This window comes from Barbus barbus (assembly GCF_936440315.1).
Source record: "Barbus barbus genome assembly, chromosome: 47".
Lineage (NCBI taxonomy): Eukaryota > Metazoa > Chordata > Actinopteri > Cypriniformes > Cyprinidae > Barbus > Barbus barbus.
This window is the reverse complement of record NC_136725.1, coordinates 17814252-17886090: the sequence shown is the minus strand read 5'-3', so window position 1 is coordinate 17886090 and position 71839 is coordinate 17814252. Positions and strand designations below refer to the sequence as shown.

Genomic DNA, 71839 nt, shown 5'->3' with positions numbered 1-71839 from the left:
TTCCTCATACGGACCAATTGCCTTGTTTGGGGTGATTGCGAGTGAAAGCGCCCCCTCCAATTTCTGTGGGACATCACATGCCATTGTAGCTCTGATGGCAAATGGTAAATCAGCAGGAACTGTTTCATGACAAAATGCATTAAGATAAAATGCTCCATAATATAGAACCATAAATTCCTGATTGTTTTTTTTTTCTTTCAGTTGGTGCATTCATTGCTGGCCTGCCATTCAGCACCATTGCCAAACGGTACAGCTGGGACACGGCATTCTGGGTAGCAGAGGTCGCCTGTGCTGTAACAACAGTTTGTTTCTTCTTTGTGCGTAACATGCGCACAAAAATGGGCCGTGTGGCTAAAAAGATGGACTAATCCTCCTATTAAATATGATCATATCAGAGAGCCCGGCCAATGTGACAGCACTCAGTAAGGACATCTGTACTTAAAGGGATAGTCCACCCAAAAATGAAACATTCTGTCATTATGTACTCATCCTCATGTCTTTCTAAACTTAAATAAGGAATCTTAAAATAAGATATTTTGAAGAATTTGTGATAACCAAACAGTTTCTGTTTCCATTGTATTATTTGTCCATACTAAGGACGTTTGGAATGACATGAGGGTGAGTAAATGATAACAGATTTTTCTTTTGACTGTCCTTATAAGGAACTGCTTTAATGTCAGTGTTACTGTTGTACTTCTTTTTTTTTTAATTGATTTTTAACTTTCATTTAGAATTTTTTCTTAAGCTTATTCGTCAGCAATATCACAACATTCACACACTTCAGAGACTCAGTGTCTCCACTCTACATCTTTCAGAAGAACAGAATTTGTATTACTGTAAGAACAGAAATGTTTACACACAAGTATGGAAAATTGTTTACTTTCTTAGTAAATATTAACATTATTTGTTTCACCTGAATGTTGTTTAACTTATCACAAGCTTTTAGAGCTGTAGTTATGTGCTGAATTGAGGATCATCTTTTTCCAGTCTACAGACTCTTACATAATTGTTCTTTTGCACTTTAAATACCTATACTTTTGCCTTCAGTGTTACTGCAAAAAAAATATTTATTTATTTTTGAAATATGAACCCAATTCATACTAATTTAATGCAAACAACAATATCCTTTATGATGTATAAAGGTGTAAAAATGTAGTATAAAAGTTTGTCACTAAGTTGTTGCTTATGTGTCCTTTCGCATCATTTTAAACATTGGTCTTGATATTTTTTTCCTGTCTTTATTTTTTATTTATTTTGGTTATTTTATCATTTTAGTATAGTTTTGCATGTGCTGTGAGATATCTTGTTTTATATATTTAAGGTGTGTTAATTTAAAACATATGGGTGAATTCAGTTACACTGGGTCACTTTTTACCATTGAGATGAAAAATGGCACAATTATTGTGAATTAACTAAATAACTGTATAGTCTCTTATGCTCGGCAAAGCTATATTTATTTGATCAAAAATCCAGTTCAACAGTAATATTGTAGTAATATTGTAAATAGTGCTGTCAAACGATTAATCACATCCAAAAATAATAGTTTTTGTTTACATAATATATGTGAGTGTATGGTGTATATTTGTGTGTGTGTATATATATATATAAACACGTACATGCATGTATATATTTAAGAAAATATGTTATGTTTACATATTAAATATGTTTATACATAATATAAATTATATGAATACACATGTAAATATGTTCAAAATGTATATTGTATATGTGTGTTTTATTGCGGATGCAGTTAATCGTGATTAATCATTTGACAGCACTAAAATATTGTGTTATTACTATTTAAAATAAGTCTTATTTTAAAATGTAATTTATTCCTGTGTTGGCAAAACTGAATTTTCAGCCATCATAATTCACCACTGAACAAAAAACAGTGTTTTGAGCAGCGAGTGGTTAAAGGCCTCTGGTCTGTGATTGGCTGCAGGCCAGACTCTAAAAACTATTCCATATAAGCTTACCTTTAATGACTGATGTCTGTTCGAAACAGTTGTATTCATCTGTGTTAAGATGATGATCATTTCGTCGTAATCCAAATTTCCTCTTAGGTGGTTGTTTTCTAGCTGCTGTTAGTTGGAATCAAAGCTAATTAGCATATTACTATTGTCACTATATAGTTCTAATGAAACAAATGATGACACAAATCACATTTAAAGTGATTAATGAAGAATTTAAAAGTTAAATTGTATAATAAAAAAACTGTCAGGTCCACTCGCAGATCCGATCCTGCTTGTAACATTAAACAGTTATTTACTATCACTTTTAAAACGGGTAAATAATGTCACAGTGTTTATATTTAGAGGAAGGTAGTTCTCTAAAGTGTCTATAGGATAGCCGCACTCGCTCCAGTCCTGCAGGTGGCGACCGTGAACTACTGAGCGCATAGACAGCACGAGTCGAAGTGCACGCGGACAAAGCGGACGTGCGCGTGCACCACTTCCTTTCTCTTCCGCAGCTCGCGACACCTCAGCATGGTGAGTGCTCGAGCGACTCCCTGATGTTAGAAAATAGCACTTTTACCCACTTCTCACGTGTAATAGCCGTATTATAACAACACTGTCATACTTATTAAAGCATGATGAATAACATAATGTGGCTTTATTGGGCCATTTCAGCGTTTGTGTGTGATTATTTTGTATGAAGTGTTGCCGCATCGTGCGCGAGGCCTGAACACACGCGCACCTCATTACCACACAGTGCTTTTTTTTTTAAAACGCCAACCGTGTAATTATTAAAATGCGCTTTTATTTATGTATGTGATTGAAATGAGTTTTCTTTGACTGTCTAGCCGCCCAAGGATTCGAAGCAGAAGAAAGATGCGGGCAAGTCCAAAAAGGACAAGGATCCTGTTAACAAATCCGGAGGCAAAGCAAAGAAGAAGGTAAATACTACAGTTAAAAGTATTTTACATATTTTAAGATACCTGTCAGTCCTTTTTAAGTCATTAACTGCGACTTCATGCTGTAATTGCATGCATGGATTGTAATTTTCCTGTATTTGGTCTTGAGTAGAAGTGGTCCAAAGGAAAGGTGAGGGACAAGCTGAACAACCTGGTCCTCTTTGACAAGGCCACTTATGACAAGCTGTACAAAGAAGTTCCCAACTACAAGCTCATCACACCTGCTGTGGTCTCTGAGAGGCTGAAGATCAGGGGCTCGCTGGCCAGGGCTGCCCTGCAGGAGCTGCTCAGCAAAGGTGATCATCTGATGCTCTAACAGTGAATGTGATTGATTCACAAACTGTTTGTGTACATCTCATATGGCAGGGCTTTTTGTCAGCCAAACCCCTTATACAGAAATTATTACTTAAAGTGTTCCCTGATTTTTTTTTCAGTTAACGCATTCAGAGATGTCTCTAGCTTTATTTTGAATCCATGATGGAGTGATATTTTGTTTATCGTTGTCAGGTCTGATCAAGCTGGTGTCCAAGCACAGAGCTCAGTTGATCTACACCAGAAACACCAAGGGCACAGATGAGGTAGCTCCAGAGAAGGAGGCATAACATGGTGATTATCAACTCATAACAGCTCATTTTCATATTTGATGTCTTGTGTCAGCTAATGTTGTTTCGTCTACTGCTCTCCTGTATTGAATGTTTATTCATCTCTTTTTCAGATCCCACCTTGGCTTGAGTTATGGTCTTTTGTATAGGTAAATAAACAACCACAAAAGGAAACTTGTGTCTGTGCATTTCTTCAAAGTCAATATGTACCTATGTTGTATTCATATAATTTTGAGAATGTATATTGTGGTTTGACAGCAGGTTGAAATTTTTAGAAACCAAGCTTCATTTCTCCCAATTAATACATATACCAGTTTATAATCTTAAATTGCTTTTCTGTGAGCTTTTAAAAGCTAAAATTAAAATGGTAATGTTAGAAAAGCAGGCCATTTCCAAATTGTATAATGATAGATATTTTTGCCAAAATTTAAACATCTTTCATCTGTATGGTTGTGTAATTTTGTTTGTAATTAAATGCAAATAAGAGGGGCGGTATGTATTAAAATAAGATTATCTTTATCAATAAGATAAACCTCTTCAAATCAGCACCTACTATCAGTGAAGTTCAGTGTGCTGAAGCTGTTGTTTTTGGCACAATGTACTAAATGTGAAACTGAGGCACAATACACAGAAGTAACAAATATTTTCATGTTGCCTCTTCACGTTTTAATTAGGCTTAAAGGCAGCAAGACATTAGGAAAGAGTGAGGTTATACCCAGTGTATGAGACCAAACAAATAAGGATCTTTCGTTTCCTCTAAGCTGGGGATTTGACATTTGCATCAAGGTCAAACACTAGTGCATCAACAAAGTCTTCAATGGTAGGGGTTTTCTGTAGCATTCCTGAGGATCAAAAATAAGAATCTGTGCATATTTACTCTTAAGATTGACAGTTGTTGAGGTATTACAGAAAATGTAATTACAAGTGTTTTTACCTTGGACCATCAGCATAGGTTCTTTACTGCCCCCATGAGCGAGCATCTCTCTGCGATAGCGCTCTCCCATCACTCTGCAAATGACAGTCTCCTCTTTAATTAGACCAGACATGCAGTACAACTACAGATATTTTATGATTTGAAAGTGAACAGTCACTATAAAATAGAAAATATTTAACATGTAAATAATAAAAAAACAATTTCCAGTCACCATGAGTACCATTATCTGTGCACTCAGCATCCATGGCAAAAAAGCAAAACATATGCATGACAAAGCTGTCCTACATGGCCAGGAGCTGGAGTTGAAAACTCCACACTGACCTGCTAAAGGGATCCTGTAGAAAGCACTGCCTCCACACCATCGAGGCAACAGCCCTGGACATGAGGTAGGAGTAATATTTAGCACCATAGCCGACCAGGTGACTAAATCTCAGCTGCCAAGCCTACAGCATTGGAGAATATATAAGATAAATATTTTACTTTTAACATTGTGTCAAAAAACATTTAAAAAAATGTAATTAAACATTGCACAGAATCTGAAATGTATCTGTGACGTTGCCACTCACTGTGTCATTAACATAAGCTAACCCGTAAAATTTCTCCTGCATTTCTCTGAGGATGTCAGTGGTTGATCTGTATTGTGGTTTTCCATGATAAACCTGGTCCAAAGCTGCATAGAAAATCTGTCCAGAGAAGCGTTGCACAAAAAACAAACAATCACTAGTAGACTTAATATATAAAGCCTACTGCATAATTTTTGTTACGTACATTTTAAGGCCTCTAAATTATCAACATATTCAAAACTTTGCTGAAAAACCTGATGTATGCAAAAACCTACCACATCTACTACATGCTGCCTTTTGCCTGATTGATAGTTCATACTTGATTAGTAAAAGGCCTTTTAGTATAATTTACAGGTCATGCTCATGAGTCTTTTTGCTTTCAATTCTTTACTGAATCTTATAAATTTTATATTGCTAGTAATATTTTAAGATGAACAGCAACTTGGGTATAAATTACAACTTCGGTATATATGATTATCCATAAACCATTTTTTCCTTCAGAAAATCGTGTTTAAATATATCAAATAAGAGAAATTTGTTCAACTCAAACATCACTGTATTGCATTGCATTATATGTTTTGTTCCACACAATAAAAATCTGCTTATCTTTGATCATGAACTAAGCTTTTAAATTTACTAAGACACATTATTGGAAAATATTTAGTGATAATGATATTTATATGCAATTTATGCAAGTAGCCTGCTATTATAAAATCTCACTGATTTACATTACAAGAAATCAGAATTTCATATTTGTTTTTGGGCATATAAATATTAGCAACTGCACCAAATTGCATGTTTCTGCTCTGAGCTTGCAAATTAAATGTAGATGTTTTTTTTTTTAGTCATAAAAGCCTGATGTATCTACTAGTGCTGTCAAATGACTAATCGCCATTAATTGCATCCAAAATAAAAAAATTTGTTTATATAATATATGTATGTGTACTGTGTATATTTATTATGTATATATAAATACACACACATGCATGTATATATTTCAGAGAAATGTGTTATTTTTATATATTAAATGTATTTATAATATAAATTATATGAATATAAATACAGTCATGTAAATATTTTCTAAATATATATACTGTATGTGTGTGTGTTTATATATACATAATAAATATAAACAGAACACACACATATATTATGCAAACAAAAACTTTTATTTTGGATGCGATTAATGGCGATTAATCGTTTAACAGCACTAGTATCTACTCAACTATAGTTTGCATCCCACAATTACTCCTGACTCATTAAAGCTGACTTCATATCAGCACTATAGTTCTCCATCACAGTGACGTGTGTTTTAGTACCTGTAGCTGAGTGTCAGCAGCACTACAAACCCTCTTAGACTCACATAAACGGGACACTAGGCTCTCTGGAAGAGGCTAGAGATAACAAAAGACAGCTGTTACATCAACATGCAGTTCTTCTAATGGTGTTTCAGATACATAGACGATGATCTCTAAAGCAGGTATGTGCACAAACCCACCTCTCCAGTCTGATAATGTCTTGCAAACTGGCTCACAACTCGATAATCTGAGGCAAAATACTCCATTAGAATAGAAGGGACTTCAGCAAAGTCTGTGGAGCACCTGGTTCCTGTATAGATATAAGATATTCAAGATTTTTTATTCGTCACATACACAATTATACAGAGTATAACCAGCAGTAAAATGTAAGTGTATGTAAGATATCAAATTCATTTTATGAATTTAAATAACCCTGAATATTAAGTTAACTCTGACCTGTGACATGCTGATAGCGTGTCCTGCCTAACATGGAGTGCATGGCATGTCCCATCTCATGGAAGAGGTTCTCCACCATAGAGGGGGTAAGCAGAGATGGGGTTTTGCCGCTGGGTGGAGGTAAACTCAGCATCAGCACTACAACAGGCAGCTGGTAAATGCCATCTTCCCTCAGCCGCCCACCGCGGATGGTGAAGTGACAGTCCTATATATATCAGATATATTTTTTTCATTTTTCCAAATAAACATTTACAACTATACATGTACACACACTACCCTCCAAAGTTTGAAAGAAGTATCTTAAATATGGACGCCCATTTCAGATATATAATTTTTTTTTTTAAATGACTTTTTATCTCACAATTTAGATTTTATGTCTTGTAATTCCAATAAAAAAGTCAGAATGGTGAGATATACACTCAGAATTAAAGTTATAAACTTGCAACTCAGAGGACAAAAAGAGAACTGTCACATAAAAAGTCGCAATTACCTTTTTATTTTTTATTCTTGGCATGAAAAAAACAGATGTTAAAATTGGAGTTTATGAGTTCTGAGTTAAATTGTGACTTTTTAATATCTGCAAGTTTATGTCTCTTATGTCAATTATTTCAATTTATGTCAATTCTGCAATTTTTTCCTCAGAATTGCAAGTTGTAAAGTTTGAATTGCAAGAAAAAGTAGTCAGAATTAAGATAAAAAGTCATAATTTCCTTTTTTATTCCGTCGCAGGAACAGGCTTCCATACTTATAAATGTATACAGTAAAACAGTAATATTGTCAAATATTATTACAATTTAAAATAACCATTTCCTATTGTAATATATTTTACAATGTAATTTATTCCTGTGATGCACAGCTGAATTTTCAGTGTCACATGATCCTTCAGAAATCTTTCGAATATGCTAATTTGCCACTCAAAAAATGTTTCTTGTTATTATATCACTGTTGATTACAGTTGTTTCTTAATATTTTTTGTGGAAACTGTGATAGAAAGGTCAAAAGAACAACATTTATTTCAATTAGAAATGTCTTTACTGTCACTTTTAATAAATTTCATGCATCTTTACTGAATACAACTATTAATTTCTGTCCCCAAACTTCTGAATGGCATTTGTCATATATGTGTGTTTATGTTCATTTAATTTCACCAATATTATGTATATCCAATTTAATTATATATCTGCATTGTACAGAATCAGTCAAGAGCAGACAGCTGTACCTGGTGAGGTTTATCAAGTCTGCGGAAGAAATCACAGTAGATATATCCCAGCAGTCCCTCTGTTTCATGGACCACAGCCTGTTGGCAGCACAAGAACCAGTAAATACAGCTGCCCATCTGCATTAATACATCTGTGAGTGATCGATAGACAGTTGATCTTGAAAACTGAGCAAACAAAGATGGAGGAGACAATCTCACAAGCTTTCGAACATCTTCGCTCCACAGTTCGCCCATCTTCGGCTGCTCCGCTTGAAAAGAAACGCCCAGAAGCTGCATGAAGAGACGGTTGAGTCCCTCCATACAAGCACCCAAAGAGAAGTACGGGCTGTAGACGCTGGGATCAATGTTAAACCTACAAGTACATGAATGTGTATGAGGATAAACAGGAAGTAGATGACATATCCAGAGGGATGTATACATGAAATCGCCTTACTTTTCCGTTCGTATGGCACAGCTGAGGTACGCATGATCCCACGCCATCACTTCCTGACATGCGAAAAACAATATTTAGGAAATCTGTCTGCATTTGTGATGCAAACGAAAAAAGAAAGAAAGCAGAATTCACAAAACAAATCCAGTGCACAAACATTTACAGGATTTATTGAATGTGTTTTCTTCTTCATTTCTTTCATCATCTTGAAGTCTCTTGATGTTCTGTATAATGACAAACAGAGTAAACTTTACAACACATCAAATATTCCTATTCAAAAACAGCAGTTAGTGCAAAACATACCTGTCAGAGAGCTTTTCTGTTAGCAGCTTCAAAAACTTCATCACAGTCTCTGTAAAGCAAACAAATTTGTTTGTTTCAGCTCCATTTGCAGCTAAAAGAGGACTGTAGCCAGCAAGTGATGCTCTGATTATTTTTACCTGGGGTTTTAGCCATCGTTCCTTTCAAAGCCCTGTGTGCAAACGACTCATAGCCCACTAATGTTGCCAGCTCATGTCTACAAGCCAAAAGCTCATCCAGACAAAGCAAGAGACTAGCATTGGGGTACAGAAAGATTTTATACGCAGCTTCCCGCACCTACCAGAGGAAAAAAAAAAAAAAAACGCTTACGGAACATGCAAACGAAAGCAAACCTTGCCATCTAGCTTGCATAAACAGCCAATAGCATGTCATAATGGATTTATGTGCACCTTTAATCTCAAGCAACAAACAGGGAGATGGTAACTACGTAAACAGAATAATACGATCACACGCACCAGCTCGTTTGGAGAGTCAGCATGCAACCCGGCGATCTGAATGCGGTTCCCGTCTATGGAAAAGCAGTGGCGGATGTGTTCTGGTAGAACTTGTTTATCTATGGCGTTTGGGAGCTGAGACCCGCTCAGAAACTCGTGGTAAAGATCCAGCAGCTTCACATTCAGAGCGACAGCCTTGCTCCTCTGAGATGATTCATAAAGAAATATAGGGCCGTATGATCACATTAAAAAGAGCTTGTATTTTGGGCTTTAAGGATTGTTCTCACCTTGGATTCATCCAGATGTATTCCACTGATCTCAAAATCAAACATGAAGAGCTCTGCCACTCTTCTAAATCAGCAACAGAACCACATGAGAGAAATTAATATGTTTAGTCAGCAAGGATGCATTCAATTGATCAAAAGTGACGGAAAAGACATTTATATAGTTTCAAAACTTTCTATTTTAAATAAATGCTGCTCTTTTGATCTTTCCATTCATCAAAGAATCGAAAAATATAGATCGCTGTTGTATATTAATTAGTGCCGTCAAATGATTAATCGCAAATTAAGTTTTTGTTTACATAATATATGCATGTGTGCTGTGTATATTTATTATGTATCTATAAATACACACACGTGCATGTATATATTTCAGAAAAATATGCTAAGTTTATATATTAAATATATTTATTTATAATATAAATTATATGAATATAAATGTAAATATTTTCTAAATATATACTGTATGTGTGTATATTTATATATACATAATAAATATACACACAACATACACATATTATGCAAACAAAAACTTTTATTTTGTATGCGATTAATCGTTTGACAGCACTAATAATATTAATGTATATTCAGCTGCACAGCTGTTTTCAACCTTGATAATAAGAAAAATGTTTCTTAAGCAGCAAATCAGCATACTAGAATGATTTCTGAAGGATCAAGTGACACTGAAGACTGCTGAATTTTAGCTCTAACATCACAGGTACAAATGACCTGATAAAATATTTTAAAACCGAAAACAGTTAGCCTATTTTAAACTGTAATAATATTTTACATTATTACTGCATTTTTGATCAAATAAATGCAGCCTTTGTGAGCGTAATTTCAAAAACATTGACAATTCTTACCGATTCCATATTTTTAATATCATACAAACACAGTTTTGAGTCCACAGTCGTTTCAGAAATACATCTTCTCTTGTTTAACTTTTAAATCATGTTTAAAATGATTTTTCAAAGTTCACCTGCCTTGTGTCTGAGTCCAGAGTGGCCAAAACAGCCTCGTTTTCCAGTAAATTCTTCAGGCTCTGACACAAATCGACATTTGTATTGAGTCTGTAATATACACAAACAAATAAAAATAAAACACAAATATTGTTTAGTAGAGCCAGAAAAACCAGATGACAGATACACACTTTTCCACAACAGTTCCGATTTCAACGCAGGTCCTTTCCGCTGCCTCCCGGAACGCAGCATCCGGATGAGCCACTTTGATGAAATCTGCCTGCAATGAAACACTTGTGAGATTTAACAGACCCCTAACAAAAATCACAGTTTATGCTACGCCAACACAATTATGTTTACCAGGTCTGCAACTCTGCATAAACTGTCAGACAGCTGATCAAATGTTTCCACAGTGACGGCACCAGGAGGATGTGTGCAAGCCTTGTGGACCAGAAACTCTGCTTCCCTGAGAGCCTGATGCTGAGCCATCTGGAAACCAGCAGGACCGCTGAGCTCTGATACTCCAAACAGACCCTGAGAACAGAGGAAACACACTAATTTTACACAGAAAACAAGGTCAATGCAACTGTAGTCATTTGTATGGAAGCCTGTTTCTGCCAAGGAGTAAAAAAAATAAAATAAAAAAGGTAATTGAGACTTTTTTTCACAATTCTGAGCTTATATTTCACAATTTGGGGATATAAACTGGAAATTCTGAGAAAAAAAGTCAGATCTCAGAGATACAAATTCGATTTTTTTTCACAATTCAGACTTTACATCTCGCAATTCTGACTTTATTTCTTGTAATTCTGAATTTACCTTTCCCAATTCTGAGTTTTTTGTCAGAATTATGACTTTATCTCACTATTTTTTTTTCTGCCACCAATTAAAAAATAAAAAGGTAATTGTCACTTTTAATCTCAGAAATCTGACTTGTGAGTTTATGTATCCCAATTGCGAGTTGATAATTTGCCATTCTGAGTTTATATCTCAAAAAAGAAAAAGAAAAAGAAAAAAAAGGCTAAATCAGAATTCCAAGATATCAACTCAGAATTGTGAGATAAAAAGCCGCAATCACCTTTTTTTTTTTTACAAAGTAATAACATTTTTTACAAATACATTACAAAATTATATATTATATAATATATCATAATACATTGTACACAGTAAATTAAAATATACACCATTTTATAAAATATACAAAATTACATAAACTGAAAATACTTTATAAAAACATATTTTATTAAAAATAAATATAAAAAATATAAAAAAATAAAAACTGTATAAATGCTTTATTAAAAAACAACAACAATCACTTATAGACAGATACGTTAGTCTAAATTATTTTACTGTTAAAGCACATGTATATATCATAGTCTCACCACATTTTTCTGTAAATGTTCAAATCGTCGGTGCTGAGCATTGAAGGCTGCTCCGACAGCAGACCATGTGTTGACGCTGCGTCTGTAGAGCGCGTGCGAGCGCTGCAGCAAGAGCCGCGAGCCGCGCATCACTGAAGACCATCACACACAACACTATTTAACATTACAGCATAAGCTCCTGAGTACACGCATTGTGAAACAACCAGGCCGGCTCTTTCAAAGTATTATGCAAACATAAGTAATTAGCCTAACTAAAGTTTCCCAGCTTGTAAATCTGCGGAGATCAGCTGTGGTTTGGGATTTCACCTCTCTCGTGAAAAAAACCCAGGCAGTTAGGTTTCACTTCAGCACTTTCTATAATCAACAAAGAACACGTCAAATCTTTAGTTAAGGAAATATAATCCATAAACCTTTGTTATATTTATATATTTCAGAAATGTATTATGTTATGTTTAACAATGCTATGGTTAATTCGGGTTTGTTTTTTCACACACTGACGAAACTGCGCGGACGGTGGGAAAATGAATTGTGACGTCAAGCTCAGAGTAAATAAATCCATCCAAAGCAGCAAACAAAGGTCGCCATGCCCTTGTTCTCACTGGGGAAAATGTTTCACACGAAGATTAAGCTTTAATGTCTGGTTTACTCAATTATGTCTGGAATTGATGTTGGTTCAAAATCTGAATATGAAGTGATCACATGCACTGGTCAAATAACACTGAATGAAATACCTGTTTGTTTGTGAAAACTCTGATCAACCAAATAAAGCATTCACTTTTTATGCTCTTCAGCTGTTCTGACAAATGCCTTGAGCAAAATCAAACAAGGGCAACAAGTTCCCTCATTACTTCATGTTTTACGCAAGTCTTGTGGATCAGATAGGTTTGTTTTTCATCTCTTTGACAAATCTTCATAAGGGAATCTAGCCAACAGCATTAACTTTACAAACCAACATTAGAAATAGCAGGAATGTGGCACTAAACACAAAGCTCAGACACTCCCTTGCCTTAAGCTGAAGTGTGAATATAAACAAAAACTCTTCTGACAGGCGTTTTCTAGGTCATCAGTCAGAGAAAGTGGGGGCTGGGGTTAAGATCACATATGGTGGGCAACTGCTTATCCATTTATCTTATTAGGCAGTTTCTGTTTTCCTGTGAGAACAGAGTGACTGTTGATGTCACTTCCTGTGCCAACAGGTGCTGTTTATGAACGTGGATCCATCTGCCACTCATCTGATTTGGTCATTTAAGATTCTCACATCAGTACAAGACTGTTTTTGAGTAATAATATGTAAATGAGTTTGTACATGTGCATATTCATCTGTCATATTAAATGAATAAAGTGTAAGAAATAGACCAGTCATAGATATAAGCTTTCTGCCACTGCATTTATATCCTTACACATTTTACCAAAGACTTTCATTTGATAAAACTAAATAATAATAAAAACTAGTAATAATAAAAGTACTGACAGACGCATCAAAATACAACCTGAAATGTTCTTGAAAGGAACTGACGAGAAGATCTTCCTGTAGGCCTACTTGTCGAATAATTACTCACCATACCAAAGAAATGAAATTTTAGCTATAAAAGGAATTTTGACATAAAATAATACTTTTGAAGAGTTCATAGGCTACATACAGCTGAATAAACGTTTTACCTGAAACTACTGTACCTAATTTCTAGACATTTAGTCATGAAAAAAGTAGAAATAAGTGAAAATTATGCACAAACATCAAAATAGAGACTATAAGTTCCTATATTTGAGCATGTACCATGGTAATACCAGTATAATTTTAATATCAATGAGATACTATTGTAGTTTTATAAATATTTATATATTTTCTGTTCTGATTTCTCTCATTTGATTTTAAAGTTGTAGTAATGTGTCTGTGTATACTTAAAGAACTTTTTAGGACATCAAGAATTATAATTTTTTTTAAGTAACAACTTTATGGTTTTAGTTGACTGTAATAACCCTAAGTAATACATAATCACCCAGTTTATTTAATATATCAATCTTTTAAAACATTGCAAGTATAACTAAACCTACAGTAATGAATGTAACTTCAAAATCAAAGGAGAACAGGGCATCACAACTGATTTTTTATTGGCTTGATTTATCGAACCATAACACAGAGATACATCTATAAACAATGATCAAAAGAAACTGTACATTTATACTTGTTATCTAAGTCCCACAAAAATAATGCTACTGCTGCTTAGAACGCTTTACAACTAAAGAGATTTTACACGTAATGACTCGTTTGTCTCGAATTTTCCATTTGGATATTAAAGAATCGCTGGCTTTGCAGAGATATTCATCCCACGTCTGCAATCGGTACCATAACACAAACTGAACTTAAAGCCCCCAAAATCTTCTTCACAGCAGTTTTACAAATTTATTGCGGTACTATCACAGAAGAGACCAAATCAATACACACGAAGCACAGGCCTGACATGAACTCCAGTACTAGAGAATATGTTTATTTAGCAGAAATGATTATGGAGAACTGCAGTTAACATATGGAACACAGCTTACAAACGTTCTACAAGTAATCTTTCACCTTATAAACAATAAACAATGAGTTATTTGCCCACCCCTCCCTCCCCAAACACACATTACAGGTTACACACACACACAAAAAAAAATCCCTCATAGAGCCAATGGAATGTTAGTCATTCGGACAAGCTCAATAAGATGTCCAGCTGTCTGTGTAAACGACATACCCACAACCTTCCCCTCTACCTCACACTTTGAAAGCGAGAGCAGAGAGGGGGGAAAAAAAACACCTGTCGACATTTACGATGACGGTAGTTTTTTCTGCCCAATGTAAAAATGCTGGATATGATGAGATCACTTTCAAAATGTTTCTTTTCTTCCATAAAAAACGTGTCTCTACAATCAAACTACTAAAAAACCTGCCTTTAGAAAATAGTAGATAAAAATATTCCCCTGAATTGTACAAGAAAAGAGGTACAGGGAGTGCTGGTAAAAGCAAAGTTATTCCCCGTCTTCTCCCTTGTCGGCGTCTTCCGTTGCCGATGCCTGAAAAAACATCATCATTGGCGTTAGATTACATATAAAGACCACAAATCATTTTAGGGTGTTATATGTAAGATCTGCCAGTATATGACTTTGTTACCTCTTCGTCAGCTTTTGTTTCTCCGTTTTCTGCGGGCACCTCCTCTTTCTTCTCCTCCTCCTTGGGCTCCTTGGGTTCCTTTGTTTTCTTAGGTTTGGCAACCGCCTTCTGCAATGTGGTACATTTTTTTTTAATATCGTTTCTAAGTTATAATTTAATCTAGGTTTTTCACATTCTTCTTATTTAAACAGTTTTGTTACCTTTGGCTTAGGCTCTGCCTTTGGGGGTGCAGGTTTCTAAAAATGAATAAGTTATAATACATCAATTAATAAATATCAATAATTGCCATATCTGTTGAATGAATGAGTACTGTATTTAAAAGCAGAACATGAATACTCACGTTTACCAACCTCTCCGACCTTCTTTTAGGCTGCAAAGTAATAACAAGCTTAAAACGTACCTTATTTTGATGCAATCAATATTTATTGTATTATTAAACTTTATTTCTGTGCAATAAGGAGTGAGATCTGCTTACCTCAGTGACTTCAGCATCATTGTTCGCCTATGGGGGAAAAAGAAGAAAAAAAAGTATTATTCTCAAGTCCATCAGTGTAATTTATAACAGGTGCATCTTTACAACGCGAGTTGTATTTAGAAAATGGCAAAAATTATTAGCTAAAACAGTCTAGCTTATCAGGGAATTTAACAAATTTCATTTATCCTGATTCTGATTCCACCTTAATGATTCTTTTAGTACATTTGACATATTTTGAGGGGAAAAAATAATATTTCTTCAAATGAGATAATTTCATGTTTTAACAGAGCAGAAATCAACTTAATACAACTGCTGAAGATGTTTAAAGAGTTTTTAATGACTTTTCATAGTTTTAGAGGCCAGTCAATAATTGGTTAAAATACCAAAACAAACAAAACACGTGGTACCAAATCTCCTTCATTGATTTATTTGAATAAAACAATACTTAATAAAAATCCTGTCGTAATGTGAATAAAGCCACTTTGGCATGAATAACCAGTCAGTAACTTCCTACAATAATTTAAATGAGCTATAAGTACAACATAACGCAGAAACAGTTGATTGCTTTCCAGTCGGACATGACCAAAGTAATAATAACATGTAGTTTTCATCAACTGCGAATTTAGTAACCGCTGTAACGGATTTATTAGAAAGGGGCTAATCAAAACCATTCCTTGGGGAACAGGAATAATCGAGCTGTATATTATTGATTCACTTAAAAAGATCCGGTTCATTCGAGTCATTTGTTCGAGAACCGGAGTACACAGGTCGCCACGCATGGTTTCGAATCATTAAAAAGAATCGGTTCACTTGAGTCATTCGTTTGGGAATGAGCCTACCCGGGTAGTGCAGTAAAGAATCGGATCATGAGTCATTCGCTCGGGGTTAGGACATAGTAGCTCTACGTTTCATACTATGTGTGGATTATTTCTTAAAGTAACGACTCCCAAACATACAGCCAGCAATTCATCAGTTTATGTCCTGCCTTCGTTCCCCAATACTGTGCAGCTCGGTCCGTTTTTATTGCACTCTTGCGCGCACCGCCCCCTTCATGCACACCGACTCGTTCAATGCTGATTAATGATTTGCTCTCGCCCCACCGACCCCGCTCCATGACATTCCCGCCATTCGCTTTCAAACACAACATCCCGAGGTGCACAGCCGAGAGGGGAAAAAAACACTACAGAATATACCAGAATAATAGGAAACACCAAACAGTGGCGCTATGATGTGCAAGAATACCGCCATTGCATAATCTGGCACTTGCACGATCAAATATATCGAGACGCAATCGTGCACTAAAGCCCTAATGCACGAATTAAATCCCTAAAGCACGACGATGAGCTGCAGGATAAAATATTGCGCCGTCTGTCGCTGTGTTTTCAGATCCACAGCGAGTTTAAATCATCGGGTTGTAAGGGCAGCCATGACACTAAAAACCCCGAGACTATACAAAGGCATTTACGTGCAATTATAGCAAACCCTACTAAAATAAAAACTGCGTGTGATAGATAGATAAATACATAAATATTCCATGCAACAATTTGATTTTACGTCCTGCGCCCGACAGCCTTTAGGTTGCGCGACTGTATAAACTGCACATAAACGAAAACTAATATCGTTACACCCCCTTTGTCTGATGCATGTCGACAGAGACTTCATCTATTTGTAAACAAAAACACGACACATATATATGCACAAATTATATTCCACATCCGCTCATGCATGAGAATTAATCTGGGGTTTAGTTAACTCCGATGGAGAAAAAAAATCTCAGTCGCGCGCTCTCAAATCAAAACACGCGTTTATTAAAACAACGCAAGTATGCAAACACAAAAATGTACGAATACTCCTGCAACTGGATGAAAATAAGCACATTTGCATGCAAAGTGCACTATTGCACATGCACTATTCTTTAAATTCCTCTTTTGCTTTATTTTTATACAGCATGTTCTATTAAAGATGGTGCCTCGAGAAATTAGGAAACCAATGCGCTACTTACTTTGCTCCTTTTAGGCATGGCTGTGGGTTTGTACAACGCGCAAAAATCAAAGCGGTTTAAAATGCAAGATGCACGGTTTTAACGCTGAAAAACAGTCGACACTGTGTGTTGAGCTCGCCTAAAGATTCACACAGTATAGGAAGACGTTAACGCTCGTCCGAAACAAAAACCTGATCAAACCGGATTGGATTCTCCTCCTCCTCCTCCTTCTTCCCTATTCAATTCATCACAGGCCGACCTGAGCGAATTTTCGATTCCCACTATGACGAAGCCGCTTCTCATGAATAATAATTAGATATTGATGACGTTACTTGAGCGCCCAGTCACCTACCTTGATTAATATTAATGAGCCATGCCATATCGATTGTAGAACCCGTTCATTGGCCAGCAGACTAGCGTTCCCTTGCCAACGACTGCCTGTAAGCCAATCAGAGTGAACGCAATTTTGCTCATTTAATATTCATAAGCCACGTTTTCACCATAGTAGGATTATCAAATCCGTCTCTCCGCCTCCTGCTCCGGTGATTGGCTGCGGAGACTCACTGCACATTTTCAAATCATAGCAAGATACCCGTGTGGACACTTTTGCATGCCAATCAGTTGGATTATTATTTGTTTTTACAATGATTTAGAGCTAGTGAAGGGAGATTTTGTTGGTTCTGTTGTCGATTTAAAATGTTAGGAAATCCAAAGTCAAATTCCCATCTTTAATTTCCATGCGATTACATCATAAATATTGCGCAATCGGAGGCTTTTCAGTTTTTTTGTTGTTTTTTTCCCCCTATGGTTTCCAGATGTGAGCGAGTTATTTTAGGAGCCGGATTTGAAACGGAGCTGCTGGGCTTTTAAAGCCCCCCGTGCGCGTGCAAAGGTTTTGCAGGAGAAAATGGCGACTGTGCACAGAAAACATTTCACTTGTGTCTCATCGACAGCGCAAAAATGGTGCAACATGAATGTAGTTACAGTTCTCCAGTGCATTTTTAAATAATTTGTTTATGTATTTTGTTTTTGCTTTCAGTGTGAAAATGATATAATATTAATAAGTGAAAAAAAAATCCATGTTATTTAAAAAACTAGCACTTGGATTTATAAATGTCACAGAACATCAGGTCAAAATAGTGCTTAAACACCAGGAAGGAAATAAAAGAACCAGAACATAGCATTTTGACAAATAATAAGGACAAAATAATAGTAATAATAATCATACATTCATAAGAAAAACCCGAAAAAGGTAGAAATAAGAGAATTCTAAAATAGTGATAAAAAAATCACTATGAAATAAATGGTAAAAAATATGTATATATATTTCTATAGTTAATGTTTAAAAAAAAGAATCAGAATTCTGAATCCTCCATTTGCTCTCATTTAAATATTTTGAAAGACTTCTGTGTAGATTTATTAAGTAGCATACTAATTACATATTAAGTAGTATGTTATATATTAAGTAGATACAACTTTTTCAAATGTAAATGACTATAATCTCCCCTTTTCTATGATTGAAACAAATTCATGTCACATTGAATATCACATGCAGATGTAGCAATGCACAGGACGTTTAAAAAAGTTTAAAAAACCAAAGGTTGTTCATGGTTCGTTGAAGCACACTGGATACGATATAATGTTTTTGAGTTTGCTATACGATTCTTTTGAGCTTTTAAAAGGCTTGGTGTCACACTACAGGTTCTTCTTGTGAAGATCTCCTGGTTTCTCTACAGCAACAGTACAGAAATAGTTATTTCTAAATAAATATAATATAAAAAGTGATTTGTGGACCTTAAAAAGTTCCCCAAAGGCATTAAACTCGTTTCAGTTATAAGTGGAATGTTTACGTCTCAGGTCCTCATTTCAAAGGCTCCTGTGGTTCCTGGTCCACATCATGCAAATCAGTCATGTCTTCAACTACACTGCTATCTCCTTATCCAGACCCTTGCGATTTACCAACCAGATCATCAACTCCAGTCCCCTCCCCCATGAAAATATTAAACCCCCTTCTATAGGCAGCTCTTTCAGGCGGGAAAGTCCTGCTCATGAAGTTCTCCCATGTCTGTATGTTCCTGCAGGACTGGGATGGGGGTGGGTGTAGTAGGTGTGGCTGCCGAGTTTCAGATACCAGGTCACATTTGAGGAATTTTGCCATCCTTAAGCTTCAGTTGAGACGGGAAGGAAAGGGGCACCGAAGTGATCTGTGCCGCACACAATTACAAAGCCACTAACTAAACATACATGTGAGAGTGATTGTGCATGTGTGATCACGTCACTGAGAAAACACACAACACAAGTGTACAATGAGGTCCTCATGAGCACCATCTGAATGTCCTCAGTGTTTGGTTTATTTCACATACTAAACACCGGCTACATACTGCAAATCTGTGCATTTGCTTACAAAGAATTCCAGAAGACTTCCAATGTTTCTAAAGACAATTAAACTATAGAATTTTAGTAGCTTATTATATGTGTACATAACTGAAAACACTGCATGATGTAGTTGTGCATTTGCAATGGCATTCTGAATGGATTTTTCTATGTGGTATCTAGAATGTTCTGGTTAGTTTCTAGGGTGTTGCTATGCATTTGCTAGATTGTGAGTGTTTTTAGTGTGTTGCTATGTGATTGTTGAGGTGTTCTGGTTACTTTCTAGGGTGTTGCTATGCATTTGCTAGAATGTGAATGTTTTAGTCTGTTATGTGGATGTTGAGGTCTTCTTAGTGGTTTCTAGGTTGTCGCCATGCATGTACTAGAGTTTGAATGTTTTTAATGTGTTGCGATGTGATTGTTTAGGTGTTTTGGTTAGTTTCTAGGGTGTTGCTATGCATTTGCTAGAGTGTGAGTGTTTTTAGTGTGTTGCTATAGGATGGTTGAGGCGTTCTGGTTAGTTTATAGGGTGTTGCTATGCATTTGTTAGTTGAGTTGTGGTTGTTGAGGTGTTCTGGTCAGTTTCTAGGAAGTTGCTATGCATTTGCTGAGAATGAGTATTGTTTTAGTGTGTTGTTATGTGGTTGCTGTGGTGTTCTCATTGGTTAGGGTGTTGCTATGCATTTGCAGTGTAAGTATTTTTAGTGTGTTATGTGGTTGTTGTGGTGTTCTCAGTGGTTTCTAGGGTGTTGCTATGCATTTGCTAGAGTGTGAATGTTTTTAGTGTGTTGCTATGGGATTGTTGAGGTGTTCTGGTTAGTTTCTAGGTTGTTGCTATGTATTTGTTAGAGTTTGAGTGTTTTTAGTGTGTTGTTATGTGGTTGATGAGGTGTTCTAGGTGGTTTCTAGGGTGTTGCTATGCATTTGCTAGTTGAGGTGTAGTTGATGGGTGTTCTGGTTGGTTTCTAGTGTGTCGCTATGCATTTGCTAAAGTTTGAGTGTTTTTAGTTTGTTGCTATGTGGTTGTGGAGGTGTTCTTAGTGGTTTCTAGGTCGTCGCTATGCATTTGCTAGTTGAGTTTTGGTTGTTGAGGTGTTCTGGTCAGTTTATTGGGTGTTGTTATTGATTTGCTTGGGTTTTCTGAGTGGGTTAGTGTGTTGCTGTTCAGTTGATAGGAATGTTTTTTAGAGTTTTTTTTTCTTTTCTTTAATGTTGCTTTTGTGGTTACTATGCTATGCATTTACTAGAATGTTCTAACTGGTTGCTGGGGTGTTTCCAGTGGTTACTAGGGTATTGCAATGCATTTGCTTGGGTTTTCTGAGTGAGTTTAGTGTGTTTCTATGTGGTTGTTAGGTTGTTGCTATGGCTTTGCTTTTGCTTTTGAGTAGTTGTAGTGCATTGCTATGCAGTTGTTATGTTTTGGGTGGTTGATAGGAAATTGCTATAAATTTACTTAGGTTTTCTCTGCTGTGTGCTTGCTAGGATGCTCTGAGTGGTTTCTAGGGTGTTCTGGTTGGCCTCTAAGTTGTTGCTATACATTTGCTAAGGTGTTCTCAGTGATTTTTTTGTGCATTGCTATTCTAAGTAATTAGTGTGTTGCTCTGTGGTTGCTGGGGTGTTTTGGCTGGCTGCTAGGGCATTGCTTTGCATTTTCAGAATGAGTACTGTATGTTGTGTTCTGTGATTTCTATAATGTTCTGGGTGGTTCAGTGGTCTTGCTATGCATTTGAACGGATATTCTGAGTGTTTTTGTGTTTCAATGCATTTATTAGGGTGTTGTTATGCATTTGCATGAGTTTTCTGGTGGGTTTAGTGTGTTGCTATGTGGTTTTTAGGGTATTGCTATACATTTGATAAGGTGTTCTCTAAGTTGTTTTTGTGTGTGTTTGTATGCATTGTTATGTGGTTTCTGGGGTGTTTTGGGTGGTTGCATTTAAACCCAAGTCAAAGGAGTTGACGCCCAAGTCAATCGGGTCCCTCCTTTCCTCTCTTTTTTATGCTTTTTTCTTTCTTTCTTTTGAAAAGTTGAAGTTGTGGTGGCCAATGTTATGTTGCCACATACCTGTTTTGTTAAAAATTAATGTTATCATGGTACATTTTTGCAAGGAAGTCATTTGTTATTCTGTAAAGTTGAAAGATACATTGTGAGGATCAGCAAAAATAGATTTACAGTGGGATGCATTTGATGAGTGAGATTAAGATACCAGGTCACCTTGAGGTATTTCCAGTAGCTTGAACAAAAGCCTCTTTGAGGGGCAGCACTTCCGGTGGTTCTATCCAACCATCTGCCACAACATCTTACTCACTCGACCGCCTTCATATTACCCTCTCAATCATTATATAATCTGAGCACAGACGTTTAATTAAGACCCATTTCATAGTAAATCTACCAGACTTCACCTTTGATTTGGTTTAAACATATCTGTTTGGCTCCAGTCAAACCCAGACCTGCACAGGCATGCAGAAGATGATGATGGTGAATGCTAAAAATGTAAAACATAATAATTGTGGTGCAATCTAAAATCCTGCTAAAAAAGTTGACTAAGAAAGGTTTTAGCAGAAGTTTGATCCAATGTGATCAGGCTTGATAAAACATACAGCAATGTTATTATGCAAACATTGAGATTAAACTAGTTCAGCAAAGCTTCACTGATGTGCTCTTGTAGGGCTGGCTACAAGCACAGATGGCTCTAGTGAACTCACTCATTTTGGAAGTGCAAGTGTAACCCAGTGACTATATGGATCAGTAAGTGGATTTCTCCTCGAGCAAATGGCTGCCTGCCCATCTGGACGTGCACGTAAAGCCCAGATTACACAGAGTAATGGTGATGCAGCAGGGGTCAGTGAGAGGGGAGCAGACAGAGCTCCTCGCCAGTATAGTACAGACTTGTTATCTGGAAATAGACAATGTGTTTCATATTGATATTTTGAGGTTAAAGTGTTTTATTTTCTTTATATGCACCTTTTTCATATCTTTTATTACAGTTTCTAGTGGAACACTACACTATACTTCTAGTGGAACACTTTGCTCACAATGTTTAATATACAATACATTTAGCAGATGCTTTCATCCAGTGCATTCTTGGTATACATTTTTATCCTTGGGAATTGAACCTAATTGACATAACATATAAACTTTTAAAAATGTAAGATACACAATCTATCAATAATTTGTCTATTCACACGATACAGTCAATTAAAAATCATAAAAATTAATATTTTGAGGGAAAACCTGCACACTACACATGAAACTACTGTTGTCAACAGAGGCCACGTGTTGGAGATTGATGTACAGTAAAGCCCAGGAACCTGCTGTGACCAAGTATCACTTTAACTGATCAACCGAGTCGCTTAACAGATTTCCTAGAGGTGCATTTTAGACAATGACATCACGGCTGACCAACTTTTCTTTTGTGATGAAGCTTATTGTCTTAAACTGCAGTGAAAACACACAATAGGTTTAATCAAGGAGGAAGTAAAGAGATTAACATGGGACTTTTAAAAGTCAGTAACTTTAGATGATAATGAGGGACAGTGAATTTAAAGACCCTGTAGTGGTATTAGTGTCTCAAAACATTATCAGGGCCAGAGAGGGTCTTGAGGGCTCAATCCCATCCCCCATCCTATACAATATTTCCTGGTTGCAGCACTGAGGGTCTTTATTGTGTACAATGCTGCTGTTTGTGTATTAGATCCACAGCATCCCCCAGTCGGCCTACAAAAGTGATTTAATTATATATCCTAATAAATATATGGACAATTCACAATAATCCTCAAATACAGAAATGTCAGTCATGAAGGGCAAATCTCATGAAGCCCCCTAGAACTGAATTTGTTTTTTCTCCTTCCTGCTTTATTTGAATTTTATTGCCCTTGTGCTTAATTAACACACTGCTTTTTTGCCCGAAAGACACCGAAAAGCGCCATTTTCTAATGTTTTATTTACTATTTTTACATGTAAGAACGCATTCCACCACTAGAAGGCGACAAAGGCAAAAATTTAGCAAGGAAGGCTAGTGTTTGGAGTTTACACATTGACATTGATGTAATTCACAGCCACATTACAGGATTTTCCTGGAAAAAAGTACCAAATAATTTTACATGAAACATATTCACATCCATAAAAATAAAACTTGATAAGGGCTTGATGGGACTGGCCTAAGACTGCAGGGTTGGTTTATGGTGACAAACATAATAGGCTACTTGAGTCATGAAAAACATTTAAAATATTCAAGTAATCTAAAAAGCATAATTTCACAATCTAACACTTTATTAAATAATGTTTTTCAACTCTATATTGTTATGCTAAATTATTATTATTTCAGAAAGTGCATGAAAATGGACATTTATGGTAATTAAAAATATATTATTATATTTGATTTTTTGTTGCATTTCATTTTCCAACATCAAGAGCATTAAATATTAATGCAGATCTTACAATAATGCAAAGAAGTCAAGGAAAATCAATTAATAATAATAATAAAATTACATGTACTAATATGCTAACAAAAATAAATACTAATATTTTTAAAATACAAAAAGTTGTGGAAAATTAATTCCTATAGGCCAAAGATCACAGGAGAGAAAACGAACAACTGTAGGCTATAAGGTAGGCTGTTCAAATGTGTATAAATGTTTTCCCCATTTCATAAAAAGATATTTAAATGTAGCCTATTTTATCACTCTTTCAGTTTACATACAGCTTCAGTGTTGCATTGTTTAATGATGGCAGATGAAAAGTAATAATATTAAAATGCTAATGATTGCTTTCCATTAGCTGGGAGAAATCTTGAGCATGTTGCAAGCCAGAAAATCATTTTTTGAGAAGGACCAAGGTCACACCTTCCCAAACCTGTAACACCTCAAACCCCATGAGGGTCCCTGTGCCAAACCTGCTTCTGTTTTGCTGAATGAAGCAGCCCAATTCACTGGTGCAGGAAAACCAAAGAGCTCAAGAGGAAAATCTGCAGTGCAACAGCAAGGTTTCACAGTGCACTATTCAGTTTTCTTATTACACAGCTTTCTGAAAAAAATCATTCTGTGCTCAAATATATGTGGCATGTGATGGTATCAAATGCTTATACCCTGTTACAATTTTTCCACCATATTCAAATATCATAGAATTGAAACACGGCTTCAGTGTACTTCAAAGCATAACATGGAATTATCACATTATTATAGCCAGTGTTGGGGAGTAACTAGTTACTTGTAAGGGAATTACGCAATTTAATTACAAACTTTACGTAATTTAATTAAACAACTTTACTTGCAGATAACATAATACTATATAATACTAAACAATCAAATAAAAGGACACTTAAGTGTACTTAAAGAGAGTAAATATTCATGACTATTAACACACTTGTAAGAATGCCAGAACACATTGTAAGAATATCAAATTAGAAGTTTTACATTTTACGTCTTAATATTTTGTCACACTTTTCAGTACGCACTAAAGCACATGTAGCCTACTTGATTAAAATTTCAGCGGTGTTATTTGATATTACATTTAAAGCTAACGTATTTTAAATGTACTTAATTGCTATTACAAATGTGTAAATAGAACTATATTTAAATAAATGGCAAGTTTAAATAAAAATTACTTTAATGTATTTTTTAGTTTACCTCACCTGCATGTAGCCTTTGTCTTTGACCTTGTGGTTTCTCTCCCTCCCATTGACTCTAATCAAATGTGTGACCTGCCATCTCTGGCTCTCCACAGGTGCAGTTCACAATACTAATAAAGAAAGAGTCTCACTTCTGCCCCCTGCTGGCTGACGCGCACCTGCCCCCCTCTGCATTAACTCACTCCCGCCCCCTGCAGGTTGTCTCAGACCCTGCATCTCAGGTGAACCACATACGACATAACACAACTGCTTCGCTGAAACATCACGTGTTATTTAAAGTCGTGACGTTTTTTTTTGTCAAGTATGGTGACCCATACTCGAAATTGGTGCTCTGCGTTTAACCCATCCAAGTGCACACACACAGCAGTGAGTAGTGAACAAATGCACACACACACACACACACACACACCGTGAACACACACCCGGAGCAGTGGGCAGCCATGCTGCAGCGCCCGGGGAGCAATTGGGGGTTCGGTGCCTTGCTCAAGGGCACCTCAGTCGTGGTATTGAGGGTGGAGAGAGCGCTGGACATTCCCTCCCCCCACCTACAATTCCTGCCGGCCGGGGGCTCGAACTCGCAACCTTTTGATTACGAGTCCGACTCTCTAACCATTAGGCATTTAATGTGTCGAATCCACCAGTTTGGGAAGATTTTTAGTGAATAATGGTTTAAATATCGGTCTGTTCTTCTCACAAAGCTATCGCGTGGCTTCAAAAGATGCAGAATATAGAACATGAGTCATATAGACTTATTTTATGATATAGCCTATATTTTTGACAGAATCACAGCTATTGTGGCTAAATCTGCGACTACAGGTCGTTTTCCGTCAAATGTTCGTGCTAGAATGCAAACGGTGTTCCAGGCATCAAATTCTGTGATTTTATCTTGTAGTGCTGCGGAGTACAGACTCGTTGAGTGAGCGGTGCTGTAAAACAGGTTAATTTACTTAATCTTTTTAGACAAGCTTGCATGAGTCCTGTCGCTATATTTCTTTCATAATGGCTTTAATGTTACCCATATTCTTTCTGGTGATGTCTAACCTCTATTTTATATCCTAGAAAGCTTTTGGGACTTATAGGAACAGACACAGACAGGCCTACAGCAGGGCCATCAAGGCAGCATAACAGGTTACCAACATTCTTTACCATCATTCTTTATCATGTATTTCACACAGAATGGTTGAATGTTACCCAAATTCACTCTGGTGATGTCTAACTTCCTTTTACTTTACATCTTAGGAAATACAGCAGCAGATATAGGCTACAGCAGGGTCACCAAATCAGACAAACAAACAAACAAAAATCGGTTACCTCCCTCTATTTCACACAGAATGGCTTGAATATTAAATTCTCTCTGGTGATGTCTAACCTTCTGTTTTATTTCCTAGAACACATTTTGGCCTGATATGAACAGCTACAGATATACAGAAGTGTCATTGAATCAATGACAATGTCAAGGCAGCATTACAGTTTACCAAAGTTTGTTACACCACTCTATTTCACAAAGATTGGTTTTAATGTTACCCAAATTCACTCTAACCTCCTCTATTTCATGCTCTATAAAGCATTTTGGTCTGATGTGAACAGACATTGATACAGGTCACCAAATCCAACAACGCAGCATTAAAGGTTACTGAAATCTGTTACCCCCTCTATTTGACACAGATAATGATTGCATTGTCAGTCAGATTCACTTTTGCGATGTATTACCATTTCTGTTTTATATCCTAGAAAATATTTTGGTCTGATATGAATAGACACAGATGTACAGCAGCATCACCAAATCCGACAACCGTTACCTACATCTGTTAAGCCACACAGAATGGCTATAATGTTACCCAGATTCACTTTGGAGATGTCTGACTTCCTCAACTGTATATCCTAGAAAACATTTGGTCTAATGAAGAGACACAAATATACAGCAGGGGAGCACACCAGGTAGCCGAAATCTGCACCCTCTGTGTCACAATGAATAGTTTTAATGTTACTCAGATTCACTCTGGTAATGTCTACCGCCTCTACTTAATAGTCCTAGAAAATATTTTGGTCTGATGTGAACAGCTGCAGATATACAGCAGGGTCACCAAATCCAACAACACAGCATTAGACTAGAGGACACCAAAATCTGTTACCTCCCTCTGTTTTACACAGAATGGCTTTAATGTTACCCACGTTCCCTCTGGTGATTTCTAACTTCCTGCATTTTAGATTTTACAATGCATTTTGGCCTGATGCTAACAGACACAGATACAGCTGGGTCACCAAATACGAGAACACAGCATTAAAGGTTACAGAAATCCATTATCCTTCTTATTTTCACACTGAATTGCTTTAATGTTACCCAAATTCACTCCGGTGATGTCTAAGCTCCTCTGTTTTTTCTTTTTTTTTACTCTCTAAAGCAGTTTAGTCTGACATGAACAGATACAGCAGGGTCACCAGATCTGACAAGGTAAATGTGTATCTAAAAATATCATATCAGTAATCTAGTGAAAGGTTTCTCCAGGACATTGATTTCAGCACAGCAAATAATCAATGGTTCTAATTATTTACCTGATTTAACCCATCTGCAAATTTTCTTGTTTTAAGCATACATTTTGTTAAAGATTTATGCTAATATTTGAAAACAATGTTGAACAGTGTTGCTTCTCAAGCAAATTTATCCTTTGAAGGATACTTTCTTTATTTTTATTTGCACAAATACTTTTACTTTTTAAATATCAGGGAATTTTACAATTTACAAAAACTCTTTTTCCACAGGAAAAAAATAATAATAACAGCAACTGATAACGCATGGTGTACGAAGTGGTAATCTATTTGATTCTCAGGAAAACACAAAGCATGTACAAAATGTATAGCTTGACCGTGATTTTAACAGTAAAAAACTGTTAAATGGTTAACGGTAAGTTCCTGTAAAATATACACGGAAAAAACGTAAACTAACGTTCCCCGAATTCCCTGTGTTGCATTTCAAATTTGATGTTTTTTCTTTGAAATAACTATGTTTCTTCTTATAGTCCAGGTGATATGTGCAAAATTTGAGGTGATATGTTTTTCACTTTTTCATATAAGCATGAAATTTGGTACACTTATAGTTTGCGGCCCTAAACAGTTTCAGAAATGGAGCCATTGCAAAAGCACCTCATGGTTGCCATGGCGACCATTTTACTTTCCACCATAACCAAATGATGTATTTTGTGTCATATATAGCAACATAAATTGTACAGGTGAAGAGTTAAGAAGGAAATGTAAAAGGGAAATAACAGTATCTGAGCATCATATTATGGCTATTTTTTTTCTTGGATAATTAACTAATATTTTATTCAATAGTACAATAAAAGGTTGTTTTAATTAATTAATTTGTTACATTTATATAGCGCTTTTCTGGGTACTCAAGACCTGGATTTGTCCAGAAGACTCATCAACCCCTGCTGTTCTCTCTAACAACTTCCCTTTCTCTCACCCCCCCCCCCCCCCATCAGGTTGGAAGGGTACTGGTCTTCTCATTTCTAATAATTGGAAATAACCCACTATTCCCTATGCAATAAAAATTGAGTTTCAACTACTGAGTAGTTAAACTGCATATTGTAATGATGTATTACCTTCCTGGTCATATATAATCCTTTATAGAGGAGCTGTATAGGCTGCTGTCCTCAATTTCTGTGGATGGCAGTCCACTTGTAGTCTTTGGTGACTTCGAAATCCATCTGGAGAAGCCTTACACTGCAGACTTCCACTCCTAGGTTCATTCAATCTCAAATGGCTCACCACCACAAGCACTAACAAATCAGGCAACCAGCTTGATCTAATTTACACATGCATTTGTATCACAGACAACATTTGGTAAAACCTCTAGAAATCTCTGCTCATTTCGTTATTACATTTAACCTAAATATTACTAACTGTGTGCCAACAGTTCCTCTACCAGGTACTTTTAGGCAAAACCTACGCTCCCTTTCACTCTTCCATCTTTTCCCTGTAGTGTCAGCCTCTCCTCCTTCACCCACCTATTTCTCATCTCTGGATGTAAATACAGCAACTGACACTTTATGATCTACTTTAACTTCATTGAGCAAGTGAGGCCAAGCAAACGCACACCTAAAGAGGTGCAAGTTGAAGGAAAAAAATATGATCTATAATCGAAAGAGAATAACTGCACACTCACTTAAGCATAGGCTATTTATTATGCTTAAGTGAGTGTGCAGTTGTTCTCTTTCAATTAGTCCACTTTAACTTCATGTCAAGACAATATCTGTCTAGACAGGCCAGTGTATACTACCCCTTCTAACCTTGTATCATCATCTTTACTGTATTTTTGCTGAGCAGTCTTTTGGGTGGCTCACCAATGTAATAGATTTGTCTTTACAAAATAAGAAGAAGCATTTTCGTCCACCTTTCCTAACTGGTGAAATTATCATCTAACACTTGCAGTAACAGAACACCCAACACGTTATCTGACAGCAACACCAATTTAATCCTATACCCGACCCATTTGACATAAAAACTGCAACCCGAACCACACCTGCATTAAATCTCCTACATGAGGTAGAAAAAACTAATTTATTAAAACTTTTATTCAAATTGCTTAAATACAGAAAGCATGCAAAGAGCGTCCCGTTTAATATCACTACAGCTGTCAGTCAGTGGCAACGCGATTGGCTACATTGCACAGCGTGTACTGGACCGAGTCGAAATAGACTTGGTTATTGGACCCGCAACCCACCCGTGCTTGTCACCGTCCAGCCTACACCCGCACCACACCCTACACGTAAATATTATTCCACCCGTTCCAACAAATATTAGCGATTCACCTGTGTGTACCCGCACGCATGCAGGACTCTGGCTTCCCCCTTGTGGACAACATAATAGACATCTCTGGCCCCAGACAGTGATTGTAAATTAAATTTACATGAAATATGTTTGAAATTTAATTCTGCATTTTCTGAGATTTGATTGCAATCCTTCTCATAAAGTCACTAAATTAACCATTCACCTGATTGTGTTGCTGTCTGCATGTGATGTTAGAGCGTTGTTGAGAGAGAACAAGAATGCATTGGAAATACACTTACCTGACATGATTTTTTTATATATCTCTGAAATATATGATAGTATTCTTGAAAAAAAAAAATCTTTTAAGGTATTATTGAATAAAATATTAGTTAATTATCAAATAAAGATAAAATATTAGACTTTTTTCTTATCAGTTATGTTTATTAGGGTTGCATGTTACATCTAATGTTGTTAAAATAATGTTTATTGCATATTTCAGTTTAATGATGGTGTTTAGTGCTTGTGTGAATGACACTGTGCACCTTCTATATATGTTATTATTTAAAAGTTGCTTGTGATGGGCTTTGGTTCATCATGTGACTTTCTCATCACCATCTGCATTTGGTGGTTATCAGTGTATTTCAAAGGTACAAAACAGATTTCAGTACTTCATTACGTTGGTATATTAACATTATATCAGTTAATGAAATTACGGTATTTAACTGCAAATTTAAGTTAAAACTGTAAAACCTAAAATGTCATTACCGTAAATTTTACATTTTTTTTTTTTTACAGTGTACTTTGAATAGAGCCTTTGTCAAATCTGTACATTTTTATTAAAATATGTTTCTCACCTTTGTACATTCCACTTTGGGTGTGGTTTGTTTTTGTTTTAGCTGGTAGCACACACCTAGTCATGCAAACGTTGATTTGTTATCATCTGTCTTCATTGCAGTACGTAAAGAAACCAAATACAGTTTCTCCAGGAGCCACGGGGCATGTAGCTTTGTGTATAAACAGAATATGTGTTCAGGCCTGACGTCATCGTAACCTATTTGCATATGTCCTTCTATATACACAATGCTTGCAGTTGATGCCCTGGTAACAATAGATAACTAAGCAAACAGAGTTGCTCAATAACCTGAGATTTTCTCAAAGGCTTTTTTGTCTGCACACCTTAAGCTAAGTGAACATCACCTGTAGAAGTGGCTCTGTACATATACAGTGATAGAGATTTGATATATAGATCAGCTGAGCTCCAGAAATGACTGTTGTTGACACTATCAACTCTTTTTTTTTTTTCAGTGAAACTGGGTGTGTCTTTCAGATTTGAATCAACTACATTCAAGCACAGTCCGATCATGGGTTATGTGCCCCAAAAGTAATCTTTCAGATAGACAGGCCACCTTGTTAGACATGTCAGTGTGACGTCAAATCCTCACGAGATCTGCAGACATATGCAAAGCAGACAGGCTAGATGGGTTTCGACTGCATGGAGATAATAGAAGGCTTACCTCTCTCGCTTTGATAACATGACTGGGAGGAAGGAAGACTGGGAAGTGCTTCTTGATTTTACTGGATTAATGGAATTTTATGAGGTACGTTGTTCAGGATCTTATTATAATAAGATTTAAGTTAAAAAATAAAATCTGAAAGCAGGTTCCTGTCTTATACCGGCTGAACAAACAGTGTAGCAGTGTAGATAATACAGTTATCATAAAATAGCATAACATAATCTTCCAGAAATCATTCTAATATGCTGATTTGGTGCTCCAAAAACAAATATTATTAACATTGTTGAAAACTGTTTTTTTCTGGCTTAATATTTAATGTTTTTGTGGAAACCATTATACACTACTATTCAGAAGTGTGACCCAAAATATAAAGGAGAAAGGGGAGAAAAAATACTTTTATAGGAATGTTGCAGAATACTTTTATAAGATTGCTGCAGAGGATTTACATTTAAATTAGAATATTCATTCACTAAATAAATAAATCACATGAATACATTATGAAAATGAGAAATTATTACTTGGCATCTAGCTGAATTAGATTTTTAGATATTTTATTTTATTTCAGTTAAACTTCATATTATTGCAAGTAACATTTTTAATGATTTTAGTTTTCAGTTTAGTTTTAGTTGACAATAATAATCCTGCTGAGCATAAGAGACTTCTTTCCGAAAAAAAAGGAATTATGGAATTATTAACTTTTGACTGGTAGTGTAAAATCAATAATTCTTTCATACTGAAGTTCATAGTGATATATAATATAATACAGAACAATCTTAGGTGATATTAAAGTTAGAAAAGCCTAACAATAAGTTTGATTATCAAGTAGAAATAGTTTGAATAACTCAGTGAGAGAATGATTGGACTGTCTGGAAGCATGTTACAAATTAACATTTACCTAACAAGATAATAAGATATTTGCGCACAGTTTTCATGTCAAAGACACATCTACAAAAACAAAAGAGGAATTCTTGATGCTTGAAGACAATCGACTGAGCATACTGACGGGCGTAGATTATGCGGGGGACGTGTCCCCCCCACTTTTTATAAAAAGTAAATTCGTCCCCCGCACTTTTTCATTGGACAGTTGTGTTCTCGACATGGTGAGGTTTTAATGGAGCAATGTATATAAATGCAGAATGATTTAAAATTCAAAGAGACAGGATAATTTATACATGACGTTTACATTTCCATGGCAATCAGTCACTCAGTTTGTGACGTCACGACATGCCCAGGCTCGTGCCCGCGGTCCCGCGCTGTATCCATTATACATTAGAGGTCGAGATGAGTTCAGAGCGGCAAGAAACTCTTCACTCCTTTTTTACGAAAAAGTCAAGCAGCGTAAGTTGGCATGTGGGATCCGAATAGTGTTGCACAATGTTGAGTGACTCTGCCTATTGCTCTTGTTGAATAATTAGCAAGTTTTGATGTTCATTATATGGAGAAATAAAAAGCTGTCTGGACAAACATGCACTTATTTATTTTCAGTGTAATTTTCCGTAACTCTTTTGTAACGTCTTTTATTTTAACACGTATGTATGTTATCAGAACCCTTCAAATAAGAATAAAGATAATGTTGAACTGAGATTTTACAGCGTTTGCAGCATTGTGACATGTTTAACTCAATTCTACATGATGTATTTCAATCAAACATGCAAGCACTGATCTGATACAGGACCGATCTTCATTTAGGGGTGCTCTGTCATTATTGCACTAATTTGACGTTTTTATGTGTTGTCAAGAATGAACAAGAAACAGTCAGCCTAGGTTTGTTAGGACAGAATCAGGACGACACACAGTGACAGGAGAGAAGAGTGGCTTTTAACACCTGGCTGTTTTTAATACACTATAATACACAAGCGTTTGTAGGATTATATATGTACCAATCATAGAAAACACATAATTAATCAAATATAGAAAAATAAAAAATAGCATTAGTATGATGAACAACTTCTCAGCTATCATTTTTAACTACAGTGAGTAATTATTAGCTTGCATATTGGTTGTTCATTAGTACTTAAGCACATATTAATTCTGTATTCTTCATGATCATATTCTGCATCCCATAATCCTAAACTTAACAACTACAACGACTATACAAGCTATTAATAAGCAGTAAATGAAGAGTTTATGGAGGCAAAAGTCATAGTTAATAGTGAATATGTGTTTATCATTCTAAAGTGTTAAAAATTAATTTAGGATACAAATTATTGGTTATTGTCCAGCAGTAATTAGTTATTTTCTTCTGTATGTCACTATTCCCTGTATGTACGTTTCAAACACTACTTTATTTGCTGTAGACAAAGCAAGAAGTAAAAGTTCACGGCAGAAGTGAATTCACAGCTGAGAGTGAATGAGGCAGAAAGTTTCAGTGAGGCTTCAGAGGTAAAGATTATTTAGAGCATTGTCTATGATAAGATATGTCTTTACCTTTTAACATAGACTAATCAGACTAATGTATAACAGAACAGAATAAAGGAGTATGTGAATGTGCAAGTATCCATTACTGTGTGCCATGTACTGTACATACAACACTCACAAAATACAATCTGAAATATGTAAACAATTGTACCCTACTACCCTTATGAGAACATCTTTGTAACTTATACTCAAAAAGGTGCATATTAGTACATTAGAGTACCAATATGTACAACTATGAAACTTTTTGGGGTAAATAAGGTACAAAGATGTGCTTTTAAGGGTACTGTCCCAGTGACAAGCTGTTGTATTTCTTTCTTTTTCTTTTTTCTATCTTTCTTTCCTTCTATTTTATAATCATACATAATAATATAATCATATAGCATATTAAGCAAAAAGGTATGATTAAAAATAAAACCTGTCAATTAGACAAGGGTTAACTGAAAAAAAACAACAACAAAAAAACAGGTATAACACTAGACATTCCATCCCCCCCACTTTTGAAATGATGGCTACGCCCCTGCATACTGATAATTTCAGGGTTGTGTCCCAACAGTTGCCCTGCCTGTTTCACAATGATGTGCATTTATTTTTGGGTTGTAGATGCCGGTGTGACGATAGCTGAGGAAACATGTATGTTTTTAGACTGGGTCTTTTTCTTCTGATCACTACGGGTGAGTTTTCATATTCACTTTATCACGGTGCCCACAGCATCCACATGCATCAAAAACGCACACTTTGAGCATATTTTAGTTTTGTTTTCCAGATATCTAAATATCCTCAAAACAAGACTTGTTTGTTTCACCCACTGACAAATTAATTTTCTTTTTCTTTAATAATAAACTTAAAATTTATTCTAAAAGGAATTGATTGAAAACAAGTCTCGGATGGATGAATGGATGGACGAATGATTAAGTAAAGTTTTTTGGTTTGTGGAAGTATCAGCATTTTAAAGGTGTGATTTGTAAACTTGGAAAAGTCACTGAAATTAGTGCAATATTAAAGTAACAACTTTCTAGGGGAATTTAGGGCAAGTTGTCATAGTATTTCTAAGGGTAGTTTTATATTTGATTGTCACATTATATGAATTAAGTTGGGCAAAATAAAAGCAAGTACTGTAATTAATAAATTGTGTACATTTGTAACATTTAATGTGGCAACTTGTCATTTAAGTACAAAAATATGATGATATTGGTTTGAATATTTGATTTAGCTTTAGAATATTTAATTTTAATTTGAAGGAGAAATTTCTGCTAGAACAAAACAAGTCAAGTCACCTTTATTTATATAGCGCTTTTAACAATACAGATTGTGTCAAAGCACTTAACAGCATCAAATTGGAGGATAGAGTGTCAGTAATGTATAATAATAAGATTAAACATTCAATTTTCAGTTAAAGGCAATTCATTCAAATTTGAACAAATTTGTGTAATTTATTACTGATTTTAGATAGATAGATAGATAGATAGATAGATAGATAGATAGATACTGTATATCCACCGTGACAACTAGCCCTGGTCTGTATTTATTCAGCTTTGCTCAGCTTTACGTTAATGCTTTTTTGCTTTGTTTCAAAAGAGGAGGAAAAAAACATAAAATACAGCAATAAAATAATGCTAATTTATTTTAAACATTATTTACGATGAGAAGAAAAACAAGAAAACATGCTTTGAATAACTGGATGGAAACAAAAGCATCTGTTTGGAATCATTTCTTACTTGTGTGTCGTTGACTGCAGTGGTGTCCGCTCAGGTGCAGCTCGAGCCTTTGAATGCAGCGGTGCTCCGTGGGTCGAAGGCCCGGTTCAACTGCAGCACAGCTCAGGCCCCATCCGTCATGACCTGGATGGTCAACAGACGCTTGGTTATGAACATTGTGCAAGAATCTTTTGTGTTGAACAGCACAGATCGTTTTTCTGCCACAAATTTCACCACGCCTGGAGATTACAGATGGGAGTTAGCAGTTAGCAACGTGCAGAGAGACGATGCGGGTGAAGTCACCTGTCAGGTTATGGGTGGAGAGGCTAGAATGGCCACACTGTCTGTACAAGGTGAGCAGTGTTTGACGTTCTACCCTGATTCATTTCAACTGATCCATGCCACATGACCTAAAATGTTTTGACTACACAGATATGATTGAGAGTGAAATATGAGAGTATATGAGAGAATGTCATCAAGACAGAGCAGCTGCAGATAATTAAAGATAACAATTTAAAACATTATGTATAAAGACAGACCGTTCAAAAGTTTACTTTTATGAAAGTAGTATGCAAAATGTTTAAAAGTGACAGTAAAACGTTTATAACCATAAGATTTCTATTTCAAATAAATGTTGCTTTTGAACTTTCTGTTCATCAACACTGATAATAATAATAATAAATGTTTCTTGAGCACCAAATCAGAATATTAGAATGATTTCTGAAGCATCATGTGACACTGAAGACTGGAGTCATGAAAATTCAGATTTGCCATCACAGGAATCTTTAAATTATTTCACAATATTACTGTTTTTGATCAAATAAATGTAGCCTTTGTGAGCATAAGATACATACTTAAAAAATATTCTGACCCTGAACTTCAAGAGTAAATGAAAGAAAGAAAATTAATTTTATTTGCATGAAGACTGTTGGATCTCTTTAAATCGCTTGATCCAGTCTTTTTAAGAACAAAGATTTAAGTAAACAATTAAAAGCATGATTTGATCTCTCTTGAGCTTGATAATTCATGTTATTTTAATCTTAGTTCAACTCTTGTTTATTCTTGGGTTGCATTTTGTACAGGTTGCCTTTGGGTTTACAGTCAGTATATTAAAAGGCTCTGTGTTCAAACTACTGCTTCTCCGACGCAAAGTTACATCCTTAATGATTTTTGTCATGGTTTGAATGTTAAATTACACTCTTTAACAGCTCCTGCCTTCTTGCTTCAGGCTTCAACTTTGAGCCTTCCAGCACCTACATCCATATGCTAATCTGTTTTACAACCTTTAAGCATTACGCAGCAATTTTATGCATGACAGAGCATAAAATTCAGCTAGAAAATTCCCAGTGACTGTCTCCTTGTCACGGTGCACACACGAGGGAGGAACCAGGAACACGCAGACGAGGATATAAACTCAAATAACACTTTACTGAACATCAAGACATGGCAGGGCAGGACAAGGCAAGGCAGACAAGGACATCACACACCGGGATTAACGAGTAGACCAGACAAAATCTAACTAAACAGACAGGACTAATATACACAGGTAAATTAACAGACACGGCTAGACACGAATAAACTAATGATTACATTTAACAAGGACAGGAAACAAACCAAATATGGGCACAAGAGGCAGGAACACATGACACACACACGACAGTTCCCTGACATAACTCCCCCCTCCCGAAAGGCTCGTCCCGAGCCTTAACAGTTCCATCAGGGAGGGGGGGTGGGCGCTCTGGAGGCCTCTCAGGACAGACACGGACCACAGGACGGGGACCTCCAGAGCGGAACAGACAGACAGGACCCATGGCAGAGCAGGGAGCTCAGGAGGCCATGGCAGGTGGTAACTGTGGCCATGGCATCCTTCTTCGGCCCACCCACTCCACCCAGAGCTCTACTACCCCCCCCAAAATTTCCATGGGGAATCCAGGGGGTATCAGGAGCCCTCCGGGGCTAGACAGACAAAACAGGACAAGACACGACAGAAACCCTCCAGGGTCAGACAAACAGGACAGGACATCCCACAGGAACCAGAAGCCCTCCTGGGCTGGCTAGGAAGCTGAGGCTTCCTCTGGGCATGACGAGGAGTCAGGGGCCCTCACAGGGTCCCTCAGCAACCTCCTCCACTTCTGCGACACGGGGGGCAAGCGGCTGCGACTGGCCTCCATGGCCACAACTCAAGGAGCCGCCTGCCCCAGACGAGTCTCCATGGACAAGACATGACATGGTAAGTTAAAATGTTCCTGTGGGCACAACGAGACATACATACGGCACTCCTGGCCGTGACGTGTGGACTTCATCCACGGAGAGGGTCATGGCGGCCGATGGGCATGAGTCAGCGGCAATCCGGCGGGCTTGAGTCAGCGGCAATCCAGTGGGCCTTGAGTCTGAGGCGGATCGGCGGCGTGCACAGGGGAGCCGCCGACGGTGGGTGGGCTTTCCCCACGGACGGCGACGTGATCTCCCGCGAACGGCGGGGTCGGTGAGCCGCGGGTAGCGGCGTGAATAGGGGGAGCCGCCGACGGCGGGTTGGCTTTCCCCGCGGACGGCGGGCTCGGTGTGAGCGGCGAGGTTGGGAGCCGCGGACGGCGGCGGATATCTCCCACGATCGGCGGGTAGGATGAGCCGCGGACAACGGCGAACTTCTCCCGCGATCGGCAGACTTGCAGGGCTCACGGCCAGCGGACTCGCGGCACTCGCGGTAATCCTGCCGAACTCCCACGCCGACTTGCAGTCGAGTGGCGACTTCCATGCCGCGAGTAACAGACAAAACAGGAACAAAACAAGACTTTTGAAAAACTGAAAACAAAACGAGGTGAAGGGGCGCCGCTTACTGTTTTGGTCTGGTCTTCTGTCACGGTGCACACACGACGGAGGAACCAGGAACACGCAGACGAGGATATAAACTCAAATAACATACTTTACTGAAGAACATCAAGGCAGGGCAAGACAAGGCAGGACCAAAACACAGACAGGAACACCGGGGAGTAACGAGTAGACCAGACAAAATATAACTAAACAGACAGGACTAATATACACAGGTAAATTAACAGACACGGCTAGACACGAATAAACTAATGATTACATTTAACAAGGACAGGAAACAAACCAAATATGGGCACAAGAGGCAGGAACACATGACACACACACGACAGTTCCCTGACACTCCTTAAATACATCTGCACTAATTAATGCCCTCATCAGCACTAAAATAACCTTTGTGGTCCAAATAAGCATCAGCTAAATAACAGAAGTCAGTGTTTCTCCTAGACAAGAATGAAATTAAAACAAGACCAAATACAAAACACACACTCCCTAGTAATTTCACTTTTCAGAAGATCTCAACAACGTCCCAAACTATGCTCCGATTTGCCAAAATAAATAGTCAAAGATCTCACAAGGAACGCAAATATTTCTCAGCAAATTCTTCCCAATCCAGATTATATTCAGTATTACTTTTATAGCTCTATATGTATGTCTGATATATAAAGTTGCTTATAAATATATATATATATATAATTATTAAAAATATATTTTATATGAATTTTTTTGTCAGATGCATGATCTACTTCTTCGAATCTTTACACCCTTTTACAATGTTTACTGTACTGCACTGTAACATTTATAATAAATCTTATATTATTATTTTTTATATATATTTAGTATTAGACATTTCATCTTGAAAATATATCAGCAGAAGGCCAAACTAACCACAGAAAATTTATAAGTTTAGCAAGCATGTATATTTAAATAATTTCTTCATTTTTTGATGCAGTGTAAGTGAATGGAGTTTTGCCTTACAAGATCTATCAGTGCTTTTATGATGGACCACAAAAAGTACAAAGTCCAACACAAAGCAATACAAAACAGAGATGTTAATCAGTCACACCTGTTAGTCACTGCTTTCACCTGTCCTGCTGTCCCGTGGGAAATTATCAGATTACATCTCAAAGTGCAGATAATCAATAATAATCTACTTCTTAATTAAAGTAGGCCTTGTTTCACGACAGGCCCAACCATCATTAAAGCAAACTCTCAAATCCATAGTGATTAGGGCAGAGTGTGTGTTCGAAGAGATAATTATGCTCTGTTCTTTTCCAGAACGAGGCAGCGTAGGATTCGTAGGTGGAAATCAGACCAAAACGGAAGGAGCTCAGACGGAGTTCCAGTGCCGGGCCGTGGGCTGGTTTCCTGAACCCAACGTGTCCTGGTCTGTTAATAATGGAGTGGCATATTCCTGCAACACAAGCTCTGTAACACAGGGAAATCTGTTTAACTCCAACTGCACACTGGCGATCACTGCCGTCAAAAATGCTTCTGTTCAGTGTCTGGTCAAGATACCAGCCCTGAGCACACCGGATGTCAGCACTGTCTTCCTGACTGTTGGTAAGGATATTAAACATGCTTGAAGTGATCAACAAATACAGAAGATCACAAATTCTAATTTCTATTCTAAGGATAAACACAAACAGAATCAGAATTCTAAACATAGTGTAGTGGCTCAAATAGAAAGTATGATTTTATTTATTAGTTGCCACGCCCCTTGTGTGGGTAAACCATATGCTCCCCGGAGCGTGTAAAAGCGGGACGTTATGGCATTCCTAGGTGTCTTACTGCTGGAGCCTGCTTGTTTGTGAGCTAAGGTCCAGGGCAGTTAACCAGTCTTTATGCCAGGGAGGGTCCCCTGTCACTGAGTACTGTGTGCTGTTGTTGATTTCCCGCATGTTTGAGTGTGTATGGTGAGATTTGTGCACCTGGTGGTACGATTTGTAGTATAGGAGCCTTAGGCTCAGTTGTTGCCTTCCCTGCCCTTGGTAAACCTTGCTCTTCTGTTTGGTGTATGGAAGTGTGTATTGTTTGTTTTGTGGCCCTTAGTCTTTTTTATTGATTGTATTAAAGTTTTGTATTTTTGATATCCACGTTTTGGGCCCTTCTTGCACTAGTGAACCTGTTTGCTTCTTTGTGGGTAACCGTTAGTTTCCCTTGTAATAGGGTAGCGTAGTCTGCTACACCAAGATTTTGCTGAAACTTTCCCTGTATCTCCCCATCACAATAGCACAACAATATAAATGAGGTCATTTTTAATTCCACCCACAAACCAGAAGAATTACTTTTAGTAACAGTTAGAGGGCACTGCAAACACCAATATAGCCACATGAAGATTAATATTATCATCAAAGCTAATTGTAAAACTTTGCTCCCTTATCTCTCTATTCCCTTATCTCTTTCTGTTCAAGGAAAGCTTGTTAAAAGGGACCAGACGGTGTTGATCGCTGTCACTGTGGCCTTCAGTGCTGCGGCTCTATTGTTTCTAATCATCTACGGTATTGTTTTCTTCTGCAAGAGAAGGAAGAAAAGTGAGTAATTGTGGGGATGAATCCCAATTTTCCCAATGTAAGACAGATTATTTGCATTAGTGCATCCCACAAAAAATGCTTTTCGCAGCCAGATGGTGTTGTTAAGCTAACTGGACCATGCTAACTAGCCAAGCCTCTTAAATTATTGATGTAATTCTGGTCTTAAATTGTAAACAGCTCATTTTGTTGTCTCTTTTCTACAGAGTCAAGCTACCAGGAGGAGCTCAGGAGGTGAGAAATTAGCTCCAGTGTGTGTTTTACATTTAAGAGTTATTGTAAAGTGAAATTGAGGAAGCATTTCTTTCAAAACTTTATTACTGTGAGTGGCTTGCTAACAGGTCTGGGCTCTTGTTTCAGGGCACGAGTCCAATCCCAGAATAGGACGCCTGCCACAGAAAATGTGCGAGGACGGGACAACCGAGGATATAGAGACAGGCATGATGGTGTGTATGCATAAACAAGCATACATAGGGGTATCATTAAATATACACACACACACACGTTATATATATATTAATTTTAGGCGCGATTAATTTTTTCAGTTTAACGCGTTAAAAATATTTAACGCCGTTAACGCAGTGGCGGGGCTAGTGTTGGCCACCCCACTCACAACTGCTGCCTCTCTCTTTTTTCTTGCTAATTTAGTCTCAGAACATCTTTACGAGCGCATCAAACAGGAGACGTTTCAGATGAGCACTTCACCTCAGCGCCAGGCGCGAGTCAAACAAGCGCGGAAACAGTACTGTAGGCTAGCCGGCGCACACTTTTCAATTGCACGCACAAAGGCGCTGTCGCACGCTGTAGCCTTTATCATTTCATATCAAAGCGTGAAAGAAACGATGTGCATGCAGTGTCATGGTTAGTTAAATCATGAAGGCGATTAAAGCGGCCTTAAAACTGTGTATGCATGTATTAGGCTATATGTTATATATGAGTCACATTTAAGAACTCTGAAATGGATTTCAAAACTGTCCTGGAGCAACCCAGCACTGTCTCCCCCATCTAACACACCTGATTCAACTCATCAGCTCATTAATAGAGATAGAATAAAGACCTGAAGTGGGTCAGAAAAGGTAAGGAGAGTTGAGAGAAAACATGATGTGTGTCAGATCCATGTCATGTTCAGCAGCAGCAGCTCTTAAAGAAACGGCACCCAAAATAACCTACTTACCCAGCTGCTGTGACTCTGTTCATCAAAGAGCAAAAAAAAAAAAAAAAAGAGGAAATCATTAACTTTTATGGCCTTAAGGATTCATCTATATTTAATTTAGAATTTAGTGTTTGATAACTTTATTCTATTTCTGTATATTTCCTACTTGCTGAAGGGCCTGTGCTAAATGACTTGATGACCAATGACTTGTATAGACACTATAAGGACAAAAGTGTTGGGACACCCCCTTCTTTAGAACAGAAAAAGCCACTAACAAAACTGTTGGCAACAAAGATGGAAACATAATTCATGTTTTTAAAAATTGTATTTCCATTTCTGTTGCAATAGTTTTGGACATGTCTAAAATGACAGTACCCTTATGTACAAGTCATTGGTGTTTGGTGATGAGTTTTTGGCTCAAGGTCTGCATATAAAGTCACACCAGAGGTGTTCAGCTGGGATCAGGACTTGGCTTTCTGCAGACCGCTCAAGTTCTTCCACACTGACTGAATCATTCATGTCTTTTTGAACCGTGCCTTATACACAGAGGCACTGTCATGTTAGAATAGAAAAGGGTCCTGTCCAAACTGTTGCTATAAAATTAGAAGCACACAATTCCCTAGAATATATATATATATATATATATATATATATATATATATATATATATATATATATATATATATATATATATATATATATATATATATATATATATATATATATACATACATACATACATACATACATACACACACACATACACTGAACTCTGACACTATGAGAACCCCCCCCACGGCTCCCCACACCCCCAGGACCAGCCACCTACTTACAAACTGTGACCAGCACCTCTCACTTGTGCAGCATTGGACTGATCACTACCTCATCCAGCATTGACTGCAAACTACCTCCTCGGATAGTCTCATAAAAAGACTGTTCTCCTGTCAACTTAACAGACTGACAAGCTCTTTTTGCACTACACGCATATCTGCACAGTGTTTGTTTTATTTAACTGGTTTGCACTCTATCTATTCTGCCATGTCACTTTATCTACCTTTTTTATTTTTCTACAATGTCCTCAGACTGACAAGCTCTTTTTGCACTATACATATATCTGCACAGTTTTGGTTTATTTAACTGGTTTGCACTCCATCTATTCTACCATGTGCCTTATGTCACTTTATCTATCTTTTCTTTATTTTTATTTCTCTACAATGTTCTCAGATTGATAAGCTCTTTTTGCACTACAAATATATCTGCACAGTTTTGTTTTTATTTAACTGGTTTGCACTATCTGCCATGCGCCTTATGCCACTTTATCCATTTCTTTATTTTTTTTTTTCTACAATGTCCTTACTTGTATAGCTATAGAGTTGTATGTACATATGTTTAAACCGTATTATCTGTATTTGAACGTGTTTAATGTTAACTGTTTACACCAAGGGTCTGAGGGTAACGCAATTTCAATTCTCTGTATGTATGTGCTGTACATGTGGAAGAATTGACAATAAAGCAGACTTGACTTGATACAGTATCTCATAGAAGTGAATACACCCCTCACATTTTTGTAAATATTTTATTATATCTTTTCATGTGACAACACTGAAGAAATGATGCTTTGCTACAATGTAAAGTAGTGAGTGTACAGCTTGTATAACAGTGTAAATTTGCTGTCCCCTCAAAATAACTCAACACACACCCATTAATGTCTAAACCGCTGGCCACAAAAGTGAGTACATTCATGCCAACATGTACTGTGACATACTGAAGCAGAGACTGGGCCGCAGGGCAGTATTCCAACATGATAACGACCCCAAACACACCTCCAAGATGACCACTGCCTTGCTAAAGAAGCTGAGGGTAAAGGTGATGGACTGGCCAAGCATGTCTCCAGACCTAAACCCTATTGAGCATCTGTGGGGCATCCTCAAACGGAAGGTGGAGGAGCGCAAGGTCTCTAACATCCACCAGCTCTGTGATGTCGTCATGGAGGAGTGGAAGAGGACTCCAGTGGCAACCTGTGAAGCTCTGGTGAACTCCATGCCCAAGAGGGTTAAGGCAGTGCTGGAAAATAATGGTGGCCACACAAAATATTGACACTTTGGTCCCAATTTGGACATTTTCACTTGTGGGGTGTACTCATTTTGTGACCAGAGGTTTAGACATTAATGGCTGTGTGTTATTTTGAGGGGACAGCAAATTTACACTGTTATACAAGCTGTACACTCACTACTTTACATTGTAGCAAAGCATCATTTCTTCAGTGTTGTCACATGAAAAGATATAATAAAATATTTACAAAAATGTGAGGGGTGTACTCACTTCTGTGAGATACTGTACATATATATGCATTATTTATTTGATCAAAAATACAGTAATAATGCCAAAAAATATTTAATAAAAACAGTAATATTATGAAATATTATTGAAATTTTAAATAACATTTTTCATTAATTTGATTTAAATAAACCAAGCAAAATTGAAACTGTACTGTACAATTGACAATAATAGTGAATTTTCAAACTTTCAAAGACAAATAACTGGAAAAATGACCAGTTGATTGCATTCACAATCTATGTCAAAAATCTGAATGGGCATTATGTTTTTGCACAAAAGAAGCCTAATTTTCCTTTCTTTTACTGACATCTATTCTAATGCATGAATGAACTATGTACTATGAAATATCATGTGCTTCTCTTTACTGCAGGACACACCAACGGAGGAGTCTGGTACACAAACAACTCTAACAAACATCAGGTGATGCCTCAAATCAAGCTTAAAGCCAACACGAAACCAAAACTTCACCTATTTGCTTCCTTAACACACATTCATGATCTTGTTTTAAACAATTCATCAGTGCACGCTATTTCAAAGAAAAAAATGTCTTCATAATCTTTCATCAAAATGAAAACCGATCATTTTTAACTCTTATAAAATTTCTCAAAATGGTAGTAAAATGGGTTGTGAGCATCTTTCATGTTGAACTGAACATTTCAATACATTTCATAAGCATGAATATTTGTCAAGACTACAGGTCTAATACAAATCTTTGGTTTTTCAGATGCCTGATGGCTTTTTTGATGATGGTCACAGGAACCACAGACACATGACCATGGTCTAGAGACTAAATCTGATTAGATGTTGGACTTCACAGGCAGCAGGTGTTCTGGCTCTCTTCTCTCTTGTACATAAAGTCATGATTTTAGATTTAATTACAAAAGAAATAGAGCCTGAAGGACTTCATATCAGCACATGAGGTGATCTGTTTCACCTCCACTGGATTATTTATTGGAACACAGAAGGATTTTCTTGGTGGTCTCAGACTTTTGGACCCCACTGAATATTGTGGATAATCACCATCAGAGCTTGTTGTTGGGCTTTAACAGATAAAGTGGTCTGAATGAGGGCGGTCAAGGGGTTGGTTAAGGTCTGCTGGAAATCACTTAAACAAACCAGTATGACAGAAGTGTTGATTCATTTCAGAGTCCTTGCATGTGCATAATGCATTCATCAGATGCTTGCATTTCCACAGCAGGTTTGTTTGACTCGACATATTCCTGTTTTCTCCAGAATCCTAAAATCATCAGCATATGGCACCACACACACCCCGTGAGAGTTTTGCTTCCTGTTTTTATAGCTACTTGCAATTAAACCAAAGATTTTATATCAGAAGTTTTTAGAGAAGATCATCTTGTGTGAGACATCATGCTTCACAGAGTTAAACAGTTCATCTAAACCACTGGTTTTTAACTCCCTACAGAGGGGAACTACTTAAACTCCAAAATTACATCATACAGTGAGGTATCATGAAATGGCCTGGAACTATGTGATCCTTATTAATACATCAATTAGTCACTTAATCAGTAATATCAAAATTGTAAAGACCTTGTGTGTAGTTTTCACTTATCTGCGTTTCACACATTTTAATGGCACTAAAATCCATAAAATGGATTATAAGAATTTTGAACAAATGTTTTTAAAACTGTGTTATTAATGTATAGCAAAATTGATTTTTAATCAATCTTTATTAAATGTTTTATGAATTTCTTTTTCTTTTTTCCTTTTTTTTGTTTTAAGCATGAACCTCACTTTTTATGCTTAAAACAAGAAAAATATGCCAGTGGGATATGAAAAACATATTTTAAATATGATATACGAAGAATGTAAATCTAAACTAATTCAAAATATATTTTATTTTGCTACTCAAATCAATTTTTAATTTTAAGGATGTTTCTATATATTTTATTATGTAAAAAAAAAAGGAGAAAAAAAAGAAAAACAGTGATTAAGTTTTTTTTTTTTTTTTTTTTGTCAGATAGGCAACATATTTACCTGGCTATAGTTTCTTATGTAATAAACAAACACTTTTTGTACAGTTATTGTTTTTTCATCCATCCATCCATCCATCAAGTTGAATTTTTTATTCTGTTTTCAAGATATTTCAAAAATGCGTTCAGAAGCTGCAAAGCTGGAGAAATTTTTAAATCAAAGAACAGACATAGATAACAGACAGAAACGCTCTGCTGCTCTTTTCAAGCGTTCCTTTAGTAGAACATCTCGCTGAAGTGTGCATCTGACATTCTTATCCAAGTGCTCTGCAGTCATGTGTGTGAATATTAGCCCTCTTTCATCTTTTCCCTTAAAAAATAATGAATGCTAAATAAATAAATAAAGATGGGTTAATGGCCAGCTGTAGGCAGGCATCTATTCCCCCGTGGCTTGTTATGAGCTGTGGAGTCTTCCTCTTCCTCACGCCTCACTCCACCCAGCTATGAGCTGACCGAGCAGCTGATATTCTCCCACTCATTACGACCACACCAAAGAAACTTCCTGTTATGTAACCAGCACTGTTTACCTCCAAGACACAGAAATGGAACATTTCCAGTTTCATTCTAATATGAAGCAAAATATCACGGAGAACCCTGTGGTGATGCGCTGCTATAGTCATGGTATCAGCTGGTAATTTCAAAGAATACCATGGTGCTTCAGTATATATACTGTACCATGGCACTAAATAATTATCTTATTATAATTATGGTATTTTAAATAAGCTACAGCACGTCTGTGTCAGTGTGGCTCCGTTCACAGTAAATGCTGCTTCACATAAACTGTTATAATTTATATGCGTGGAGCATCTCAAACTCCATCTCTGCATATTGTTCATCTGGGAATGCAACGTGCTCCATTTCATCTGATTTGTAAGGTAAATCATTCGTAAACCTAAGCAAACACAATCATTTTCTCAACTGTTCATCGCAACTTCAAAATAAAAGTTTAATCCCTCGCTCCGAGGTTACATGTTTTGATGTCCACATATTCAAGAACTTATATGGGCTGTAGCATTTCTGTTGTAAAGAAATGGCCAAATATTAAAGTTTAAGTGGACATTTGAATTAAATGTTGTTTGGTCAGTACTGAACAAGGATTAGATCGCACAGTAAAGGGTAAAAACAATCGCAGGCATTTGTTATAATGCGTAATGTACATTAGTTCTATTGTTTATGACATATTATGTATTTTACCAGTTTTGTTCAATAAAACTGTATGATTAATTGCTTTTAATGCTTTATTTGAACCCATTATTATTAATTCATTGCTATGATATATATGTATTCTAAGTCATTTTAAAAGCTATTGTTCGCTTAGGTCTATTTTTATTAGGCTACCACATGAAAATGAATTATAATGATCTTTACTGCTGAAATTTGTTTTGGTACGTCACCCAAAACTCCAGAATTCATGACTCTACTGGATAATTAATAATGAGTTTTTAAATAAATTAAGTTCATAAAATGAATTATTTTGGTTATTTAGCTTTCTTACACTTCAACATTCCCATTATTTTTACACTAAATTCCCTGTGGTAATGCTCTAAAATAATTGTCAGAAATTGTCTTGTTCAGTCATAAAATGACCATTAAAGTCAAACCCTTTTCAAAAGCATTTTCAAGAACATGGACCTTCAAAGTTACAGTTATGAAATATTCAGCGAGTGAGCAGATGTAAAGTTCTCCATAGATCTTGGCCCACTATTAACAACCTCTCAGAATAGCTGCTTAATTCAGTTGGTCTGAATGACTGTCTTCTCCTGAAGCAAATGATCATGGATGTGAGAAGCGTAAAGGTCAGCCAGACTCCACAGTTTATTTGTCCACACAATTTAGTTGGATCTTTTGCTAAAGGCACTCCGGGAGTTAATGAGCCACTGTTGTGTTTCAGAAAACCAGACAGAAACACGGCAACCTCTAAAACTGATACACCAGGGTGGTCTTGCCAGAAGATACAGCTTGGTCTCAGGCAAAATTTAGGAGCTAATGATTGGAGAGGAAATATTATCACCTTTGCTCACAACCTTGCTTTTAAAGATTTATGACTTTCTCACAATAAAACCTCCAGAGAGTAGCAAAACTGTCTGTTCTCTCTATATATACCCTCCCTATATATACCCATCTGAGGGAATTGCTTCTGTTGTGGTTGCATGGTGCATACTCACTTGAGACCCATTTCCGTCTGCCTATTATTTAAAATAACATGATATTTTTGTACTTAACAGCAGAAAAAGCAATGCTGATCAGCAGGCCAATGCAGATGAATTCATTAGGGAAATTATGTCAACGACAGACTTTTCATATTACGCCTTAAATTGAATAAGTAGTTCACCCAAAAATGGGTTAAAAAGTCCATCAATTAACCTTCACTTCTGGCCACTGACATATTTGTTTAGAACGGTTTTGGACTGTTTTTGCTTGTGCTTGATCTGTGCAACTTTTTTCCTGGAGAAAGCAATATATATGGATACAGTATTACGGCTAATTTTTAGCTGAAAGCAGCAGATTGAAGTTACAAACTACTTAAAGATGGATTTGTTTCTTACAAACACTAAGCTTTTCTCTTCAAAATACGTTCATTGATGGACTGGAGTCGTGTCAGTATTGTATAGATAATTGCAATGTTTTTATCAGCTGTTTGGACTCTCATTCTGACGGCACCCATTCACTGCAGAGGATCCATTGGTGAGCATGTAATGTAATGCTCAATTTTTCCAAATCTACAAAAATAACATTTTTGGGTGAACTTTTCTTTTAAGGTTTAATGCTGAGCTTTATGTGAATGGGATTTGACCCATAATGGTGGGCTCTCATCCTAACAATCGCCAATGCACCCTAAAGCCCCGCCAATCCATTTTCATAAGCTCTTTTAGCTCTTGTTTTAGATATTTAGATTTAGTATATAACCAAAATTTGTTTATTTAATGAATAGTCAGGCAGCTTTTTTGTCATTGGCTCAGTTGAGGTATGGTCTGTTTGCGATTAGTATTCATGCAGTGCTTCATGTAAACCCTTATGTTTTAATCTAAATTTTCTAGTCTAATAAACATGCAGGCATATACTGTAATCTTTCTTTCACCAGCATTGAAGATCCATGTACACAACTCCACCAATTTGCCAATCAATAATTTGCATCATTATTTAGTGCCTATTAAAACTGTATTGTACATGTTTTCATGGGGTTATTTTGGAATGAGGAGCAACTCTTGCTCTTCCACCAAAATGCTCAAGTTTTCCAGGAGGCCAGTAATAATTCAGCGTGATTCAGTGTCAGACAGCCATTTACTTCAAATGAGCCCACTGTGAATTGAACACTTGATTACAACACACAGCTAATGAAAGTCAATGTTGCATGACAGACAACATAAGTTTATATTGTAACACATTCGTAAGACGTAGAGAGTATGTAAATGATGGCACTGCATTAAGTAAGAAAACATAACTATTTCATGAATTGTCAATTTCATACAATGTGAATCAAGTTTTATCAAATTAAGCATGAAGATCCACCTCTAATTGTCTCTGGGGGTGTAAGCAGATCATACAAAAATATAGAAATAAGAGTGTATTAGAGTGTATATACATTATAAATTACCCACGAATTTGCTAAAACATAAAATAGTTATGAACTGCCATAAGATTGCATATGCACAAGCAATGACAGAATAACACTGGGCAGAAGGTCTGCGAGGGGTTTCCTCTGTAGTTACAGGGTTCAGACACAAGTAGGTTCACTATAATATAAGCCAAGCTGTATAAATGCCAATGAACATTTCCCCTCCTCCTCCTCTATCTCCTGGGCTCTTCTTAGTGTAGGCAGTTTCTGTGCCAGCAGTGCATTGGAGATGATTCATAGGATTCTGCTAATGGTCATTGATAGTCTATCAGGAATGGCCTTAATTAAGGCTTAACCATTCTCAAAGCCTTGTCAGTCTAATGAATAGCTGAAAAGCAATCACGAGAAGTAGACTTTAATTAAGCATTTGCTTCAATATATACAGTAATGTGCTATTGCTGTCAGGTTTGGCTGGATGACAGTTATGGACCGTCAAATACTCAATATCAACCAGGAAAATTCTAGAGACTGCTTTGAAAAACACAGCCAGTCGTTTCTGCGGATCTTACTAAAGTATTGCAGTGTAACTCTGAGGCAGTGTGGGTAATTATCAAATTCAGAGCTTGGGGGCAGCAGAGACATTATATGACACCAGGCAGCGCCATTAAACAGGGACTGTCTGCGGCACTGTTTACTCAAGAAAAACCAAAAATACAGAGACCCGAGCACAATTCTCTTATGTAAAGAAAAGAGCAGTGACCCACTGCAGGGCTGTGATTTGAATTAAAGGAATAGTTCAGCCAAAAATGAAAATGTGCTAGAAATTTACACACCCTCAGGCCATCCAAGATGTAGATGAGTTTGTTTATCATCGGGAAGGATTTGGAGAAATTTAACATTACATCACTTGCTCACCAATGGATACTTTGCAGTGAATGGGTGCCGTCAGAATGAGAGTCCAAACAGCTGATAAAAACATCACAATAATCCACAAGTAATCCACACGACTCCAGTCTGTCAATTAATGTTGTTTGAAGTGAAAAGCTGCATGTTTGTAAGAAACAAATCCATCATTAAGGTCTTTTTAACTTCAAACACCATTGTTTGCTTCATTGCTTCCTACAAAAATACAAGTCCTCTATCCATAATATTTCTTTCAGCAGTGGAAAAGTCAACTTGTCTGAATGAGGAGAGAAATATGCACAGATAAAGTTCAAAACAGTTACAAATATTTATCAGTGGATTTTAATGTGAGAGGTCAACAGGGGATGAACTTTTCACTGAAGGAAGCATTATGGATTTTGGACTCATATTTCAACCAGAAGTGATGGTTTAAAGTCAGAACACCTTAACGATGGATTTGTTTCATACAAACACACAGCTTTTCACTTCACAAGATGTTAATTGATGGACTGCATGGGGTCGTGTGGATTATTTGTGGATTATTGTGATGTTTTATCAGCTGTTTGGACTCATTCTGACGGCATCCATTCACTGCAATTGGTGAGCAAGTGATGAAATGGTAAATTTATCCAAATCGTTTCCAAAAAAGATACAAACTCATCCACATCTTGGATGGCCTGAGGGTGAGTGCATTTTCAGCAAATGTTAATTTTTGAGTGAACTATTTCTTTGAAATGCTGGAAATGCAAAAACAAGAAGATAAAATGGTTTTCTTGCTATAAATGTTTTTCTTCCATTTATATATAGTTAATCTCATGATTCATGGTGACAAGTGCCCTGTAAGGCCTGTTTGGCCAAGTGTGAGTCAATAGAGAACACCATGAACTGCCTTTAAATTTCCAATCTCCATTAAAATGTCTCTGTTAAAACTGGTCTTCCAGCTTGCGTTAATGGAAGGCAATCGATTGTCATTTAACAAGCCAGCAAATAAAAAATATTATGGGAATTCAAGGAACAAAGACAGAGATGTCACACAATTCTGCTCTGGCTGTAGTTGCATCGCTCTAGCTGGTTTTATCTCGCCCGGCACCAGAGGAATAGCTTGTGTTTAATGGAGCTCATCTGTTGAGAGATATGATAACATCTGTGATAACCAAACTCAGCAATTATAAAGACCGTATTTGAATCTGATGCACCAAGCTCCAAAACGGTTTGAAATTGTGTTAGTTTGTGGGTGGCAGCATGCAAACAGGAACTCTCCCCAAGCTCACATGCTGCGGCGAAGGAGAAAACTGCACATTTCCCCTCTCCATTGCACATGCACAATCAATGCATATGCTAATACACTAATGATTTATTAAGATATCCCCTTATTAAGGACTGTTCTCTTCAACAGGGCTAGCTCTAGGTCTTTTGCTGGCGAGGCATCTCCCTGCTGCTGTTTTTTAAAGATTACATTGATCCAAACTTCATTTATGCCAAGAACCACTGCTGCAGTGAAGCTTTTGCACTGGCGTTCATCTGAATCTATGCGAGTCGAGGGCTGCATGTTGACTCTAGGAGGGAGATGCCGGATCTGCACCGAGGTGCACAAGCACATTTGCTGTCAGGTTGTGGAGGGAATACCTTAAATAAGTCTAATTTCTGCAAATTGTAATGCAAACTGAATACATTTAGTGGGGATAGTTACTTGGTTGTATACATAAATTTATACATATACATATATTAATTATTACTTTTATATTATTATTAGTACTATTATTTATGTATTTATTATAAGTAGATATTTATTCTTCAAAGTAGTAGAAATTCAAAATTTTTGCTATCATGGTGGGGACTTTCCATTGTCTTTTTTTAAAAGGAGCTACTAATTTGTTTTTTATCCTTTAACCCTCAACACACGCACACACATATATATATATACATTATATATTTCAATGCAATGAAGGTGCGTTAAGTGCATTAAAATGTGCATGAAGTTAAACACTTTGATAGAAATATATAGTATAAGCTATATGTAAATTGATCAATTTATACAAAATATGTAATTTATCATGCTATACATTTCTATAGGAATCGTAAAGGCTGCAGTTTTGCGCTTAAGTGATTATTCAGAAGATTAAAGTGGTGACATCAGAAGCGTTGACACCGGCAGCTTTCCATTGGTTTAGTGCAAACGTGATGACATGAAAGGGAGTTGGAGCTCCAAGTATAAAACTCCAGCAGGCGCACAAACCCACGCAGCGCGCGGACTGAAGGACTGAATCACTGCTTCTCTTCTGCCGAATCCACCCTTCATCATCATACTAATCATCCAGCATGAGTGAGGTGAGCTTTCCTCATATATTATAACCCTCGGTGCACGATGCATCACTCTACTGTAACGAGCTAATGGGGTTTCCCTAGGAGGAAATTCTCCTTCAGTGTTGGGGAGACCTGAAAATGCTACATTAAAACAATGCCTTGAACTTCCTTTGATTGCAGTCTAATATATCACCGTTTGCGGAGTTTGAGCGCATGCTTTCTTCACTACAACTGCAAAAAATCGTTTGAAAAACTGAAATGGCACCCATTTATCAAAGCTTAGAAGAGCGCGACGTATTGGGGATATTGTTCTGTTGCATCTGCGCGCGCAGGCAGATAGTCGAATCAGCATTATCCACGCTTTGATTAATGATGCAACAAATGACAGCTGTCAGTTAAACTCTAACCTGGGATGACACTGTGATGTTTATTGATGATAGTAAATTTGCTCTCATGATCTTTCGAATTAGTCGAATTTGTAGTATTTTGATGCACCAAATGCTTTTGATAATGTTTGCATAAATAAATATGAATATGTATTTAGAATTAGTTTCAGCTTTTACTTAGCTACTATATGCACATGGAGCCACCACAGATAGCCTAGTTTTTTATGCATTTTTCGCCTAGCTGTCTGGACTCTTTTTATGGCTGATCTTTTTGGGACTTATCTTTCAATTAGGGCTGAGTCTAATTTTTAAACACAGCCGTTTAGTAGGCTATTTCGTTCGGACCTTTTTAATACATTGAATCGTTTTGACTTGTTCTGTAAACCAGTTCATTTTAAAACTGTTTTCGATTCAGCAACGCACTGATTCATTAAACAGAGAATAGTTTCTTTGTGGACATATCCGACTCGTAATCATCTGGTTTAGAAGCTCACTCAGTAAACCGAGAATCAAAAAAAAAATTTTTTTTCTTGTAATTCCCTGTTCGTATCCCCACTGACAACCTAAAACCCTCTGTTAGATTCGCAGTGGTCCATGATTCACCGACTCATTGAACCGATATGGCAAAAAGTAGCCTAAGCAGCAGTTAACAAATAATAACAGATTATGACAGTTTAATAAACAGAGTTCGTTTTAATGAAGAAAATTAATTTAGCCTACCTTAAAATAGCCTACCTTTTGCTATTGTATTAAATGCTAATTATATTTAGGTTCTAAATGTGCTCTTGTTTTTTAATGAGCTGACTCGTGGCTGCAATAAACTTAACTATTAGACATGAAATGACAAACAACAATTTAGCTATATACTTAACTGGAACGTTTTAGAACCAACGCGTGCCAGGGATTTGTTTGTTCGAAAGAACCGATTCCAGAAATGATTCAGACTTGCACGCGCTCGAAATGCCCGAAGCGCGCGCGTCTTGTCTTTGATAGTGAGCGCGCGCGTGCGTTTGTGCATAGTGCGCGCCGACCCACTGCAGCATCAGTGGATGAGGAGCTTCCCTCACAGCAGGAGCAGGAAATGTAGGAATGTTATATAAATGATCATTTTAGTCTAGATTAAAAACATGCCTGAACGTAGTATTTGCTAAAAGAGCTCAATAAGGCGTGAGGTGTAGGATACTGCACATCTTCAAACAAATCTGCTGGCCCATTCTAGCATATCTGTCAGTTAAATGAACAGAGGAAGCACATGGAATTCAGAAATGCTAGATAGAGCCGGATAAGCTGGGAACTCCTCCATGCAGGTGCTAGTGGAGTATGGACTTCATACAACACTCTTGAATAATTTAAGATCTTCCCTTGACCTGTCCCAGCAACGTTCTTCTCACTTAAGAGCCAAAATAAAGATTTTCACAGTCTCTTACAAATTTAGACTGGCTGAAGTGTTTGCATGTCCGGGAATATTGCTGGAATTCCAGAGATATATGGAGGCATATGTATAGCTAAATTCAATTTGCAATGTAATATGCAAAATGGCAATGTATTTCTTTATTTAAATTGACATTTTCCCATTCATATGTGCAACATTTAGTGCAAAATGAAAATTCTATTTAAATTTGCCATTTTCTACACTAGTTTTAATATGCAAATTAAAAACATATTTTAAAGCTTTATAAGTTGCAAAATGAAAATGTATTACCCAAAATTGATTAGATATGTTTAACATCTCCAAGCAAAAACTGTAGCAAAATTATAATTTAAATGCTGTTTTTCCTAAATGCATTTAGATTTAGGGAATTGCACTTGGGATTGCATTTTCATCATGAGACCGCGTGATAATTGTAGCAAAATGCAATGAGAGTTTCAAAATGCATTCTGAGCCAAAGGTGCAGCAAAAGGGTAGCAAAACGGTGATTTAAATGTCTTTTATTTTTCTTAAATGCATTGACACTCACATATATGACGTTTCAATTGCATTTTCATTACACCGCGATGAATATAGTTTAAGTCATTGTGGATTTGAAAATGCATTCTGAGCCGAACACGCCCCCTAGCTGTCAATCATTACATCAAGGTGGGGCTCGGCAACAGGATAGGTCAATATTCACCATTAACCAAATGCTTTTCACCTGCCTGAACATCTCTCACCGTTTACATGCGGATTGATGCACATAAGCAAACACACAGTGCTATTCTATCTTACCTTATATTTTATTACTCTTTTATTTTTAATCCGTAAAATAGCGCGTGTTCCGTGGCACCTGAACAGGCACCATTTTACATATTGCATTGTCATTTTGCATATTACATTGCAAATTGAAAATATCTTCCATAGGAGATATGGGTGGGAACGAGGAAAACGCAGGTGGGCAGAATCCTAGATATCCTCATTATGGACTCAAAACAATATACCCTAACACAATAGCTAGTATTTTATTCTTAAAGGATTAGCTAACCTGAAAATTATTATTTAATTCATGATGTTCATTGCCTGTTTTATTTTATTTAGTCTTTGAATCATATGAACCACATTTACAATACATTTACTCGTATTGGGGTTTGGTAGCCCCAGTTTCAAGTTGGAAACAGCTTTTAAATAGCATGAGGGTGTGTAAAAAAAAAAAAAGAGAGACTGCAAAACAAAACAGCTGTCCTGTTTACAAGAGTCTGTCTGAATTTGAGGGGGAGCGTTAGGAGCAATGGAGGATTTGATATGTGTATTTGGAGTGTAATCTCTTATGCCTGAAATGGGCTCTGTGACACATTTACCTGATTAGTCATTGTTTAAACAGGGATTTAATAATTATGCAGTGAAAATACACCGCACATGCAGACTGATGAGGTCAGACAAAGACATCAGGATTAAGCACAATCACCGATGACCTCCACTGATGTTAGTATGGATTGATTGGTCTTTCCGACATTTGAGAGAGGAGAAATCACTTTTTCTCTTTGCCTTCCCATTATTCCCAGAAAAGCTACGGAATGTGGGTATGGTGCTAAATCCAAAAGGTCCAGATTTGGAGGGCAGACCAGAGATTGAACTGCTGTCCACACTGAGATATTAAGCGGATTTGTAGATGACTTTTGTTGCTGTGTAGGATTATGTAACACAGGGTGGATTTGGATTTGAACCATAATAGGGGTACGCTTCTGACATCTGGTATAAAGGCCGTCTTCAAGTGCTCCTGGGAAGTTCTTGCGTGTGGATCAGAAGACATAATTGAAGTGTGAAGTGTACTCAAGTGGTTTTAGTCAAAATAAATTGAATGAGATAAGTAATTTTATATGTTTTCTATTGTTTCATCTTAGTGAAGCATTCTTTGTGCTAATGCAAAAAATAAAAAAAATAAAAAGCAAACTACTGCTGCTTTTAAATAAATATAATAAGCTATATATAATAAGAATAATAATACAATATATGTGTGTGTATATATATATATATATATATATATATATATATATATGCACAAGATACAGTCTTAGCTTATTGGGCCATGTTGCTAATATCTGCAGGCTTTCATGGCTGGTAAAAGTGTACATATGTGCTCATTTTTTGGATTAAAAGGTGATTTTGATGTTGGTGTTACATTTGCAGTAGAGTTGCTGCAGGGCTAAAAAATAATGTTGGAAGACGTTTTGTAGAATGAGGGTTAAAATATGCAAAATAATGCAAAATAACTTGGTTACCCTTGTAAACAATGCGCTAGATCTATGAGGAGCTACATCTGAACTGAGCAGCTCCATGTGCTATGGTGAACGCAGCTATGAACTTGACGGAGATCAAAAGCAACTTATGGCCCTCGAGGTGCAAACACTGGATGTAATCAGGCCTGACAATTGATTTTTATACATTATGGCCCAGCGCTTCTGCATCTTCCACACGGATAAAGAGGAAATGCGCGCTCGACTGTGCGCATGGGGGAACCAGACTGCACACGCATAAACAACGACCCCCCAAACGCGCTGCACACGGCGGTCGGGGGCACACGGTTCTGTTCCTCCTGCTTGTTTATGTCTTCATCTTCCTCTCGCTGCATTAAACATCCGACGGCGCGGCACTAGATCTCAGATCCCGCATTGCACGAGAGCAGATTTACTGTTTATTTCCTTGGTCAGTTGCCCTGAGCAGACTCCAGAGCAAACTCTCCTGCAACTCAGCACTGCACTTGTTTCCCTGATGTATCAGCAATGTGTACACAGTATTGAACCGCCTGTCAGAACCTGGAGCCATTATCAGCAGAAAGGGATTTGTGCCGCTCGCTCCTCAGAAGAGGCTTGGGGTTTGAAGGGTTATTGATTCATGGAAAGCGGCAATGTTGAAATACTGGCATAAGAAAGGATGGTTGGCAGACTGACTGTGTCCGTCTCACCTTTTTGAACCCCCAATCTGCAGATTAAAGGCGTTTGTAAGTGAATTACATCCACCCTTGGAGGACAGTGATGGACAAATTTGAGCATACAGACAGACGCTCACATGCAAATTTGATCTAGTTGCTGACAGCAGAAGACAAGACCAGCTCTTAAGCCAACCGCCTACAAAACTACTCAATCACCAGAGGGGCTGTAGACCAGTTGACAATGTCTTTTGACTCCAAGTGATGAAGCAAATGACAGAAATCTGTTTAAAAATAACATTTAAACATTCTTAAAAAGGAAATCTTGAGAAGCAAAATTGCAAGCTATTAACCCTGTAAAACCTGACTTATAAGAAAAAAATTGAACTGTTTTTTGAGCCTTTAGTCAAAATATTTACAAAATATACAAAAAAGTTTCCATCTGTTTGTGGAGTACAATATTTGATATATCAGTGTTTAATCGCTCATATAATATAGGCAAATATACTCAAAGAGGGAAAAAACACAAAATTTTTATTCAGAGGCTCAAACTGAACAAAAATATGCAATTTGGTGCTGATATTTATATGGCCAAAAGGTAAGATGAAATTGTTATAGTTGGAATGTAAATCAATGAGAAATTTCTATCAGCGTTATTATAGCTAAAACTAAAACTAAATTAAAACCTTTATATATATATATATATATATATATATATATATATATATAACCATTATAAAACTTATTTCATCTAGTCGCTGTACTTGATGTATATGAAATTAACTAAAACTAACACTGAAATAAAAATTATACATATAGGCTATATTGATGTATAAAACTACTAAAAGTAAAAAAATGCTTAAAATTTAAATGGAAAATATAAAAATAAAAAATGATTCAAAATATGAATAAAAACTATAATAGTATCTCATTGATACAGAAATAACACTACCTCATAGCAGTGTAACAGACTATTTACATAAAATGCATATAAATATCTTACGATTCAATGCAATACAATGATGATTGAAAGACAAAAAAAAATTAAATAATCAAAAGCCTATATTTGATGCTCAACATTTTTGATAATTTAAATGCCTTAGATGATTGTATATCAAATATGACACATAGGGTACAACTTGTTTTCAGAAAATATATCTTGTATAATGTCAGTCTTTCTTATACCAGATTGTCTTGTTTCATGCTTAAATGAGTATTTAATTTGTTGCAAAATCCAAATAACAGCCATTGTAAAGAAATAAAATAAAAAAACCTGTATGACGTGCACCTAGCTTTAGGGCCCGTTACATGATAGGCTGTATAAATATCTCCCAACATGTCAAATTGTAAAGCGTCGGATGTGATCCGTTCCACTTTAAAGCTCATGAAATGCTCGCTCAATCTCTGCGCCTGCTTCATAATGTCTGATGCATCACCTGCATCCGCTGTGTGATGAATTACGTCCACAGTAATGTGTCTGCTGTTTATCACAGTCATGTTTGTGATTCACCATCCCCTCAAACCATAATCATTCTGACAACACACACAGATTCTGCTCGGATCCCTGGTAATCCCTCTAAACTGCCAGAGAGAGTCCGACTGCAGCTCTCTGCCCAGCCTCACCGCTTGAGCAGTAATCCCTGCAGCCGCTCTGAAAGGGAAATATCACTGAACAGGATAGAAAGAGGGACGAATGAATGAAATAATATTGATATTATCGCAGTGGTGCATATTAGGGCAATAGGAGGATTAGATGTGGATAGAGAGAAACAAACAGACCATTAAAGAGTCTATGAAGAAGATTTTACCGCACACGTCTAGTGTCTGGCTCAAGTTGCACTCAAAGCTGCACTCTGGTTTCTACACTGTTCACTGCTCCCTGCACACTGAACAGTGGATATCAATCAAATTTGGTTGTCTGATATTTTGAGTATGATGACAAAATATATATACTTTTTAAAATAATTTAGTGAAAGTGACATGTGGCCAAGTATGGTTACCCATATGGTTAGAATTTGTGCTCTGCATTTAACCCATCCTAAGTGCACACACACACACCTGGAGTTGGGGGTTCGTTGCCTTGCTCAAGGGCACCTCAGTCATGGTGTTGAAGGTGGAAGAGAGCACTGTACATTCACTCCCCCCACCTATAATTCCTACTGGACCTGAGACTTGAACTCGCAACCTTTAGGTTTTAGCAGCAATAACTTGATGTAATCGTTCTGTATGACTTTATCAGTCTCTCATATCATTCTGGATGAATTTTGGCCCACTCTTCTTTACAATGTTGCTCCAGTTTATGTTGCTCCTCTAACTCTAAGCTGTCAGATGGATGGCCTCATATTTTACTCTAGAATATTTTGGTATATAGAGTTCATGATCGATTCAATGCTTGTGAGGTGCCCAGGTTCTGTGGCTACAAAACAAGCCCAAAAACATCAGACCTCCACCAGCATGTGTGTTTTTTTGGTATGAGGAGTTTGTGTTGATGTGCTCGTTAGGTTTTCACCAAACGTGCTGCTGTGCATTATGGCCAGACATCTCCACTTTGGTCTCGTTTGTCCAAAGTACATTATTATAGAAGTCTCATGTTTTGTTCAGATGCAACTTTGAAAACCTAAACCATGCTGCCATGTTTTTTTAGAGAGAAGAGGCTTTCATCTGGCAAGCCTTCCAAATATGCCATACTTGTCTCATATTTTTGTAATTGAACTTTATTATTTAACACGTTAACCAAGGCCTGTAGAGTCTGCAGTGAAGTTCTTGGATTGTCTGCCATTTCTCTGAGCGTTACATGGTCTGATCCTGGGGTGAATTTGCTGGGATGTCCACTCCTGGGAGGATTGGTGTCTGTTTTGAATGCCTTCCACTTGTGAATTATCTTCATCACTGTGGAATGATGGACTTCAGTTTGTTTGGATTACTCTTCCGAGATTGATGGCAGCAACAATTGCTTCTCTAAGATCATTGCTGATGTCTTACCTCTTTGGCATTGTGTTAACACATACCTGAAGGCTCCAGACCAGGAAACTGCCAAAACTTGCTTTTATAGAGGTGCTCACACTTGCTGATGATCAGGCATTTGATTAGCAGTGTCTGACTGCTACTTAATTCCTATGTTAACAGGAAGGGTGTCCTAACTTTGTCACACATGGCTTTTCCATCTTGGTTTTATTTTGTTAATGACAAAATTTTAAGACCTGACAAGGACGAGATATTTTTTAATGATGTCTTTATATGGAAAATCATGGAATTCAATAGGGTGTCCTAACTTTTTCACATGACTTTTTCACAATACTTTAAAAATATTATATAAAATATCTAATATATTTATATATCTAATATATTACATATAATATCAAGCATTGGAAATAATATTCTGTACCTGAAACACATTTTAGTGTAAATGTCTTCTTTCAATTTTTAATGATAAACTGTATATTTAAAAAAAAAAAAAAAAAACTTGTCATGTTAATTAAGCTGAATTCAGAATTGCTTTAATTTATTTTATTTTTTAAGACAAATATTTTTTGTAGTACTGAGATGGCACGCAGTGACTGGTGGGTAAAATTCCTGTGGCATGATATTGATGAGAGATTTTGAAATCTCTCATAAGATGGTGGATGGGGCGAATGGGGTGTGCTTTATTTTTCTGACTTGTTCTGCCGGGTGGTAGAATCTTCCTGCCATAGAAGTGTGCTGCGTGAAGGATGGGGGCACGTGTCAGGGCAGAAGGAAATACCCCTGCAGTGGTATCCTCCTCTTATGCGGGGAAAGGGAGGCGTGTGGTGGGAGGCGCCTGAAGGCAGGCTGCTGCCACCGCTAATGTCGCTAAATATTTGATGAGGAGTTCATGCAGTCGCCGTCATTAGTCTTGCTTGGATTATCTCAGCAGGAAAAATAGATTCTATTATCGCAAAATTCATGTACAGGATGGTGGAAAAGGAAGTAAGCCTATGAAACAGGATGTACATGTATCAAGACGGCCAATAAAAGCAGCTGCCAATCATTTGTACTCGTTTCCTCAAGTGTGATTAGCTATTCACCTGTCTTTCTCTGTTTTCCCCTGATTTTGTGCTCTCGTTCTGTTTTCCCCATCGTAATGTTTATTCATTAGGCATGTTGAACAATAAAACAGAGGCGCAGATTTCTGGAACAGTGTGTTGCCTCAGCGCTAGTGCGATTCCTGGAGATAATATTGTAAATCACACAAACTCTTCTGCATTGAGCAGCATATTATTTTAGTTGAGTCGTAAACTGAGCTCAGAAGACGCCCTGATATACGAATCCATATCAATATGCAAATTTGCTCTGGCACAAGAATAACTGACCTTTCAGGAAGTTCGTAGCAAATTGATAACTGGAAACTGATATATGGACATCTAGTCAAAATAACAGATAGGAATATATAGTAAAATGTTCACCTGGGGAGTGCCCTGATCACCCTAGCAACCACCTGGAAACATGCCAAACAACCACTCAAAACACTCTAGAAACTGCATATCACTGTGCTAAAACACACACAACAATACCTTAGAAACCAATTAGCACCATCATCTGCTAAATCCAAAGCATTCATATTTCTCTTGAGAAAATATAAAGCTAAATAAAAAATGTATTTTATGTTATAATTAAAATCCTAGGATTATTTATGGGAATCAGATAAATTCATACTGCACTCCACTCCGTTTTATCAGGCAAATAATGTATTTAAATAAAAAAAGAGATCTAAATCTATTATTATATACACTATAATTAAATAATTATATGCCTGTTTACAAGTAGATTTATGATATAGTTATAAACATCTGTATAAAAAATAATGCATTTGTATATGTAAATTTATATAATAATATATATATATATATATTTTTTTTTTTTATTGTTTTCTTTATTATGTTCACTAGGGGACCGATAAAACGATAAATTACGAGATTGGATCGAGATGCAAGATTGTCATTTAATATTTAAATTTAGTTTGTCCAATAGAATTAGTTTTCCTGTTAATTTTCTAGTTGATCATTGTATAATTTAAGTTAGCTGTTAATAAATGCATTTAGCAATGCTGCATGCCTTCTTTTTCACTCTTTGATTGCATTTGATTATGAATACTGCTAAGTACAAGAAGTTTCTGTGCCAAAAATCCTTATTTAACCATTAGCAATTAGTGGCAAGCCATCTTTTACACATTTATTAAAGATTTTTTGACTGCAGTTAATATGAATGCTATGGAATACAAGAAATTTCTGTGCCAAAAATAAGTTGCGATCCGTTCCGGCAGCGAGATCTGCTTGGAGATAATCATTTATGGAATCATCAGCATGTGGTTTCACACATTCATCAGTTCATTATTTACGTCCTGCAGTGTTTTCTGGTGGCGAGGCACTCAAACAAAAGCCACCATATGAGTTCCCATCCTCCAGCCTGTTTCCTACATTGTCGAGCATCTGTTAGCCTTCAAATATGACGCATCGGATCCCAGTTTTTTTCTCACCCCTCTTTAGCCGTCTGTGTCCTAGTTGTGTATTTCTCCCTTAAATTCTTAATAGATGTTGAGAACAGCATGGAAGCCTTTCCAAGATCTCGAGCTGCCAAATGAATCTAAAATAGCTCTCCAAATGGCTTCGAATAAAAAAGACAGAATACAGTATTTACGTTTAACACAACAAGAATTTAAAATTTGCTCCTTTTTTGAGTGTGAATCTTTAGTGGGAAGTGTTTGATTCACATTTTTATAGACACAGCTATCAGCTGCATGATTTGTACTCACTGTTGGTTGAAAAAAAAAAGCTTTTTGGAAACCAGAAGAATGTCCATAAATCACCTTTGAGGAGGAAGCTGTCAGCGTTCGGTTCAATGATCGTCTGTAAATGGGGTTTAAAATGCATTTCTATTAATTAGTGAATCCAGCTGTCAGAGTGAGTGGAAATAAACAAGGTTCTTCATTAGCGTTGCAGCAGTGCATGCTCAAACTGCGAGGAGAGTGGCAGTGCCAAGCACAGCTCTGAAGGGCACTGGTGTGCTGAGCTCAGGGCATCTCTGTGGCATCAGGTTCAATTCACTGCAAAGCTTGGATCTGCAGAAGTCTGAGTCTGACACCTGAGTCATGCTTGACATTAGATTTATTGTCCACCCCTGACATTAAATGCCAAGTAAAAGGGTTTTTATTCATATTTTTACATGCCGTAATTCTCAACCGCTGCAGCCCTTTGGGTCCGAGCGTGTTTGTCCACTGAGAAGCAGCAAACATCCTGTTCTCTTAAAGTTTTAATTGCCCCGTGATGTACACATGGGTTTCATTGCCAATCCTTGCTTCACTGCAGCTAATAAAGTTTATGATTGCAATCATCGTTTTCATCATTGTTCATAATGAACACACAATATGGGGGAGGCATATGGCAGTAGAGAAAGAGAGAGAACGAGGAGGAAAACGCTTCATCCAAAACTGCTTCTCTCTGCTCACCGCTTCCAAATGGAGTTGGTGTTTATGCATTAACTAATTATTTCCTGCAGTCATTCTCTCATTAATGTGATTTTGTGTCCCTGCTTTTCTTTCGGATAACTAAGATTGCCGTTTGCATTGTTGGACTGCAGAGGTGAGCCTGGCAGTGCCAGCGAACAGGGAATGTTCTAAGAACACTGGCTAACGTTCTGGAAAGGTTCTTTCAAAGTTATGAACAAATGTTCTTCCAGTAACTTTTACTCAATGTTATGTGGCCTTTAATAATGTACTCAAAATTTTCAAACAAAACATTATTAGTACATTGTTCAAGGTTTTAGTTGGATGTTTATCTGACATTTTTCAAATGTTGCTACTTTTTTACAAATGCTTAAAAGTAACATTCCCACAATGTTTTCAAAATGATAATGTTACTCAATGTTAACGTTCGCATAACCAGGAAAACCATTTTTGAAGTTTTGAACATTCAATAGTAACATTCTCATAATGTTTGCAAAATGATAAAATGTAATGTTCCTTTTACCTTCGCATAACCAGGACAAAACATAAACATATGGACATTTTGAGCATTCTGAGAATTAATGTTTTCATAACTTGAAAAGAGCAAAATGCGTTACTACTGCTGCATTTTTGCTGATTTGAAATATGATACCGAATATTATACCAGTGTTTTTATCGTTAAGAAAACTATTAAATATAATTTTCTGTAACGGAAATCAAGCTAAAATTATATAATATATAAAACTTGAAAAAAACGTTAGAAATGTTGCAACTCACTGAAAGAAATCATTTTAAAGGGATAGTTCAACCAAAAATGAAAAGGGGGAGAACAATTGTTAAAGTCGTTATTTTTGTTTTCTTTGCGCACAAAAAGTATTCTCGTACTTTTGTAAAATTACGATTGAACCACTGATGTCACATGTACTATTTTAACGATGTCCTTACTACGTTTCTGGGTCTTGGAACATTTCAGTTGCGTTGCTGTCTATGGAGGATCAGAGAGCTCTCGGGTTTCATCAAAAATATCTTTTTTTGTGTGTGTGTGTGTTCCAAAGATGAACAAAAGTCTTACGGGTTTGGAACGACATGAGTTTTCATTTTTGGGTGAACTATCCCTTTTAATACAAGTAGTAAAATTACTAAAATTTGAATTAAAGACAAATATAGATGCATCGGATCCCTATATAGAAATATTTAAGAAGAAAACTACTAAAAACATCATAAGTACATAAAAATACTAAAACTAAAATTACAATGAAATTCTTAATAAATACTATAACAGTATATAAATAATATTAAAATAACACTGATCAGAGCATAATTTTGAGTAACAGATTTCTGTAAATAAAGTAATCCTTGCCTACATAGATAGCTGGACGCCGGGTGAACTGACTTGCCTTAAAGTGACTATGCTCAGATGTCCATCTGATTATGTCCATATCTCTCTCTCGCCCTTATTTGACCACACTCAGACTCGCATCTTCACATGCCACACCTCTGACTGACACTTCACTCCAATTAATGTGTTTGTTTGTGTCTCCCCGGAGCCCAATGTAATAATCCAAGTTTAATGGCATTAGCTCGAAGTCTGTGTGGTTTGAGACTGTCAGGACGGAGGGATGTAACCCTGCTGATATTGATTCTGCCAGAAAATGTCTCCCTCTGCTCCTCACTCCAGTTTCCTCACATAAACAGGATTAGAAACAGGAGAGCGTTCCTCTGCAGTGAGGATATTTCCCTCATTTCACCCCTTTCCAAGCAGAAACTGAGGTGGGGCGGGGGTCTCACTGCGGGTTTGTACCTACGCGCGGTTAGAAATGTGTTTGAAAATGAGAAGTGCTGGAGCAGAATAAACTGCCCTGACATACATTAATTCATCCTGACCTTTACACCACGATAAGTGATTTTTATTCTTACCAGCCACGACCAATGAGTCACAGGACACTTTCCGATCGTTGCAAAATTCTGCTCTATGTAACTGTACATTAAACATTCAAATTTTCTTATTGGCTAGGAATGCATCACTTTGTGCAATGATTTATGCAGACAGTTAGCATTGTGAATAATTCTCATGCTGGAAAATGCTGCAACTACACCATCTGGACCCAAAATAATTATTGGAGTATGCTTTAAAAGAAAATATTATTTCAGTCTTTCGACTTCAAAATGAAATCCAGTGTGCTACCTGGCTTTTCTTTGTAATTATTTTAATTATTTGTTACATTTATGAATACCTGTATTGTTTTTCTTTTTTTATATAGAACTTTCTAATATTTCCTCCTGAATCAACATTGAACTGACTTGAGCAGAATAACTATTGTCTTCTGTAGAGGTGCTGCTGAATATTAGTTTCATAATTGAAGTTTACTGTTATTGAACTTTACTGAACCAACATTGAACTGACTTGAGCCAGACAATGACACTATTGTCTTGTTAAAGCTGCTTTACAGCAGAACTTTGTCTGAAATTCGATACAGTTTCAACATTAATTCTCTTATTTTCCTGTTTAATATTGTGCAGCTGATTTGAACCAACTTGACTTGACTGATTGCGAATTTGGGCTCACATTTCAGCATCTATTTAATTTCTCAAGCTTTAATCGTGCAATGTAGCACCGAGCGCATATGCCTTCAACTCTCTACGCTGTATGACATTTACAATGACTGTAATTTATGCATCAGCGCCCTTCTCCATCCTCACAACAGCCACGAAACTGTGCGCTCCACTATCCAGCAGGATGACTTCTTTACATTATTGCAAAGCAATAACCGAGCATTTTGTATTTGGGCAATGTGAAGCGTTCACAGATTTTCCCCTGCCAAACATTCTTATGCAAATTCCACACGTTTATCAGAGCCTGTAAGACAAAGATAGAACTGAACGTAAGAGGATTGATTGAGGTAGAAGGAGACAGAGGAAAAGAGAGAGAGCGACTAATATGATTAAATTGTGCCAGTGTGTGTGTGCTAGTGTGTGTGTGTGGAATAATCCCTCTGCATATAATGACACGCTTTCCACTGTAACCAGATCCATACAGAATGCCATCAGCAGAAAACGAGCGGCACGCGCACACACACACACGCCGAAGAAGATTGCTTTAGCGTCAGAGCATCAAAGCTCTTCTGAAGTGTTTGAAATTCATTGTACACACCAAGTTATTAATTCAGGATATGAAGCACCAAATTGTGATCAGCTAATGAGACCGAAAACTCATCATTCATTGGCTATATGGGATTTCTTCAGAATATATCCACAGACATTAATCTCGGTTCTATTTTTGTTTGTTTACAGAGACAAGAATCCGGATCAGCTGGAAACATCAAACCCTCAGGTGGACAAGGTATAATTCACTACTTTTATTATCTGGATAAAGTCATGACAGAGTCTTTTGCAAGTTTTCATTACTTCTCCTTCTCTCTTACACAGTGCAAACAATATTTGTAGACTTTGCAGATTTTATGTTTGAAGGTAAATGTAGATTAGTAAAGAAATGTGTGCAATTAAAGGAATAGATCTCAAAAATGAATCGGCCTCATGTTGTTTTAAATGACTTTTTCTTACGGTTATGCTAACACCTCATCATCATCATCATCATCATCATGTTGTTCTTATCATGATTGAAAAATTTGGAATTTAAGTACTGCTGAAAACACTTAAACACTTTTAACGCATTAACTGACATTAACGTAAAGAGATAGTTCACCCAAAAATGAAAATTACCCCATGATTTACTCACCCTCAAGCCATCCTAGGAGTATATGACTTTCTTCTTTCAAACAAATACAGTCAGAGTTATATAAAAGCATGTCCTGGTGCTTCCAAGCTTTATAATGGCAGTGAGTAATGGTCGAGATTTTGAAGCAAAATAAAGTGCATCCATCCATCCATCATAAAAGTACTCCACAAGGCTAAAAAAGGCTTCTGAAGTGAAGAGATGCATTTGTATAAGAAAAACATCCATATTTAAAACTTTATAAACTGTAATCTCTAGCTTCCGCTAACTGTCGTATGTGTGTTCACAAGAGTGGTGTTCCAGCGGATGACGTTTTGGACGTAGGCGTAGCATACGCTCCGGTGAGAATATGCTAAGTTTTGTTTACAGCAAAACTTGTATTATATCGAAATCCTTGGACACTTTTCTTTACAAATCCTCATTTTGTTCTTCTAATACATGACCTGTGTTTTGTTTTGCTCTCTCCTATGTGCTTATGTGTTCGTCACTTCTCACCGTAGCTCATGCTATGCCTACGTCCTAAAGATCATCCGCTGGAATGCCACTACGACAGTAGTCTAAGCCTCAGACGTCATGCCCACGGAACGTTGGCTAACCGTCTGATGTATATGGCACACTTATCTGGAAACACTTCAGAAGTTTCAAAGTCGTCATCGGATTGGTTGAATTATACAGGATTTCCGGGAGACGTGTGTGTCGCGTTCTTTAACGTTCCGCCTGGAAACAAAACTGCCGTGGTGCCAAACCCCTTCACGAAAGAAGAAAGCCGTCGTGTTTACAACTGATGACGAGCGCTATATATACGAAACTTTTAAAGCATAGAATCTTTAAAATATGTCCCAGAGTTTTACACACCGGTCTGTTATTGTGGCGACATTTCCATGCCCCTAAACACGACGTGGAACAAAACAAAACGTGATTGGTTGCTTTACCTGTCAGGCATATGGCCTCTTGGGCGGGCCCAAGTTCCCAGACCTTCAGCCGTCAGTCTGAAGGTCTGGCTACGCGAGACTACTACGACAGTTAGCAGAAGCTAGAGATTACGGTTTATAAAGTTTTAACTATGGAAATTTTTCTTCCACTTCAGAAGGCCATCATTAAGGCCCTGGAGCCGTGTGGAGTACGTTTTATGATGGATGGATGCACTCTATTTTGCTTTAAAATCTCAACCTCTACTCACTGCCATTATAAAGCTTGAAAGAGCCAGGATATTTTTTTAATATAACTCTGAATGTATTCGTCTGAAAGAAGAAAATCATATACACCTAGGCTGGCTTGAGGGTGAGTAAATCATAGGGTAATTTGCCTTTTTGAGTGAACTACCTCTTTAAAAGTGATTTGACATTTACTAAAGAGAGATTTGACATTTGATGTTAACTTAAAATGAATTTAACATTTGAGACATTTGTTTTAGTATTTAATCTTTGTTAACTTTAGTTAATAAATACAACTGTTCATTGTTGGTTCATGTTAGGTCAGGACTATTAAACAATATCAACAGATTTTAATTTTAATAATGCATTAGCAAATGTAGAAATAACTAAGTTCAATAAATGTTGTACAAGTATTTTTGGTAACACTTCACTTAAAGCCTTTATGTATATTGCATTATAAAAGTAGTTCCAATGCATTAATTATGGCTTGTAAGGCACCTTATAATGCATTGTACAATCTCGTGAATAATTGTAACCACGATTAATACGTTATATAATACTTATCAATTCATTGTTACACTATGCATTTTAAATTCGGCTATAATTATCTATGACAACAAAATATAATGCATTACAATGCATATTATAAATAATTATAATGCATTAAACCCTTTAATAACCCTTTATAATGCATTATACATAAAGGCTTTAAGTGTTACCTTACTGTAAAGTGTTTACATTACATTTATGCATTTTTTCAAAATAAAGTTGAAGATCACAGCAGCTTTGTGTGAGGAACAAAATTAAATTTTCAAAGTTATTTTTTAAAAATGCAAATATATGAGTGAATACACTTAAACGTAGCTCTTTTTGACTTTTGAAAGTCATATGAGTTTAGAACAACATTAAAGGGAGTATATGACAGAATCACTCATTTTTGATGAGTCCTTTAATTTCAGGAATACACTCTTTAAAATAAAGGTTCCAAAAGAGAGTTTTTGTAGCAATGCCATAAAAGAACCATTTTTGGTTCCCCAAATAACCTTTCAGTGAACAGTTCTTAAAAGATCCTTTTTTTTCTAAGTATAAAGAGCCTTTTAATAATCTAAGGAACCAAATTGTCTACTATAAAGAACCTTTTGTGCAATTGAGAATTTTCATGGATGTTAAAGGTTCTTCTTAAAATGACTGATGCCACTAAAGAAACCTTTATTTTTAAGAGTGTGTATCTTTTCATGTCGTACAGCTACTGCAGAGCACAAAGGGCTATGTAATGGTCAAACCATGAAAAAAGCAGGATCAAGCCTGACTGCAGAACTGCAGTGCATAATATCGATCCAATACACAATGTGTCGTTCCCACAGACCCCTCTAAGAAGGACGTCCCAGCTGAGGACTTTGACATCGACATGGGCGCCCCTGAGACGGAGAAGGCAGCCGTCGCCATCCAATCGCAGTTCAGAAAGTTCCAGAAGAAGAAGCAGGTGGTGAAATCATAATCGCGCCCATGCAGGGCGTTCCTGGCCCCACGCGGGCCCAAAGGCACCATTAGGGCAGGGAGTTGCATGTCAGATAAACAGCACTATTGTCGGGTAGGGGGTCATGGGTTGATTAGTGGGGGTGAGGGTGGGGGCAGATGAGAGGCGAAGAGGCAATTTGCCTTTTGCTATCATCTGTTAGGAATAAAATGTGATATTCTGGTTCCCACTAGTACAGATTTTTTCAATACAATACTTTCCTTTTAAAATTCTTTTGTTATTTTTTGATAAATACGAACAGATCCATCATTAATGTTAAGGTGTTTGAAAATATCCACCTTAAAATGTTAACCAATTGTGTGACAGTATTTCCTCTGTTTAAGACCAGAAACCAAGGGTATTTATTGCCAAATGATCAAGAATGTTGCTCAAGGAAACATCCTGAATGGCATCTGAATCTGAATCTTTCACCTATGTTGTGTTTTATATATTGTCTATATAGATGAACTGATATTGTGTTTGTGGTTTATCATTATTTATCATTACCAGTCAGTGTTTTTGTCAGAAAGCAGTGTATTGTAATATTCCTGACTCCAAACTGTTGGAAATAATTGTATGTGAACTCAATAAATATTGGGATGACCTCAATGACTGATGGGTTATTTCAGCATATTTTTGAATACCATTTGTTTATCTTTCAACACTGTGTCCAAAACCTTTCAAAAGGTTGTCCAATGCTTGCATAACATCATACTTCATCTGGTTTTTGAAGGCAGCATAACATATCCTTTAGGTTTTAAGACAATGATATGCCAAATTCTTGTATATTTTGTTCAGAACTGGTTCAATAAAAAGACAAGAAAAGACACTAAATATTTAATTAACTGTTCTCGCACAT

At 36.8% G+C, this 71839-nt stretch overlaps 6 protein-coding genes across 7 annotated transcripts in view; 4 read left to right on the top strand and 2 right to left on the bottom strand.

The window, feature by feature from the left end:
* Window positions 1–1228, top strand: part of slc37a4b (solute carrier family 37 member 4b) — a 5461-nt gene extending 4233 nt beyond the window's left edge. Inside the window, exons 9-10 of the mRNA XM_079410129.1 lie at window positions 1–104; window positions 202–1228. The exon at window positions 1–104 is cut by the window's left edge and continues 35 nt beyond it. Of these exons, the coding sequence (XP_079266255.1) occupies window positions 1–104; window positions 202–368 (271 nt within the window). The 3' untranslated portion in view covers window positions 369–1228. The remainder of the gene's footprint in view (window positions 105–201) is intronic.
* Window positions 1229–2457: 1229 nt separating this feature from the next.
* Window positions 2458–3690, top strand: LOC306866115 (small ribosomal subunit protein eS25). Its single transcript, XM_079411139.1, has 5 exons — window positions 2458–2489; window positions 2804–2896; window positions 3027–3210; window positions 3422–3520; window positions 3630–3690. Exons 1-4 carry the CDS (start codon window positions 2487–2489, stop codon window positions 3514–3516), a joined length of 375 nt encoding a protein of 124 aa, XP_079267265.1. The 5' UTR covers window positions 2458–2486; the 3' UTR covers window positions 3517–3520; window positions 3630–3690.
* A 322-nt stretch (window positions 3691–4012) lies between these two features.
* LOC306865478 (mitochondrial intermediate peptidase-like) lies at window positions 4013–12129 on the bottom strand. Of its 2 annotated transcripts, none has more exons than XM_079410088.1 (19): window positions 11794–12129; window positions 10772–10945; window positions 10603–10691; window positions 10436–10522; window positions 9459–9522; window positions 9193–9375; window positions 8857–9013; window positions 8720–8768; window positions 8580–8640; window positions 8420–8472; window positions 8185–8338; window positions 7987–8064; window positions 6768–6972; window positions 6512–6621; window positions 6333–6407; window positions 5017–5133; window positions 4772–4893; window positions 4451–4524; window positions 4013–4358 (listed from the first exon to the last, which is right to left on the bottom strand). In XM_079410088.1, exons 1-19 carry the CDS (start codon window positions 11920–11922, stop codon window positions 4273–4275), a joined length of 2067 nt encoding a protein of 688 aa, XP_079266214.1. In that variant the 5' UTR covers window positions 11923–12129; the 3' UTR covers window positions 4013–4272. The 2 variants fall into 2 exon arrangements, with proteins under 2 accessions (XP_079266214.1, XP_079266213.1); XM_079410087.1 differs by having other exon boundaries at window positions 4164–4358; window positions 8574–8640.
* A 1739-nt stretch (window positions 12130–13868) lies between these two features.
* LOC306866214 (uncharacterized protein) lies at window positions 13869–17688 on the bottom strand. Its single transcript, XM_079411308.1, has 6 exons — window positions 17416–17688; window positions 15414–15440; window positions 15279–15308; window positions 15139–15174; window positions 14939–15046; window positions 13869–14841 (listed from the first exon to the last, which is right to left on the bottom strand). Exons 1-6 carry the CDS (start codon window positions 17431–17433, stop codon window positions 14797–14799), a joined length of 264 nt encoding a protein of 87 aa, XP_079267434.1. The 5' UTR covers window positions 17434–17688; the 3' UTR covers window positions 13869–14796.
* A 13801-nt stretch (window positions 17689–31489) lies between these two features.
* LOC306866213 (immunoglobulin superfamily member 5-like) lies at window positions 31490–46678 on the top strand. Its single transcript, XM_079411307.1, has 9 exons — window positions 31490–31762; window positions 34697–34767; window positions 35832–36143; window positions 39895–40179; window positions 41031–41150; window positions 41354–41381; window positions 41508–41593; window positions 45008–45057; window positions 45362–46678. The coding sequence occupies exons 2-9, from the start codon at window positions 34725–34727 to the stop codon at window positions 45419–45421; spliced, it is 984 nt and encodes a 327-aa protein (XP_079267433.1). The 5' UTR covers window positions 31490–31762; window positions 34697–34724; the 3' UTR covers window positions 45422–46678.
* A 6637-nt stretch (window positions 46679–53315) lies between these two features.
* On the top strand, window positions 53316–71618 carry pcp4a (Purkinje cell protein 4a). Its single transcript, XM_079411333.1, has 3 exons — window positions 53316–53415; window positions 67869–67917; window positions 70829–71618. Exons 1-3 carry the CDS (start codon window positions 53407–53409, stop codon window positions 70960–70962), a joined length of 192 nt encoding a protein of 63 aa, XP_079267459.1. The 5' UTR covers window positions 53316–53406; the 3' UTR covers window positions 70963–71618.
* The last annotated feature ends 221 nt before the right edge of the window (window positions 71619–71839 follow it).

Bases quoted from the DNA above. Each gene is read 5' to 3' on its own strand.
- LOC306866115 (XM_079411139.1), top strand. The intron at 2,897-3,026 runs GTAAATACTACA...GGTCTTGAGTAG, and splicing joins GAGGCAAAGCAAAGAAGAAG to AAGTGGTCCAAAGGAAAGGT. The intron at 3,211-3,421 runs GTGATCATCTGA...TATCGTTGTCAG, and splicing joins GCAGGAGCTGCTCAGCAAAG to GTCTGATCAAGCTGGTGTCC.
- LOC306865478 (XM_079410087.1), bottom strand. From the start codon at position 11,922: ATGCGCGGCTCGCGGCTCTTGCTGCAGCGCTCGCACGCGCTCTACAGA. The intron at 10,692-10,771 runs GTAAACATAATT...GTTTCATTGCAG, and splicing joins TATGCAGAGTTGCAGACCTG to GCAGATTTCATCAAAGTGGC. The intron at 10,523-10,602 runs GTGTGTATCTGT...TGTATATTACAG, and splicing joins ATCGGAACTGTTGTGGAAAA to ACTCAATACAAATGTCGATT.
- LOC306866214 (XM_079411308.1), bottom strand. The intron at 15,175-15,278 runs GTGAGTATTCAT...ATTCATTTTTAG, and splicing joins GGTCGGAGAGGTTGGTAAAC to AAACCTGCACCCCCAAAGGC. The intron at 14,842-14,938 runs GTAACAAAGTCA...ATGTTTTTTCAG, and splicing joins AAACAAAAGCTGACGAAGAG to GCATCGGCAACGGAAGACGC.
- LOC306866213 (XM_079411307.1), top strand. From the start codon at position 34,725: ATGTATGTTTTTAGACTGGGTCTTTTTCTTCTGATCACTACGG. The intron at 40,180-41,030 runs GTAAGGATATTA...TTTCTGTTCAAG, and splicing joins CACTGTCTTCCTGACTGTTG to GAAAGCTTGTTAAAAGGGAC. The intron at 41,151-41,353 runs GTGAGTAATTGT...TCTTTTCTACAG, and splicing joins CTGCAAGAGAAGGAAGAAAA to AGTCAAGCTACCAGGAGGAG.
- pcp4a (XM_079411333.1), top strand. The intron at 67,918-70,828 runs GTATAATTCACT...TCGTTCCCACAG, and splicing joins CAAACCCTCAGGTGGACAAG to ACCCCTCTAAGAAGGACGTC.